This window comes from Carcharhinus amblyrhynchos, chromosome 14 (genome assembly GCF_965287045.1).
Source record: "Carcharhinus amblyrhynchos chromosome 14, sCarAmb.v2.hapA, whole genome shotgun sequence".
Taxonomy (NCBI): Eukaryota; Metazoa; Chordata; class Chondrichthyes; order Carcharhiniformes; family Carcharhinidae; genus Carcharhinus; species Carcharhinus amblyrhynchos.
This window is the reverse complement of record NC_137337.1, coordinates 38,799,437-38,852,444: the sequence shown is the minus strand read 5'-3', so window position 1 is coordinate 38,852,444 and position 53,008 is coordinate 38,799,437. Positions and strand designations below refer to the sequence as shown.

Genomic DNA, 53,008 nt, shown 5'->3' with positions numbered 1-53,008 from the left:
CAGACACAGGGAAAATGTGCAAACTCCACATAGACATTGACCTAATCTGGGAATGGAACCCGGGTTCTGGGAATGGAACCACTGTGTCACTGTTCTGCACCCAGGTAATTCAGAGAAGGTTCACTCGACTCTTTCCTGGGATGAGGGGTTTATCTTCTGGAGAAAGGTTGACAGGTTGAGCCTAGACCCATTGACGTCTGAGAGAATGAGAAATGATCTTATTGAAACATGTTGTTGTGTCCTCCGCACAGTCTGTTTTAACCCTTATACGATGGACAAAGAAATGCCAGTAGATGTCTTGTTAGTACAATATTTATTTTAAAACAAACAATCAACCCACCCAACCAACAATAAGTTATCTTACAGAAAATACTAAAGTTCAAGTCCAATACGAGACCTTGACTTAACTTTGCGTGACTGGCAAGTATCCAAGCAGATATTGGCCTTTATCTGTGTGCTGGTCTCTGTAGTCCTCTGCATAGTCTGATCCTTTGGTCTGGTCTGGCACTCTGGTTCTGGTCTTCCTTCCTTCTCAGCAATGGTGGTTCTCCTCATCGTGGTCATTGTTGGCGATGGTCACCGTTGTTGTAACTCATTTGTGGGGTCAGAGAGAGAGAGATTCTTGGTTGCACAACACCCTTTATACCCTGTTGGGTTTCACGCCCCTTTTGGCCATTGCCAATTAATCGATCAGGATTTGATCACTCTGATCGATAAAGTACAATCAGGTGCTGCCCCAACAATCTCTGGGCCTGTCCCCAACAGTCATGTCTGTAGGTGCTGGGGCACGTAGAACATATGTTTCCCTCCCAAATAAGGGGTTACGGTGCCCCTATGTCTGGTAAACAACCCAGTTTGACCAGGAAGACCCTTTTGTCCTGGAGATGAACTGTGTATTCAGTTGTCTCGGTTGCAGCCTGTTTATCTCTGTCTTTTAGGCTGCAGCCTGTCATTTGAGTTCTTGTCCAATTGTCCCAGCGTGCTTTACAAATCACCATTTTAGGTGGCCCGTTTGGCCACAGTTCCCCCTTTGATCCTGAATGTGAAGCATGATGAATCACAAACCCAGGACAGGTATCTGTCAAGAATTCCCCAGTCACTCAACAATTAAGCAAGGCTCAGTTATTGACATGCACAGTAATAAAACATCCCTATAACATATTGACATTCCAGAAGCTATATACTCTACAAGTACAAAAAACCACATATTCTAAACACCATTATTACGATAAGCTAATTATAAACCAACATTCAAACAAACATTATAATAAAGTATTTGCAGATCTGTGGCACATTTTGATAGTAGGATTTCCAATGGCTCATTAGTACAAATTGCAAAATGGCATGTTTCACGTAAACATTGCTCTACTGAATTAGAGGGAACCGTGGTTCAAGGGCAGACCCTACGTCCTACCTCTGGGTGATCCTCTTTTTCTATCGGCTGAATTGGACTGTGAGGATGATAAGATACACCAGGATGAACAAAATCAGTAATGCTGCCAAGTATGACATTATACGAACAAATGGATGGATTTGAATGTTTGAGCCCCAGTTCCGAAGGTTATCCCACCGAGAGGTGACTTTAATTTCTTTAATTCCCCTTTTCATCTCTTGGGGCTGCTGTATAACTTTGTTGGAGGTTCTGTGGGCTGTAGCCAATTTTACCTGAATCAGGTTCAACTCCTCCAGCAGGGGTTTTAGGCTTGTGTCATATTTCTCATGGTACTCCTCTAGAGACTGTCAGAGCTCGTCAGTGGCATTCAAATCTACCCTCTCTCTCTTTTGGATGTCTATTAGTTGAATGAGGCCCACCCTGGCTGGTATGTCTGGTTTGATACGGAATGTAGTGTTAGTAATTTTACAATGTGTTGCGACATACTGATATTGTTTCAGGGAGGTGGTGAGACAGTATCTCCCTGCTCCCTTATAAGCTACCTGAGTTATGTCTGGGTCCAGGCTCTGAGCTTCTACTGAGCAATTTAGGCTAGTGTTTGTTCTGAAGCCACACAGTGCATGCTCGTTTAAGTAAACTGGATGCCGGCATGCGATTATTTCATCAGTTTTCTGACATCTGTCCAGAGTAATACCTATGAGTCTCCCTTCTTTCTCCACTGCGTATGGTGAAGTGCCGTTATACCCTTTCCAGATATCCTCATGGTTAGTCCCTATATTTTCCACTTCAAAGACCCTCAGTCCGACCCAGTCGTCAGTGATTATGGGGAGCCCTAAGATCATTCCCAGGGCTTTTCCTGGAGTCCCTTTGCAGTCGTCACTGAACCAGAATTTGGTCAACAGTAGTATCTGGCAGTCAGATAACTCAGGGTGTCACTTACCCATAAATAGGTCTTCCATCTGTTCGACACAAATCCAAAATGGAACCTGTCCACCGTGTACCTGCTCTAGGTTTTCCCTTAGCTGTTCTATCATCCACTGTCTGTATGCACTACATAAAGTCCAGTTCTGTTGTCGGTCATCATCCTTTAAGTTTTCCCTGATAATTTGATTGATTGCCTTGGTGTGCCCTTCTAATACAGTACTGTGCAGCTGCTGGCTGTGTTCCCAGTCAGTTCCCTTTCAGCATCTTGTCAATTGTCCTCATTGATAGAACTTAGTGTCTGTTTGAACCTATTGGGTCAGGACCCTAAGTTTATTGACCAGGTCAGCTAAATCTAGGGCACTGATAATTGCTATTACTGTCCCATTTGCTGTCATTGACTAACTCCCTCTTGGATCTTTCCTGCCTTTCATCCATTCCTATCTTCCATCCTAATTGTCTGCGAGTTAAGTGGAGATATAGTCTCTTAAATTGGGGATAGCGCCACTCTGGCAGTTGGGTTCCAGGTATATCCACCACCACATGTACCAATTCGTGGTGGATGTGATCATACAGGGTTTTCCCGTGCGTTTTAGTATCAATCCATCTGTGGTCCGGGGGTGGCTTCAAGACAAATTGAGTGGGATGGTTTTGGGGATGGCTTTGGCCTAGTTTTTATTTCGTACAATGCAAAGTTCCCCTCTATGAATGTCCCGGGGCACTGCTGGCCGAGCTCTAATCCTTTTTCTGGGTTCTTGAACAGGCATCCAATTTCAGGGCACCCATTATTTGAAAATCCCCACCAATTCCCTGCTATGGTGACACTCAGATAACATTCAGTTGAACTGCCATTTGGTTTTTTGTGTATCAGCCGCTGGTTGTTACACCCAAACATTATACTCTTATTGGGGTGCACTCATAACACACCCCCCTCACATTCCCCCACGTCAGGTGGGGCAAACCATCAATAACCGGGATACCACAAGTTCATTTTGCTTGGAGTGTTCTGTGTGCTTATCCTGATGAGGAGTCTGATGAGGAAAATGAGGTTGCTTCTCTGTCGCATCTGTCGCTGTCTTGAGGAGATCAATGTAATTTCTGCTGCTATCGCATCTGGTATTTGATGTATATAAATATATTTAAACTGCCCTTATTCCCCCCCTTTTTTTGAACACCATTGACAGTAGTGTGGTCTGGAAGACCGGGTATATCAATTATCGCTTGCATGTCGTAGTGTTTTTAAATTCTAATTGTGGACCACTGCGGAGCAAGTTCTTGTTCAGATCGATAAATAGACGAATACGGGAAACCGTATTGTCTCTGTGGTTTTGGAATCAGCCCTTCAATTAACACCTCTCCAGGTAACTGTCCACAATCATGTTTATGCTGCACAAACACCCCATTGTTTCTTTGAAGCACCTCCCTGACGGCTGGATCACTACTAATCATTAAGGGATCAAACCAAAATTCCCCTATTGTGCTAACCCTATTAGCATATGTCCCGACTGGAATGATTGATGGTGCTCTGCTAATCATAGCCATCTGCCAAATGTATCGATTAGCTGGATCAAATGAAAGATTATATTTTTCATGTAATCGGACTCAAGGATGTGTTCAGCATTTGGGGGAAGGTCAACTAACACCACCGGTCCCACACCATGTTACTTAGGACCTGTACAGGGGCTGTAATGTGTCCCTCCTGCATGTGTCCTGTCAATCTACTGAGTGTAATTATGCCCGTGGTTGGGCAAGGGATGTCTGTTTTTAATTTTGATACATTCAGGGTAGTTTGGGAGCCTCTGGTATCCCAAAAGAATTCTATGAAAATGCCTCTTACCTTGCCGTTAACTAGCGGTCTCCCTACGCCATCCTACCTGGTGCTACAGATCCAGATTGGGGAGGCCGGGCACCGTCAATCTAGGGTTCCATAGGTGGGGACAATTGGATACAGTGGTGGGCTCATGCTTATGGCATGCATGGGGTGACCGAGACCTTCCATTGGTGGTAGGCAGTGTTCTCTCTTGTACCTAGGAACTGCCCTAACTAGTGGAGCTGGTGGTCCTGGTAGTCTCTGGGACCGTGTATAAGGTGGCAGGGGGTCCCTACAATCTCGGACGAAGTGTCCTGGCTGCCCGCAATTAAAACATATCCCTCTATCTCTCCCTGGGGCTGCTGTGTAAGGTGGAGCTGTACCTCTCTGATGTTGGTGATCCCCTCTATCCTTGTTTCTCCATACTGGACCCTGGCTAGTCCTCATCGGAAGCATTCTTGCCTCCCTTTCTGACCATGACGTTGGGGCTCCCTGACCGTTCAGTTCCCAGACTCGAGCTAAGGATGCGTTTAGAGTAGCTAAGAGTAGTGGGCGAGAAGAGGATTGGGAGAGGTTTAAATGTCAACAAAGAATGACAAGTTGATAAAGAAGGGTAGGATAAATTATGAAGCTGGGCTAGCGCTTAATATAAAAAAGGATAGCAAGAGTTTTTATAAATATATAAAAAGGAAGAGACTGGCTAGGGTGAACGTTGGACCCTTAGAGGATGAGAGGGGGGACTTAGTGGTAGGGGATGGGGAAATGGCTGAGGCCTTGAATAACTTTTTTGTTTCGGTCTTCAAGGGGGAGGACGTGAATAATTTGCCGGGTGTTAGCAATGGAAAGGTGGTGGGACTGGAGGGTCTGAATGACATTATTGTTACTAGAGAGGCGGTGCTCGACAGACTGGAGGGACTGATTGTGGACAAGTCCCCAGGACCGGATGGAATGCACCCAAGGGTTCTGAAAGAAATGGTGGAGGTGATAGCGGATGCCTTGGTGATTATTTTCCAAACGTCGCTGGATTCCGGGGAAGTGCCGGATGATTGGAAAACGGCTAATGTTACGCCGTTGTTTAAGAAGGGTGGCAGGCAAAAGGCAGGGAATTATAGGCCGGTTAGTTTAACGTCTGTTGTAGGTAAAATGTTAGAATCCGTCATCAAGGAGAAAATAGCGAGGCATCTTGAGGAGAATTGTTTGATAGAGCAGACGCAGCACGGTTTCGTTAAGGGGAAGTCGTGCCTGACGAATTTATTGGAGTTCTATGAGGATGTATCTAGGGCGGTGGATAGAGGAGAGCTGGTGGATGTGGGGTTTCTTGATTTTCAGAAGGCGTTTGACAAGGTGCCTCACAAGAGGTTATTACAGAAGGTCAAGGGGCATGGAGTTGGGGGTAGGGTGTTAGCGTGGATAGAGGATTGGCTGTCAAATAGGAGGCAGAGAGTGGGGGTCAACGGGTGCTATTCGGATTGGCGGTTGGTGACTAGTGGAGTGCCCCAGGGGTCGGTGCTGGGGCCTCAGCTTTTTACCATTTATATAGATGATCTGGAGGAGGGAACCGAGTGTATGGTGTCGAAATTTGCTGATGACACCAAGATTTATGGAACGGCAAATTGCGCGGAGGGTGTGGAGAGTCTGCAGAAGGATCTAGATAGGCTGGGCGAATGGGCCAGGAACTGGCAAATGGAATTCAATGTTGGCAAATGTGAGGTTGTCCACTTTGGTAAGAATAATGGTAGGAAGGACTATTACTTACATGGCGAAAAACTGCAGCAGGCGACGGTGCAGAGGGACCTCGGGGTCCTTGTGCATGAGTCGCAAAAACCCAGCTTGCAGGTGCAGCAGGTGGTCAGGAAGGCAAATGGGATGCTGGCCTTCATAGCGTGGGGGATTGAATATAAAAGTAGGGAGGTCTTGCTGCAGCTGTATAGGGCACTGGTGAGGCCGCAGCTGGAATACTGTGTGCAGTTTTGGTCGCTGTACTTACGCAAGGATATTTTGGCCTTGGAGGGAGTGCAGAGGAGGTTTACTAGGCTGATACCGGAATTGAGGGGGTTGAGCTATGAGGAGAGGCTGAATAAGCTAGGCTTGTACTTGTTAGAGTTTAGAAGAATGAGGGGAGATCTCATTGAGACGTATAAGATGATGAATGGGATGGATAGGATAGAGGTGGAAAGACTCTTCCCGCTCAGAAAGGACAGTAGGACTCGAGGGCACAGCCTCAAGATAAAGGGGAGGCGGTTTAGAACGGAGTTGAGGAGGAACTTCTTCACTCAAAGAGTGGTGAATCTCTGGAATTCTCTGCCCGTTGAGGTGGTGGAGGCTGCCTCACTAAATATTTTTAAGACGCGGGTTGATGGGTTTTTGATAGGCAAGGGGATTAAGGGTTATGGGGAGAGGGCGGGAATGTGGAACTGAGCCACGACAGATCAGCCATGATCTGCTACTCCTGCTCCTATTTCTTATGTTCTTATGTTCTAAGCGTCGGAGAACCATGCTTCATTGTGTGTGGTCTCTGCAGGGTCAAAATTAGTGCAGGCTTTCTTGCCATCCTCTGTGGTGTATGAGACTAATGTCCTGGCCCATTTGAGTGAATTAGTTTCATTTAATCTAGCCTGATCCAATTCCCCATATACTCCTATGAAATGGATCCAGAAACGACCCAGGATAGGCAGCCGAATGTTCCTCTTTCCTCTGTCTACATTTATTTAACCCATCTACAGGATCCTCTTTATTAAAGCCCACTGTGGTTCATATTGCTTCCTTAATTTCATTTAAGGTTCCTTCCCCGACATTCTGAGGGGCTGACAGGGCAGACTGTACAGACTTGCTTAAGCACATGACTATCTGCTTCACTTTGTCCCTTTCATCTAGCCCACACATTATCTTCTGCTGGCTAACATCCTCAAAGAAACTGTGTGGGTCAGCCAATGGCTCAAAGGTTGTGATTTCGCCCAATTGTGCCACCGTAAACGGGGTTGTATATGTAACAGCTGGGCCCTGAGACTCTCCTACCCGACTTTCAGTCGTCATTGGGTGCATTGGTACTGGAGGTGAATCTGGGGGTGCGGTGGGTATGACTTTCCCTCTTCAATCCTCGGTTTGTGTAACGTAAAGTCTAGCATTCTCCTTTAACTCTCCACAATCGCATTCTCTATCTCCACTTCCTCTACTGTCCCGAAGATACATATAAATCCGTTTTGAACCGATAATATGGATTCCAGCCGTGAAACTTCTCGCTGGCATTTGGAGTGGTCAGCAGTTGCCTGTCTCTGTTCTTTACTGACTTGATGTAGTGCTTCTATTGCCACCTGCAGATCAGCGCATTTAGTTTCCAATCGTGCTACTGCCCACTCGGCTTCACCTTTGGCCAAGACAGTCTTGGTAGGCTCTCTTAGACTGGGTTTGAAAATTGCCCAGATGTTGGTTCTCTTTAATTCATCTATCTCTCTGACCTTATTTGTTCTATCCTCTCCTGCTGTTGTTCCTTTAGTTTCTTAATCTCCTCCTCCTTTTCCTCCTGTGCTGGCTTCAATTCCTCCAGTTCCTTATGAACTGAGTTTAATTCCTTTTCTGTTCCTAGTGGTTGTCCTAAGCAGCTCACAATGGCAGTCACTTTCTTACACTTGCCTGCCCGTTTTCTCTGAACTTTCCTCAGATCATCCCAATACTTTTGCCCTATGGATCCCAGTCCCATTTCAGTATTAGTACAAGATTCTGCCCATAGGGGCCATCCTTTCTTCTTAATATATTCCCTGACTTTTGTTTCCCATGTGGCACCCTTCCATGTCTCTGTGCTGTTTCCAGCTATTCAATATTCAATGACAAGGGGTAGGAAATTGATCGGACTACGGGTACGGCTTTGGGCTACAGTCTGGTCCTAATCCCTCAGGATTCTAATGTAAACCTGCCGGGGTTTACCCTATCTTCCTCGTTAGTAACAATTTCCCGAAAGCAGTTATTTGTCCAATAAGGCATTTACACCTGTTGGCTCTGAGTTTTAAATAGTCATTCAATATTGATTTTGTGGGATTCGATATCAGAGCAACAAAGTTACTTCTTGTTGGTGTCCCGGCGGAGTCGCCAATTGTTGTGCCTGCCACACAGTCTGTTTTAACCCTTATACAATGGACAAAGAACTGTGAGTAGACTTCTTGTTAGTACAACCAATATTTATTTAAAACACGCAATCAATAATCACCCACCCAACCAACGATAAGTTATCTTACAGAAAATACTAAAGTTCAAGTCTAATACGAGACCTTGACTTAACTTTGCATGACTGGCAAGTACCCAAACAGATACTGGCCTTTATCTGTGCGCTGGTCTCTGTAGTTCTCTGTGTAGTCTGGTCCTTTGGTCTGGTGTGGCACCCTGGCTCTGGTCTTCTTTCCTTCTCACGTGGTGGCTCTCCGTGCTGGTTGTTGCTGCGATGGTCGCCATTGTTGTAGTTCGTTTGTGGGGTCAGAGAGAGAGAGAGAGATTCTTGGTTGCACAGCACCCTTTACACCCCGTTGGGTTTCACGCCCCCTTTGGCCATTGCCAATCAATCAATCAGGACTTGATCACCCTGATCGATAAAGTCCAATCAGGTGCCGCCACACCAGTCTCTGGGTGTGTCCCCAACAGCTATGTCTGTAGGTGCTGGGGGCACGTAGGGTTCATACCTCCCTCCCAAATAAGGGGTTACAGCGCCCCTATGTCTGGTAAACAACCCAGTTTGACCAGAAAGTCTCTTTTGTCCTGGAAATGACCCATATCCTATATATTCAGTCATCTGGGTTGCAGCCGTTTTATCTCTGTCTTTTAGATTGCAGCCTGCTGTTTTAGTTCTTGCCCAATTGTCCCAGAGTGCTTTACAAATGGCCATTTTAGGTGGCCCGTTTGGCACAATGTATGATCCTGAGGGGTCTTGATGGGGTGAATCCCATGAGTCTTTTCCAATTGTAGGATAGACTGGAACCAGGGGATACTGTTTAAGAATAAGAGCTCTACCAGTACATTAGAATGTAGGATTCTGTTCCATAGCAGGCGCTGTGATATCAAATGAGTGCATTGCTATAGAATCCCTACAGTGCTGAAGGAGGCCTTTCAGCCCATCAAGTCTGCATAAGAACATAAGAACATAAGAAATAGGAGCAGGAGTAGGCCATCCAGCCCTTCGAGCCTGCCCCGCCATTCAATAAGATCATGGCTGATCTGTCGCTGCTCAGTTCCACTTTCCCGCCCTCTCCCCATAACCCTTAATCCCCTCTCCTATCAAAAACCCATCAACCCGCGTCTTAAAAATATTGAGCGAGGCAGCCTCCACCACTTCAACGGGCAGAGAATTCCAGAGATTCACCACCCTTTGAGTGAAGAAGTTCCTCGTCAACTCCGTTCTAAACCGCCCCCCCTTTATCTTGAGGCTGTGCCCCCTAGTCCTACTGTCTTTTTTGAGCGGGAAGAGTCTTTCCACCTCTATCCTATCCATCCCATTCATCATCTTATACGTCTCAATGAGATCTCCCCTCATTCTTCTAAACTCTAACGAGTACAAGCCCAGTTTATTCAGCCTCTCCTCATAGCTCAAACCCCTCAACTCCAGTATCAGCCTAGTAAACCTCCTCTGCACTCCCTCCAAGGCCAAAATATCTTTGCGCAGGTGCGGCGCCCAAAACTGCACACAGTACTCCAGCTGCGGCCTCACCAATGCCCTATACAGCTGCAGCAAGACCTCCCTACTTTTATATTCAATCCCCCTCGCTATGAAGGCCAGCATCCCATTTGCCTTCCTGACCACCTGCTGCACCTGCAAGCTGGGTTTTTGCGACTCATGCACAAGGACCCCGAGGTCCCTCTGCACCGTCGCCTGCTGCAGTTTTTCGCCCCGTAAGTAATAGTCCTTCCTACCATTCTTCCTACCAAAGTGGACCACCTCACACTTGCCAACATTAAATTCCATTTGCCATTTCCTGGCCCATTCGCCCAGCCTATCTAGATCCTTCTGCAGACTCTCCACACCCTCCGCACAATTTGCCGTTCGCCCAATCTTGGTGTCATCAGCAAATTTCGACACTCTACACTCGGTTCCCTCCTCCAGATCATCTATATAAATGGTAAAAAGCTGAGGCCCCAGCACCGACCCCTGGGGCACTCCACTAGTCACCATCCGCCAATCCGAATAGCACCCGTTGACCCCCACTCTCTGCCTCCTATTTGACAACCAATCCTCTATCCACGCTAACACCCTACCCCCAACTCCATGTCCCTCGACCTTCTGCAATAACCTCTTGTGAGGCACTTTGTCAAACGCCTTCTGAAAATCTAGAAAGACCACATCCACCAGCTCTCCTCTATCCACCGCCCTAGACACATCCTCATAGAACTCCAGTAAATTTGTCAGACACGACTTCCCTTTAATGAAACCGTGCTGCGTCTGCTCTATCAAGCAATTCCCTTCAAGATGCCTCGCAATTTCCTCCTTAATGACAGATTCTAACATTTTACCTACCACAGATGTTAAACTAACCGGCCTATAATTCCCCGCCTTTTGCCTGGCACCCTTCTTAAACAACGGCGTAACATTAGCCGTTTTCCAATCATCCGGCACTTCCCCGGAATCCAGCGACGTTTGGAAAATAACCACCAAGGCATCCACTATCACCTCCGCCATTTCTTTCAGAACCCTCCGGGTTCCCCATCCGGTCCTGGGGACTTGTCCACAATCAGCCCCTCCAGTCTGTCGAGCACCGCCTCTCTAGTAACAGTAATGCCATTAAGACCCTCCAGTCCTACCACCTTTCCATCGCTGACACCCGGCAAATTATTCACGTCCTCCTCTGTAAAGACAGAAACAAAAAAGTTATTCAATACCTTAGCCATATCCCCATCCCCTACCACTAGGTCCCCTTTCTCATCCTCTAAAGGACCAACATTCACCCTAGCCAGCCTCTTCCTTTTTATATATTTATAAAAACTCTTGCTATCCTTTTTTATATTAAGCGCTAGCCCAGCTTCATAGTTTCTCCTACCCTTCTTTATCAACTTCTTTGTCAACCTTTGTTGATATTTAAACCTCTCCCAATCCTCTTCTCGTCCACTACTCTTAGCTACTCTAAATTCCTCCGCTTTTAGTTTAACACTTTCCTTCACCTCCTTCGTTATCCATGGCTTATTACCTCTCCTCCTACTATCCTTTTTGACCATCGGAATAAATTTCCGCTGAGCACCAAGAAAGATCTCCTTAAAGATCCTCCACTGCTCCTCAACAGACCCTCCCTCCAACGCGCTCCCCCAGTCCACATTCGCCAATTCTTCTCTCATCCTACCGTACTCCCCTCTATTCAAACAAAGGACGCGTGTCCGGGAACCCACTTTCTCCTCCTCCATCTGCACCAGAAACTCCACCATACAATGATCAATCTCCCCAAGAGGATCCTTCACCACAAGGTCCCTAATTCTACCCGCCTCATTACATAGCACCAGATCCAAGATAGCTCGCTCCCTCGTCGGCTCCAACACACACTGTTCGAGGAAACTATCCCAGCAGCATTCCAAGAACTCTTCCTCGAGCCCCCCGCGTCCAACATGGGTCGACCAATCAATATGCAGATTGAAATCCCCCATAACTACGGCTGTCCCATTCCTGCACGCCACACTTATTTGCGCGTTAACAGCCCGCCCCACCTCCAGATCATTATTCGGAGGCCTATAGACGACACCCACCAGCGTCTTCCTCCCTTTGCTGTTCCTAATCTCCACCCACAACTGCACCAACCATCCAAAAAAAATCTAACCTAGGCCCACCCCTCTGCCCTACTCCCAGCAAATGAGGAGGTTGCCAGAATAATGGATGAGATGAAACTAGATAACCAGGGTGTGTGGTGTTGGGGGGATGGGGGGGGGGGGGGGGGTTGCTGCAAAGAGAGAGATGATGCCGAAGCTTTTCATGTTTCATTCATCAGGATAAACACAAGAATGTCAAATTTCAAATGATCACAACAAACATTTAATTTATTATAATTAAAATAAAGAAGTAATTAAGTCTGGCAAGGAGGGAATTAAAGGCAGAATTGAGGTGATGTTAGATAGAATTTTTGAACTGTCGTGACATAGGGGTGGTGGTCCAAATGGATCATAAGATTGTGGCTGTTACAACCTTGTTCCAGATGGGGCAGGAATAAAGCTGACACTCACAGGCCAATCGATTTACCATTGGTTAGCAGAATCAGACAGATTGGAAATGTTAACCCTGTTTCTCTCTCTACAGATGCTGCCAGACTTGCTGAGTTCATCCAGCATTTTCTGTTTTTATTTCAGATTTCCAGCATCTGCAGTATTTTGCTTTTACTTTAACCTTGCTGCTTGGTAAGCTTTGAGAAACAATCATGGGTAAAAGGGGCAGTAGCAGCAAGGATACAAATTTGCTAAAGGGAAGTAAACTGTGAGTAGTGGTTATTTGGACTGTAGGGAGATATATAGTGGAATTCCCCATGGTGAGTACCAGGATCACTGCCTTGGCGTCTAGTAACCAGTGGATGCCACAGGCTTTGGCCTTCAGGTGTCAACTATCTACAATCTACATTAATGACTTGGATACAGGGATACGTAGCCAAGTTTGCAGACAACAGTAAAATAGGTGGGATAGTAAGTTACAATAATGAAATAAGAAATTTACAAATAGATGTGGATAGGTTAAGTGAATGGAGCAAAATCTGAGTTTGCTGTAAACAAATGTGAGGTTATCCCCTTTGGTTGGAAAAATGCAAAGGCAAATTATTATCTAAATGGAGAGAGACTTCAGGGTGCTTCGGTGCAGAGGGATCAGGGTGTCCTTGTGCATGAACCACAGCAAGTTGGTATGCAGATACAGCAGGTAATAAGGAAGGCAAATGGAATCTTAGCATTCATTGCTAAAGGAATAGAATATAAAATTAGTGAAGTGTTGCTGCTATTATACAAAGCATTAGTGAGACTGCACTTTGAATGTTGTGTACAGTTTTGGTCCCCTTGCTTGAGGAGGGATGTAGCTGCATTGGAGGCAGTTCAGAGGAGGTTCACTAGATTGATTCCAGAGATAAGGGCTTTGAGTTACAATTCGAGATTGGGCAGTTTAGGCCGATATTCCCAGGAGTTTAGAAGAATAAGAGATCTAATTGAGGTGTATAAGATAATCAGGGGGTTTGACAAAATAGACATGGAGAGGATGTTTCCTTTTGTACAGCAATCTAGAATAATAGTTTTAGGATAAGGGATAGCAGATTTAAAACAGGAATGAGGAGAAATTATTTCTCCTGAAGAGTTGTGAGTCTGTGGGATTTACTACCCCAGAGCATGGTGGATGCCAGGACTTTGAGTAAATTTAAGGAAGAGGTGAACAAATTTATGATTAGTAAGAGCTATGGTGAATGGGCAGGAAAGTGGAGTTGAGGCTGAGATGAGATCAGCCATGTTCATATTGAATGGCAGAGCAGGCTCAAGAGGCTATGTTGCCTACTCCTGCTCCCAGATCTTATGATTCTTTGTATTGATTGTCCAGTTAAGGGCCTCAACTGGAACCAGGGTGAGCAGGTGGGCCCACACTTTACCCACTCCACCATGCAATTGAAGTCAGGTCAGGGTGAGTGGATGGTGGGAAAGTCCATTGAGGAATTTTATGGCCCCTCCCCACCCCACCCCCTGCAAACCTGCTGGGTGTAAACTCCAGCTCCCCTACAAAAGCCTGGAAATGGTGATGAACCTGTAATTAAGAACATAAGAACATAAGAAATAGGAGCAGGAGTAGGCCATCCAGCCCTTCGAGCCTGCCCCGCCATTCAATAAGATCATGGCTGATCTGTCGTGGCTCAGTTCCACTTTCCCGCCCTCTCCCCATAACCCTTAATCCCCTCTCTTATCAAAAACCCATCAACCCGCGTCTTAAAAATATTTAGCGAGGCAGCCTCCACCACTTCAACGGGCAGAGAATTCCAGAGATTCACCACTCTTTGAGTGAAGAAGTTCCTCCTCAACTCCGTTCTAAACCACCCCCCTTTTATCTTGAGGCTGTGCCCCCTAGTCCTACTGTCTTTTTTGAGCGGGAAGAGTCTCTCCACCTCTATCCTATCCATCCCATTCATCATCTTATACGTCTCAATGAGATCTCCCCTCATTCTTCTAAACTCTAACGAGTACAAGCCCAGTTTATTCAGCCTCTCCTCATAGCTCAACCCCCTCAACTCCGGTATCAGCCTAGTAAACCTCCTCTGCACTCCCTCCAAGGCCAAAATATCTTTGCGCAGGTGCGGCGCCCAAAACTGCACACAGTACTCCAGCTGCGGCCTCACCAATGCCCTATACAGCTGCAGCAAGACCTCCCTACTTTTATATTCAATCCCCCTCGCTATGAAGGCCAGCATCCCATTCGCCTTCCTGACCACCTGCTGCACCTGCAAGCTGGGTTTTTGCGACTCATGCACAAGGACCCCGAGGTCCCTCTGCACCGTCGCCTGCTGCAGTTTTTCGCCCCGTAAGTAATAGTCCTTCCTACCATTCTTCCTACCAAAGTGGACCACCTCACACTTGCCAACATTAAATTCCATTTGCCATTTCCTGGCCCATTCGCCTAGCCTATCTAGATCCTTCTGTAGACTCTCCACACCCTCCGCACAATTTGCCGTTCCCCCAATCTTGGTGTCATCAGCAAATTTCGACACTCTACACTCGGTTCCCTCCTCCAGATCATCTATACAAATGGTAAAAAGCTGAGGCCCCAGCACCGACCCCTGGGGCACTCCACTAGTCACCATCCGCCAATCCGAATAGCACCCGTTGGCCCCCACTCTCTGCCTCCTATTTGACAACCAATCCTCTATCCACGCTAACACCCTACCCCCAACTCCATGTCCCTCGACCTTCTGCAATAACCTCTTGTGAGGCACTTTGTCAAACGCCTTCTGAAAATCTAGAAAGACCACATCCACCGGCTCTCCTCTATCCACCGCCCTAGACACATCCTCATAGAACTCCAGTAAATTTGTCAGACACGACTTCCCTTTAATGAAACCGTGCTGCGTCTGCAGATTCTAACATTTTACCTACCACAGACGTTAAACTAACCGGCCTATAATTCCCCGCCTTTTGCCTGGCACCCTTCTTAAACAACGGCGTAACATTAGCCGTTTTCCAATCATCCGGCACTTCCCCGGAATCCAGCGACGTCTGGAAAATAACTACCAAGGCATCCACTATCACCTCCGCCATTTCTTTCAGAACCCTCGGATGCATTCCATCCGGTCCTGGGGACTTGTCCACAATCAGCCCCTCCAGTCTGTTGAGCACCGCCTCTCTAGTAACAGTAATGTCATTAAGACCCTCCAGTCCTACCACCTTTCCATCTCTAACACCCGGCAAATTATTCACGTCCTCCTCTGTAAAGACAGAAACAAAAAAGTTATTCAATACCTTAGCCATATCCCCATCCCCTACCACTAGGTCCCCTTTCTCATCCTCTAAAGGACCAACATTCACCCTAGCCAGCCTCTTCCTTTTTATATATTTATAAAAACTCTTGCTATCCTTTTTTATATTAAGCGCTAGCCCAGCTTCATAGTTTCTCCTACCCTTCTTTATCAACTTCTTTGTCAATCTTTGTTGACATTTAAACCTCTCCCAATCCTCTTCTCACCCACTACTCTTAGCTACTCTAAATTCCTCCGCTTTTAGTTTAACACTTTCCTTCACCTCCTTCGTTATCCACGGCTTATTACCTCTCCTCCTACTATCCTTTTTGACCATTGGAATAAATTTCCGCTGAGCACCAAGAAAGATCTCCTTAAAGATCCTCCACTGCTCCTCAACAGACCCTCCCTCCAACGTGCTCCCCCAGTCCACATTCGCCTATTCTTCTCTCATCCTACCGTACTCCCCTCTATTCAAACAAAGGACGCGTGTCCGGGAACCCACTTTCTCCTCCTCCATCTGCACCAGAAACTCCACCATACAATGATCACTCTCCCCAAGAGGATCCTTCACCACAAGGTCCCTAATTCTACCCGCCTCATTACATAGCACCAGATCCAAGATAGCTCGCTCCCTCATCGGCTCCAACACACACTGTTCGAGGAAACTATCCCGGCAGCATTCCAAGAACTCTTCCTCGAGCCCCCCACGTCCAACATGGGTCGACCAATCAATATGCAGATTGAAATCCCCCATAACTACGGCCGTCCCATTCCTGCACGCCACACTTATTTGCGCGTTAACAGCCCGCCCCACCTCCAGATCATTATTCGGAGGCCTATAGACGACACCCACCAGCGTCTTCCTCCCTTTGCTGTTCCTAATCTCCACCCACAACGATTCCACCCTCTGCTCCTTGGCTCCAATATCATCCCTTGTTACCACCCTGATGCTATCCTTAATTAGCAGAGCTACGCCCCCCCCTTTCCCTCCTGCCTATCCTTCCTAAACACTTGATAGCCCTGTACATTCAGCTCCCAGTCCCTGTCACCCTGCAGCCACGTCTCTGTAATAGCCACCAGATCGTATCCATTTGTGTCGATCTGCGCCACCAGCTCATCCACTTTATTCCGAATGCTTCGTGCATTCAGATAAAGCGCTTTCATCCCAGCCTTCACCTGGACCCTATTTGCCGCAACGCCACCAACTATACTCACGCCTCCTACTCCCTCTATTATTGGGACATCCTCGGCCTCTTCCCTTACCTGTATCCTCTCCTTAACTTTAGACCTCGTACCATCACCTATCCTCGCACCCTCCCCCCCCTAATTAGTTTAAAGCCCTGTCTACAGTCCTCTTTACTCGATTCGCCAGCACTCTGGTCCTAGCACAGTTCAGACCAACCCCATCCCGCCCGAACAGGTCCCACCTACCCCAATACTGGTGCCAATGCCCCATAAATTCAAACCCATTCCTCCCACACCAATCCCTGAGCCACCCATTCACTTCCTTAATCCTGTCAACCCTACGCCCGTCTGCACTCGGTTCAGGCAGTAGCCCAGAGATAACCACCTTGTCGGTTCTACTTTTTAATTCCATTCCCAGCTTTTCATACTCCCTCCCCAGATCCTCAGTCCACACTTTGCCTACGTCGCCGGCACCCACATGTACTACAACGACCGGATTCTCACCCTCCCACTCCAGGTTCCTCTGCAGCCCAGCTGCGACATCCCGTACCCGAGCACCAGGCAGACAACACACCCTTCTGTGCACTTTGTCATTGTGACAAAGGACAGTGTCAATACCCTTCCCCCCACTATCCCCAATCACTACTACGTTCCTTTTCCCCTTCTCTTTGCCTATGTCCTGCTGCAGCACTGTACTGTGTGCAGTTTGCTCACCAACCTCATCTGCCTCGTTCTCGTCCAGCCTGGAAGCAAGAACCTCAAACCTGTTATGCAGATTAAGAGGCTGAGGCCTCCGCTCCTCACCCCCCTTCCTCCTCCCAGCAGCCCCCTCTTGTCCCTGACCCTTAGAGTTAGCCAGTCTAGGGGGGGTGGATGTCACTTGCACCCCATTGACAATGGCACCCTCTCTCCCCCTGATGAGCCTCAGTGTCTGTAGCTCAGAGGCCAGCTCATTTACCCTGAGCTGGAGCTCCTCCAGCAACCTGCACTTACTGCAGACATGGTCACTGGGAAGGACCCTGGGGTCCACCAGTTCCCACATCATACAGAAACCACACATCACATGCCCCTCCATTATTCACTGTAGTAGTTTTGAAAAAAATTTTTTTTGTTTTTTTTGTTTTTCAAACGAACTCACCTGGCCTTTTTTCTTTCAAGCCCTTTTTGATATTAAGCCCAAGTAGCTCACTCTGCTTCCCATTCACTCCGCTGCCCGCTCAGACGCTGCCCGCTGTCTACACCAGGCCTCCTTTTAAACATGGCGCTGATTTAAAGCTGTTGGCCCACAACTGCCTGCTAACCACTCCCTCAGAATTCTTAAAGCAGTAGATACAATAAATAAATGCTTTAAACAGTTCTACAAAGAACAAAGTGCTTTAAACTTATTTTAAACAGGTTTTTAACAGGTAAAATCTTAGCTCTCTCTCTGCTCCTTCACTCGTCTGCTCCAGCAAACAATGGAAGGCTGGAATATCATAGAAGGACCACTTAGATCCGAAACGTTAATTCCGTTTCTCTCCACAGGTATTGTCACAGCATTTCCTGCTCTTATTGCAGGTTCCTTTTCTTATTTCAGTTTTTATCTAAAGGCTTGTCTGGGTAGTTTCAAATTATGTGCTGACATCGCCACCTGGTGGTTATATTTGTATACTACTGGTTTGTCAACTAGTTCACACCATTTACATTTTGAAGGGAAATGTGAATACATTGAGTTCAAATGACTAAAACACATTACGCTAATATGATGGAATATGGTATAAAATGGTAGAAGGTTATTGACCAAAAAAATGAACAAAGTTTATCTCTGCACAGATTCTGCCAGACTTGCTGAGCATTTCCAACATTTTCTGTTTTTATTTCAGACTTCTGGTGTCCACAATATTGTTTCCATGTACTATATTTATTAATATAATTGACCTTTTCAACTTAAAGGGAGACATTTTCATTGTAGAAACAATAATCCTTTTATTTTAAACTATAAATGTTGAAAATTTGTAATATAAATAGAAAATATTGGACAAAACTCAACAAGCTGGACAATTTCTCTTTATTCGTGGGACAAGGGTGTTGTTCGCTGGCCAGTATATATTACCCATCTCTAGTTGCCCTTGGAGGGCAGTTGAGAATTAACCACATTGCTTTGGCTCAGGAATCACATGTAAGCCAGACCAGGTAAGAAATGGCAGATTTCCTTTCTTAAAGGACATTAGGGCAGCATGGTGGCACAGTGATGAGCACCGCTGACTCACAGCACCAGGGACCCAGGTTCAATGTCTGGCTCGGGTCACTGTCTGTTTGGAGTCTGCACCTTCTCCCCATGTCCATGTGGGTTTCTTCCAGTTGCTCCATTTCTCCCCAGTCCAAAGATGTGCAGGTTAGGTGGATTGGCCATGTGAAATTGACACTTAGTATCAGGGGGAGTAGCTAGGGTTATGGGGATAGGACCTGTGGTCATTGCAAACTGAATGGGCTGAATGCCTCCTTCTGCACTGTAGGGATTCTACAATTCTAGTGAATCAGATGGGTTTTTTTGACAATGGTTTCATGGCCGTCATTAGATTCTTAATTCCTGATGTTTTTTATTGAACTCAAATTTCACCATCTGCCATGGTGGGATTCAAACTCAGGTCCCCAGAACATTAGCTGAGTTTCTGGATTAACAGTCTAGTGATAATACCACTTGGCCATCACTTCTCCTTTGCAGTGACAAGTTCATAATTCGGGTGTAAAGCCTTCATTAGAATTCTGATGAAATACCTCGAATAATTTCATGTGTTTGGAGATGAATTTCCTATTTCTGTTGTAAGTGGTTAGCCAGGAAAACCTCTACAACTTAATTAGATATTTTATTTGGTTATGAGGAAAGATTGAGCAAATTGGGGCTGTTTTCCCTTGGAAGACAGCGACAGGGGGAATCTAATAGAGGTGTATAAGATTATGAAGGGTATAGATAAACAGAGGTAAGTTATTTCCTATGTTAGAGACACACAGTACGAAGGGCCATGGGCTTAAGGTGAGGGGGGAGAGGTATAACACGGATATTAGAGGGAGGTTTTTCACACAGAGGTTAGTGGGGATGTGGAATGCTCTACCAAGTAAGGTGGTGGGGGCAGGCACGCTGGAGTTGTTTAAGAGTAACTGAGACAGGCACATGAGTGGGTTGGAGATGGGAGGATATAGGAGATTGTTTTAAATAAGGTTCATTAGCATTGGGACGTCCCTGGTAATGAAAAAGGATGTGGTATGATAATAATGTTTTTCTCTTTTAATTCACAGGTTTTAAGTCGGTCCGCCTTGTTGTCCAACGAGGGGCATACATGTGATGGGTCGTACTTGGGCTGCTCTTGAATGTTCGAGAGTGGCCTAGTGCTTCACGTCATTAGGGTGTGCTTGAACTGGACCAGATGCTGGGCAACACGACAGCTCAGCGACTATCACTGTTTGCTGTGCAGACACATGAATTTGGGCCAGTGTCTGTGGGAGTTTGCGCATTCTCCCCATGCTTGCGTGGGTTTTCTCCGGGTGCTCTGGTTTCCTCTCACATCCCAAAGATGTGCTATTGGGCTGATTGGGAATAATAAATTGTCCCTAAATTAGTTTCCCTCAATGTGGATTGCCATAAAACAATAGATAAGGGTCATGGGTGGAGGGGGTAATGTTAAAATGGCGGCGTGGGCTCGTTGGGCCGAAGGGCCTGTTTTTGTTCTTTATATTAGAAAGGTGAAGTATCCTAACTTACTTATCCAACAGGCCAGAATGCCCTCGATGAAATGGAACAGCTTCAACAAAAACCAGATGAATGGACTACAAATAACAAGATGAGGACTAAGTGTTCAATTAGATCTAACAAGTTATCAATCTCCCATATTAGCAAGACTAAAAAGAATGGACACAACATGGTATGGCAAGACACAAAACAGTAAAAGAAACTTCACTGAAAATACAGTGAGCTCTGATATTAACTTACACACCTTGCAGTAGAACTGACTAACATTGGGCTGAATTTTATCTAATGGACCTGTTCTCATCCTGGTATTGGGGGAAGTCTCTGTTTGTTGACATCAGGTTTGGAACCTAAATGATAGTTTTATCATAGTTCTCTAAAAGGCAAGAAATTTGGGAGATAGACAGCCAAATATACAGGATGGGATATTAAAGCAGCTGCACAATGCAACAGCTGGTACTCTAAATGGGAAAGGAGACTAGTTTTCCATTCAACAGCCAGATGGGCCAAAAATCTTCAGAGAGGCCAGTTTCATTTATGATCAGAGCCACAGAGGCCTGTTGCATCTAGTATTAAGAGCCCTGGCAGGTTGCAGGGAAACGCCTGAACCAGCAAAGGCGTTTTCTCCAACTTTGGATATCTAAGCTGTATTTTGTATGTTTCAATTCGATCACCTCTCATTCTTCTAAACTCTAGGGAATACACACTCCGCCTATCTGACATCTCCTCATATCCATAATCGCCTCATCCCAGGAAGATCCCCAGATTAGATTCCTGTTCTGTGCTGACTGTAACCACGCAGTGGTGGAACTCAGAAACTGGCGTCAATCCACTAGGAAAAGGAAAATGTTAGAGAGAATTCCTGCTCCAGATCACTATTCAGTGGTTCTTGATGGCACGTTCATATGGCTAAGACCAGGCACAGATGTTACTTCTCATTGTTTAACAGCCTGCAAGTCTAATTTTCTTACTTCATATGCAGAAGGTCCATATGTGCTAGATACTGGGAGATTGTTGCAGCACATACATGCATAAACCATCCTTCACTCATCTCTCTAAAACCTGGTCACAATGATCACCTTACTCCTACTCATTTCCCTCTACAGAACCGTATGCAACCTTCCCCATCTTGCATCAATTACCTTCTCCTTTCAGAAACTATTCTGAAGGCTGCAACAGTACTGGTACTGTCACTGGACTAGTAATCCAGAGACCCAGAGTAATGCAGAAGTACACTGATATTCAAACCTCTTCCCCAATGAGGCGCCTGAGGAATACAAGTAGGTATCTTGAGCTCGTCACTCTCAGTTAAAGAATCCGCGTCAGGTCCAACATCAGGACCACCCCCTCAGGCACAACTGAACTTCTAGTCCCATGTGCTGCTTCAATAATGGCATTCTTAATATCCTGGATGACAAATAAATCCACTCTGCATAGGCACTATATTTTGGTCATTTTATTCATTATATCAGCAAATATTAAGTTTGGTCACAACGTGTATGATTGTCTCCTTGATTCAAGTCACCGTATTACCGTACCCAGGGTGCCATCATAACCAACATATTTGTGTTTTTCGCCATGATATCCTGACATTGATATCTTCCATACATTCAAACATCTTAAGAAAGGACGGTTGTATTGGAGAGAGCTGTGACTTTGATATTCTGATGAGTTCTGGTGAATGGGGTATACGTTTTATTCATTCATGGCATGTAGGCATCACTGTGTGGGGCATTTGTCCCTGAACTGAATGACTTGCAAGGCCATTTAAGAGTCAACTACATTGCTGTAGCTCTGGAGTCACACATAGGGCAGACCAGATAAGGAAAGCAGATTTCCTTCCCTAAAGGACACTAGTGAACTACATGGGCTTTTAATGAATTGTTTCACGGTCATCACTAGATGTTTAAATCTCCATAGAATCCATACAGTGCAAGAGGCCATCCAGCTCATCTAGTCTGCACTGACTGTCTGAAAGAGCACCTTAACCAGGCCTACCTCACTGTCCCCTTTACCACAGCCAATCCACCTAACCTGCGCACATTTGGATTTTTATTAAATTAAAATTTCAACACCTACCATAGTGACAAATTTCAAATAAAATTCAAATATCAAAGTCTACCCAAACATTACCCTTGGGTTTCTGGATTACTAGTCCAGTGACAATACCATTATGCCATTGCTATTGTTATTGAAGTTGCAGATGGTATATTAACAGTTGCAGATATGAAAATGATCAAAGCTTTGCAGTATAAATTAGGTACGATGGTGCTAGGTACAAGAACTTCCAATTATGAAGTGACTCAAAAATTTATTTTATTTTTCCTTCATGGCTGCCCTGATAAAAAATCTAAAAGATTTTAAGGGTGAGAATAAAGATAAATAATAACTGATTGCCAAAAACTACCAGAGGACACAGATTCTCACACAAGAAAAAGGGTAGTAGAAAGGTTTCTTTGTAGAAAGCTGTCAGAACGCGACCTTCTTAACCATGACTGAGTCCAGGAAGTATTTGAAAAGCAATTAGATTTTGCTTGAATGAGAGGTATCTTAAAATAGGTAAGGGAAACGAACAGGATAAGGGATTAGACAAGATATTTCATTGGAGAAAACACTGCCTAGGACATTTTATTTATCAACAGCACCAGTAGGCTTACATTAACACTGCAGTGAAGTTACTGTGAAAATCCCCTCGATGGCCTGAATAGCCCATTTTCCCACTCGGATTCAGTGGCAGTAATGTTGTAAAAGTACATGCAAACAACAAATGTTGTCAGCTTCATTTTATTGAGAACTCATCAGAATACTCAACTGTGTTGCAGCTCCTAATCAACCCAAAACAACCAGTAGTTTGGACATTAAAAAAAATGAATAGGAAAACGTGCCAATATATAATTATATATATTTATCTATAAAATCATTTTAGGCTGCTTATTGCATAAACATTGCGTGCAGAGTAATGTCACCATGGATTGAAACCTTGTTAATATCTTTCAAAGACTTGTAACGATGTCTGTATTCCAGCAAATGTTCATTATTGACAGCAATCTTGTATTGAGTTGGTTCAGCAAGTATGAGAATCTGGAGAAATTTTAAAAAATCATCTTTATTCATTTCAAACATTAACAGTGTTGATAATTCACAAGTTATTGAATTAAATTTTATTTATATTTGCTGTGTTAAAGAAGAACCAAACTTGCATTTAGATAGCACCTTTTACGTCCTCATACTGTTCCAAAAACACCAAGTCGCCTTGCAACATCAGGTTAAAGTCCAGTAGATTTATTTGGAATCGCAAGCTTTTGGAGTACTGCTCCTTCATCAGGTGACTCATCTGATGGAGGAGCAGTGCTCCAAAAGCTTGTGATTCCAAGTAAATCTGTTGGACTTTAACCTGATAAAAATAATAAACTGCATTTACGAAATAATGCCCAAACTACCACAAAGTACATTACTAAGAAATAGACAGATCACTGATCAAACTGATGAACATACCATTACCCGTACGAGTAAAGCCCAATTAGGCAAAGTAGAAGCTATTGGGAAATGGTCCAGACTCGAGACAAAAACAAGAATTTTTCTGGGTCTTGGTGGATATTATCAACGGTTTGTGCCAGAGTTTACCAGGGCAGCTCCTTTGACAGATTGAAACAAATCTGCGATGGCAAGTGTTTCCCATTGAAACTCTGTGATGCCTAGACCCAATAGTGATTGTTCAGGATTCTTCCCCAGAGTTCATCCTCCACGTGGAGGTGTTGCATCTTGGCCTGTGACCGCACTCTCCAAGGCCATCAGAGTTGCAAAATATTCTTCAAAGTACATTGGTCCCTTTCCTGAAATTCTAATTATTATATCTAATTTAACGTTATTTATCTGTACTAATTAGAAAAGAATCTAGATGACCTATTCTGCTTGGAGATTGGGGTTGAATGTCACCCACGTTAAAAGGATAAGCTACCAGGAGTGTTTCACTTACTTCAAATTGTTCTCCTTGTTTGAAGGGAAACCTTGGTGCTGCCCTTTCTTCTCCACCCCAAGAGTTGTTGATCAGGCTATTGCGAACAATGACACGGTGATGGCCACCCTCCTTAAAGCGGACGTTGAAATGAAACAAAATATCCTGGCCGCTGCGCACATTGATGGCAAAACTGTGGAAATAAAATTAGCCAAATTTTCTTTTATTGATTATGTAAAACTCAACAGCACAGAAACAGCTCCTTCAAGTATTCAGCCTCCCTACCAACCAGCCTCCTCCCACTGCTTTTTCATCCAGCCTGATCAGGATTACTATCGTTATTCTTCATTTAACAAACTGAGCAACTCAACTATCTCGGATTTGTGATTGAATGGAGTGTTGCAGTTCAGTTACACCCTTTCCCTGACACCGGGGGCAGAAACGCCACCACCCTTTCTTTTTAGGGTGGTTTTAGTTGCAGCACGTTCCAGGCATTAGGAATGTCACTAACTTGCAGAGGCCAAAAACAGATGGCGGGGCTTCTTCAGCCACACACACATCAAAATCAGAGAATCCCAGCTGAGGTCAACGCCCATCGCCGGACACACAGACACAGAGAGACACACACAGACACAGAGAGACACACACAGACACAGAGAATACCCATGATGAGCAGGATGGGAGAATTCCACCCCTCCCCCGCCTACAATTCCCCATGACGGGTGGGACGGGAGAATTCCAGCCCAAATGTAGCTGCAAGATTCACGAAGGAGGCTTTGTTACCAGTTTCTGAGCCCCCATTTATTTCAATAAATAAAAACTTGGTAAGTACAACACTTAGAAACACCATAAGCTACGAGGAGAACAGTGTAGAACTTCAGAGGGACATAGTGGCAGAGTGAGCAAATAAGATTCAATGTGGAGAAGTGCAAGGTGATGCATAGCGTGAGAATATAAGCTAGGGGATAAAGTGGGCAGGAGCATAGGGACATGGGTGTATATGTGCATAAGTCAAACATAGCAAGACAGGTGGAGAGCAGTTAATAAAGTATATAGCCTCTAGTACAAGAGCAAGGAGGTTATGCTGACCTTAAACATCTGTTCTGGGCACCACGCTATAGGAAGGACATGAATGCATTGGAGAGAGTGCAGAAGTGGTTTACAAGAATGGCTCAGGGATGAGAAACTTCAGTTACGAGGACAGATTGGAGTGTTTGGGACAGTTCTTCCTAAATGGGAGAAGGTTAAGAGGAGATTTGATAGAGATGTTCAAAATCATGAGGAAGCAGGACGGAGTAGATAGGAAGAAACTGTTCCTGCTTGTAAGAAAATCAAGAGTGGGAGGGCACAGATTTAAAGTGATTTGCAAAGAAAGCAAATGCGATGCAAGAAGACAGAAATGAATGGTTCCAGTCTGGAATGCACTGCCCAGAAGCGTGGTCAAGACAGGGTCAATCAGTGCATTTAAAGGGCATTAGATGGTTATACGAATAGGAAAAAAAAGTGTACAAGGTTCCAAGAAAAAAGACAGTGGATTGGGAAGAAGTTCTAATACTTGTTTGAAAAGCAGGTCAGAGATAATGAGCTGAAATGATGGGCTGAATGGCCTCCTTCTGCACTGTATCAATTTTGAGATTCTGTAAATATCCACAAGGTCTGCTGCAGGATGGTGCCCTGATCCCTGCTCATCAAACACTGCTTCAGAGTCTCAGAGGAAAGAAACCCTTTAAGAATGAAATAACATAAACCCCTTCCCCCATCCTCACTCAAATCCAATCCCAATTGAACCACTCAGGGGCCACGAAAAAAGATTGCCAACTTCAACCCCATATGCACTCAATATGGTGTAAAGATAATGACAAGAGTTATCAAAATTACTTATCACTTACACTGCAATTCTCTTGTTGAAATTAGTCCCAAACCTGGCAGCAGAAATTTGCCTGTTTTACTACCATCAGGATCAAAGCACTGATATCGTGATGATTGCTATTGTAAAATGCCATTTCTCAGACTCTGTGCAAAGCCAGCAACTGCTCAGGCAAGTACCATGAACATGAGTGGAAATACAAATCAACCAAGCTTGGAACAATTATACCAAATTCTTAAGTATGCCCTCTTGGCTGATATCAATTTTAGAGTATTACAGACAGGAATGAACTACCAATGTGTTAAACACTGTGAATTTTGCTGGTCAGAGCTTCTCTATTATGATTGCTACGTGCAAGCTACTGTGTAACGTTACACATGTACAATCATTATTGTGACTGCTCTGTCTTCACAAACCGTTTAGCAAGTCGATTGCGGGGGGGGTGAAATTTATACAGGATTTTATTTCTAGAATGTCTCAAAACACTTCACATACAACCTTGCATTTGCCCACTTAATGAATGAATGCATCATGCACTAATGAACAATAAACTGATTACTGATGACATTTCAGAGAAAGAAAATAATGCAATGAGCCCTTCTGCTGTATAATCACATTTGCTCACATTTCAACATTAAAAATAAAATTGTTAGCTAAAAGAGTGAAGCTGGACTGTCTTCATTTTCTTTCCCCCCGCCATTCATTCATGGGATATGGGCATCGCTGCTAAGGCCACCATTTATTCCCCATCCCTAATTCTGCCCTTGAAAGGAGTGGTTTGTTAGGTCATTTCAGAGGGCATTTTTGAGAGCCACATGTAGGCCAGGACTGAGCAGGTGAGGATGGCAAATTTCCTTCCCTAAAGGACATTCATGGTAGCATGAAACAAAAGGTAAAGTCAAAGATGCTTTAAAAATACACGGAGAACAAATGGACAACTAAGGAAAGAGTAAGAGCTATTGGAGACTAAGACAATAACCTGATGTGGAAGCAAAAGGCAAACCGTGAATATTTTGCATTGGTCATCACAAAGAGGAAAATGATGCAGTTAATGAGGGAAGGGTGGAAAATATTAGGCGGGATAAAGATAGTGAGTGAATTTATTTGAAAAGGTATTAATTATTCAGCTGCACCCAAGTGGATTTATTAAAGGAAAGTCATATCTATGAATGTGATTAAATGTAATGAGGAGGGTTAACGAGAATAGTGTGTTTATTATAATTTGCATGGAGTTTTGCAAGAATTTTGACAAGATCCCACATAGTAGACTGGCCAGAAAAAGCCTATAGGATCCAAGCAAATTGGATCCAAAACGGGCCTAGTGGCCTGTTTAGAACACAAAGGGCAACTGTCACAGGTGTTTTGCAACTGGGAGATTGCAGGATGCCACTGAAAACAGCGATCATTATTAGGTTCCTTGTTTTTCATGGTATATACTTACGATATAGACTTAATGATGCCCTCTAAATAGATGATACAAAATTGGCTGTGGATGAAGACTGCAGGAAGATGTCAATGGACTGGTCTGGTGGGCAGAAAAATGGCAAATGGAATTCAAGATGTGGGTATGCCGGCGTTGGACTGGCGTAAACACAGTAAAAAGTCTGACAACACCAGGTTGAGGTTGGACTAAAACCTGGTGTTGTCAAATGGAATTCAATCCAGAGAATCATGAGGTAATGCATCTGGGGAAAGAAACTGAAAAGAAGGGAATATGCGCTGTATGTAAGATATTGTAGAAGAATAGCAGGACCTGAGAGTGTATGATTCACAATGTTACCAGGGCTGGAGAATTTTGACCACGAGGAAAGATTGAATAGTTTAATCATAGCCTCTTTCTGCACTGCAGGGATTCTATCGGTCTATCAAGTCTGCACTGACTTTCCGACAGATCATTGTACCCTGGTCCTAGATTATAAATTAATCTGGATTGAGGTGGTAGGAAGGACCTACTTCCCTTTAGCAGAGACACCAATAACCAGGGGACAGATATAAAGCAACTGGATTGCACTGTAGATGAGGAACAATGTTTTTCTCATCCACAGGGTGATGATGGTCAGGAGCTCACTTCCTCTAGTGGGGCTAGAGTCAGAAACCCTCATTGCAAAGTACACGGATGTGTGTTTAATTGTGTAGCCAAAAGGGCGGTGAACCAAGAATGGAAAGGGTGCTTAGGATGGATAACTCCTTTTGAGCCAACACAGATCTAACGAATCGAATGGTCTCTTGTGTTAACAAACAAAGAACAGTACGGCACAGGAACAAACCCTTCAGTCTCCAAGCCTGCGCCAATCATGATGTCTACCTAAACTAAAACCGCATGCACTTAGAGTCCACATCCTTCTATTCATGTATTTGTCTAGTTGCCCCGTAAGTGCCACTATCGTACCTGCTCCTACCACATCCCTGGGTAGTGTGTTTCAGACATTCACCACCCTCTGAAAAAAAACTTGCTTTGCACATCTCCTCTAAACTTTTCCCCACGCCCTTAAACCTGTCCCCTAGTGCTTGACTTCTCTATCCTAGGAAACAGCATCTGACTATCTACTCTGTCCTTGCCACTCATAACGTAGTAAAATGTTTTGAGCTGAGTAGAAAATAATATTGGCTGCAGCCAAAAGATTAATCATTTTCTCTGCTGACTAATTTGTTGTGGAAGTAATTAAACGAAAGCACATGTCAACTAACAGGGGCCAATAATTTTGGATAATAAATCACGTAGTTTTAAAATTTTCTTTGTTTGAGGAATCTTCCAGATCCCTCCCAGAAACATATCACTCTTTGGTACAGGTGAGATGGTTTTCACTCAGTAGGCCGAGGCTGGAATAAAAAGATTGTTGGTGTCTCTCAACAAAGTTATGCAACAACGTTATGTTTCCTCTTTCTTACTAATGAGAGACAAAGGAAATGGGGGCATGGCCAGGTTTGAGCTCCGGTTTAACACCTCAAGATATAAGTGTGTCAACATGCATTGGCTCAGTATTGAAGAGTGAGCACTTGGCAATATCACTGGCACCCAAGAGAAGTTAACTCAGCAACAGTCAGTTCCTGAAGCACTGGGATGAAAACTAACCGAGAAAGAGATGAAGCATTCTGAGCCAAATGTTTACCACAGGTGGCATACTACCAACCAGACACTCAGACCCCAAGTTTCTCTGGATAAACAGTCGTATCCTCAGATGGTCATTGAGTCGTATAGAGAAGAGGCCCTTTCGGCCCATCTAGTCTGCACTGACAAAACTACATTAAATCTACACTAACCCCAGCAGTTGCCCCGTAGCCTTGAATGTTATGACATTTCAAATGCTTATCCATGTACTTTTCCCACTTCTACTACCCACCCAGGCAGTGCATTCCAGACTCCCAATACCCTTAAAGTTTTCCGCAAATTCCCTCAAAACCTCCTATCCTCACCTTAAAATTATGCCCTGGATAAAAGAAAATTACTGCAGATGCTGGAACCTGAAACCAAAAGAGAAAATGCTGGAAAATTGTCCCTAAATCAGTTTCCCCCAATCTGGATGGCCATAAAACATTAGACAAGGGTCGTGGGTGGAGAGGGGGACTGGTGGTGTGGAGATGGCGGTGCGGGCTCGTTGGGCCGAAGGGCCTGTTTCCCAGACTGTTTTTGTTCTTTGCTCTAAAATCTCAGGTCTGGCAGCATCCATAAGGAGAGGAAAGAGCTGACGTTTCGAGTCCAGATAGGGCGGACGCAACACGGTTTCATTAAAGGGAAGTCGTGTCTGACAAATTTACTGGAGTTCTATGAGGATGTGTCTAGGGCAGTGGATAGAGGAGAGCCGGTGGATGTGGTCTTTCTGGATTTTCAGAAGGCGTTTGACAAGGTACCTCACAAGAGGTTATTGCAGAAGGTCAGGGGACATGGAGTTGGGGGTAGGGTGTTAGTGTGGATAGAGGATTGGTTGTCAAATAGGAGGCAGAGAGTGGGGGTCAATGGGTGCTATTCGGATTGGCGGTTGGTGACTAGTGGGGTGCCCCAGGGGTCGGTGCTGGGGCCTCAGCTATTTACCATTTATATAGATGATCTGGAGGAGGGAACCGAGTGCAGGGTGTCGAAATTTGCTGATGACACCAAGATTGGGGGAAAGGCAAATTGTGCGGAGGGTGTGGAGAGTCTGCAGAAGGATCTAGATAGGCTGGGCAAATGGGCCAGGAAATGGCAAATGGAATTTAATGTTGGCAAGTGTGAGGTGGTCCACTTTGGTAGGAAGAATGGTAGGAAGGACTATTACTTACGTGGCGAAAAACTGCAGCAGGCGACGGTGCAGAGGGACCTCGGGGTCCTTGTGCATGAGTCGCAAAAACCCAGCTTGCAGGTGCAGCAGGTGGTCAGGAAGGCAAATGGGATGCTGGCCTTCATAGCGAGGGGGATTGAATATAAAAGTAGGGAGGTCTTGCTGCAGCTGTATAGGGCATTGGTGAGGCCGCAGCTGGAGTACTGTGTGCAGTTTTGGGCGCCGCACCTGCGCAAGGATATTTTGGCCCTGGAGGGAGTGCAGAGGAGGTTTACTAGGCTGATACCGGAGTTGAGGGGGTTGAGCTATGAGGAGAGGCTGAATAAACTAGGCTTGTACTCGTTAGAGTTTAGAAGAATGAGGGGAGATCTCATTGAGACGTATAAGATGATGAATGGGATGGATAGGATAGAGGTGGAGAGACTCTTCCCGCTCAAAAAAGACAGTAGGACTAGGGGGCACAGCCTCAAGATAAAGGGGAGGCGGTTTAGAACGGAGTTGAGGAGGAACTTCTTCACTCAAAGGGTGGTGAATCTCTGGAATTCTCTGCCCGTTGAAGTGGTGGAGGCTGCCTCGCTAAATATTTTTAAGAAGCGGGTTGATGGGTTCTTGATAAGAGAGGGGATTAAGGGTTATGGGGAGAGGGCGGGAAAGTGGAACTGAGCCACAACAGATCAGCCATGATCTTATTGAATGGCGGGGCAGGCTCGAAGGGCTAGATGGCCTACTCCTGCTCCTATTTCTTATGTTCTTATGTTCTTATGTAACCCTTTGACAAAGAGTCATCTGGACTCGAAACATCAGCTCTTTTCTCTCCTTATGATGTCGCCAGACCTGCTGAGATTTTCCAGCATTTTCTCTTTTGGTTTAAAATTATGTCCCCTCGTTATTGACCCTTCTAAGGGGAACAGCTGCTTCCTATTCACCCTATCCAAACCCCTCACAATCTTACACAACTCAATCATGTCCCCCCCTCGGTCTTTTCTGCTCTAAAGAAAATGACCCAGCTTATGCAGCCTCTCTTCATATCTCAAATGTTCCATCCCAGGCAACATCCTGGTGAATCTCTTCTGCACCCTCTCCCGTGCCATCACATTTCTTCCATAGTGAGATGACCAGAACAGCAGACAGTATTCCAGCTTCTATAGTCGTGTTTATTGACTATTTCCTCTGACTGTTCATCTGCATATCCACTGAAGCAGTGATTTTCACATTAAATGGGAGGAAACTACCTGGGTGTGTTAAAGCTACAGGATATATCCTTTTAAGACCAATTCTGACCATAAATTCCAGCAGCACGTGGGAGTTCATGGAGGTCATAGGAAGGAATGTTACTCTTGCTATCTGAGATGGTGACATTAGAGGAACATTGTTGATATCAAGATAATGATAGACCTACTCCACCATTACAGTGGCATTCCTGTGAAGAATCACACAAAAGCATCTCCCTTGAATAAGGTTGTTCAATTCACCTTGAATTCCAAGCAGACAATAATCACTTATCCTGGGCTTGCTGAAAATCCACCACAGACACAGGGGACAGGAGGGGAGCAGAAATTACTTCCTTGTTAACTATAATGATGGAGGGTAAATGGATGCAGGAGTTCCTGTAGCCCCATTCTGCCTTATTTGCCAAGCTCCTTAATGTCATCTTCTGTGTCGGCTGCTTTACTCTGTCCATGTGCTAGCTCAGACTTTTACCCAGCTGGGGATGGGCAGAGAGGAATGAAGTCAGATTAACATTACTGAGGATGTGGCACTAGCTGATTCACATCACAGGGGAGTTAGGAGTGGCCAACGGGCACAGCTGTGCCACCACCCCAGCACAGGACAAAAGTGCCCACATAGCTTTATTGTCTCTAAACTCAGGGATGCTTGGCTCATTGAAGGACATGCCGACTCAGAGGTCAGTCTCCAAGGATATGCAGCAGCTGTCACTCTTTTGTTTGTGGCGAATGTTTTTGGCAGCATGAGGTCTTCATTCGCAGATATTAATATCTGCTTCACTGGAACTACAGCAGACCCTAAATAAAAGGTGGTATGGGATCAGTCAGTGCCGCCACTCTGAAGTACAGACGGCAGCTTTGGCATCAACGGGGTGGAAGCACAGACAATATTACAACGGAGCAGGAGCATTGGGGGTGGGGTGGGGGGGGGGGCGACATGTACAAACTTTCAGATCTGTAGAGATGGATGAACTTGCAGAGGGAAAAAGATTGTAATCACTGAACTGAATCAGTGCAGGCCATTTAGCTCATTACCTCTACTAGCTCTCTGCAACAGTTACTCAGCTAGCCCTGCTTCCCTTGCTTTTCCCCTAGAGACCAACAAATTTTTTTTTGGATGATTGCCCAATTCCATTTCGAAAGCCACGATAGAATCTGCATTCTCAGGTACTGCGTTCCAGATCCACTTGCAAGGTAAAGCATATCTGAAGAGATTGGAGTAGAAACCAAACTGTTCCTGAAACAGGAATTTGCAAACTCGCTCTGTGACTCAATTAAAGGACATTAAAGAAATGAGAGACTCGGGGCTAAGGCAGGCAGCCAAGAACCCAGCAAAAATATGTAAACTGCTTTCCTTCATTCACCCTCCCACCCACCATTGCCCTCCAGTGGCTGATATGAAAGTAAACTCAAAGGAGGGCAGGGTCATCTGCTCCAACTGGACTCTGAACATGTTCAATACGTCAAACACGACCATCAAAGAAAAAGTGTACTCAGCCAGACACTTCTACAGCAGAAATATTTGACAAAACAACAAAAAGTATTTCCCACAAAATATCTTTCCCCTCTTTACACCAGATCTTTACTTTAAATTTCACTCTCGAAATAACCTATTGGACAAATATTAAAAAAAAACAACTTTAATGTTTTGCTGCTGTTAGTTACCGTTGTTCCAGCAGTAAATTTGTAATCTTGAAAGCCAGGCCCATATGGAGAGTTTCAAAAATAAAAATGAAGATTATAAAAAAAATGTTGGGAGATCATATGAATAAGCTCTATATGTGAAAGTGAGAATGATTTCTTGTTGCCCATACCCTCTCTCTCTCCCTGAGACACCATCTTTTCCTTCCTCTCTCTATCACATTCCCAATCTCCCTCAGATACTTGCTGGAGCCACATTACCAGCACTGGGTCACTGGCATCTTGGATCTCCCTCTCTCCAAATCCACCAATGGCAATCCTGAGATCCCAATTCTCTCATTGTGAAACAGGAAAAATTGTTGTAACTGGGAATGTGTTGGAGGTGGGAAGTGAAATGCTTATTTACAAATAATTCTAAAATAACTCATCTCAGTGCATCCTCCCTGGTGGCTGCCAAAACATCTCTTCCCCCACACCGTCAATAAAAAACACAACTCAAAGGATTTTAAAACATAACTAATTCCAAAGCGACGGAGAAAATAAAATTAACTATCCATTGACTCCCAAGTTCTGAGGTTCTTCTTTTGAGAATTCTTGTCACCTCTTTCCTGCAGAAAGGTTGTTTGTCTAGTTTGAATTCTCCCATCTCTCCCATGCTCACTGCTCGACAGGCTCCCACCCTCCAACCCCAGTCATCGATTCTGTCCCTGGAGAAGTGGCTCAAGCGTGGGAGGGAACCCATGATTGAAGGAGTCAGAGCAGTGGGCAGGGGCAAGATAAAATCTGTAACCGAGCTCCAACGTCTTGCACTAATGGAGCGGCACGATGACACGGAGGTTAGCACTGCTGCCTCACAACGCCAGGGGCCCAGCTTCAATTCCAGCCACGGGTCACTGTCTGTGTGGAGTTTGTATGTCTTCCCCATGCCCACGTGGGTTTCTACCTTAACCCTAGTGTTAGGGAGATTAGCAGGGTAAACATGTGGGGTTACAGGGATAGGGCCTGGGTGGTTGATGCAGACTCGATGGGCTGAATGGCCTCCTTTTACAGTGTAGGGATTCTATGATTCTATTAACTGGGGGAGCAGATCCTCCCAGATTCTGAATCTCTCACCTCACAACTCTGTATTATTGTTCTGCTCTCAATGAGAAACCTGCACTTGCATTGGCTCAAATCAGCTCCATCTGTGCTACACATAGAGCCAGAATGTAAGATCATATTACTTGAACTTTTTGCCCCGGCTTTGGTTTTTCATCAGCTACTTATGAGATTTTGAGGGTGAATTTGCCTGCACCACCCACTCCCCATGAATGTCCGACAATTGCCTAGGATACTTCATTTGAGACTGAACCTGTGTTTTATCAGAACTTCCGCATAACATCCTTTGTACTCTGTAGCCCTGTTAATAAACCCCAGGATCTAGTGTGCCTCACTAATGGTTTTTTCCCAACCAGCCCTGCCACTGTCAATAATTTCTGTACATGTACCTCTGGGTCTCTCTGAAACTACCTCATAATGTTGTCCACATCTTGTAAAATGCATGAGGTTATACACTTGCATTGATTTCAGCTTCTTATTCATTTTTGTCTAAGTTTAGCACTGAGTATAGAAGAAAATATTCAAAATGCAGAATACATGGAAGGTTGTAAAGGTAGCTGTAAAAAAAAATTAATATTTAACCCTAATCAACAAAAAAAATTGTTTCTCCAGTGCAGTAGCTTCCAAAAACTTCTATCCTCAATTCATGCTACGGTCTCTCATATGATCCATACTGATAGCCATCATTAGGTCAATCATTCTCCTGATCAGTGAGGACACTAATCTAGAGCTAAGAATTGCCATCCTTGCTTCCTGCTGAAGTGTGGCAGAGTAAAATTCCCCAATGCTTGTAATTGTAGACGTTTTTCCCCAATAAAATTGGGTTATTTTTATGATCAGATGCATCGCACCAGGAGGCACACTCCAAAGGGTGGCATGGTGGCAACAGTGGTTAGTACTGCTGCCTCACAGCATCAAGGACTCGGGTTCAATTCCAGCCTCGGGTCGCTGTCTGTGTGGAATTTGCATATTCTCCCTGTGCCTGTGTGGGTTTCCTTTAGGTGCTCTGATTTCCTCTCACAATCCATAGACGTGCAGGTTAGGTTGATTGGCCAAGTTAAGTTGACCCTAATGTCAAGGGATTAGCAGCGTAAATTTGTGGGGTTATGGGAATAGGACCTGGGTGGGATTGTGGTTGGTGCAGACTTGATGGGCCTAATGGCCTCCTTCTGCACTGTAGGGATTCTGTGATTCTACGCTTGATGAAGGCAATAGCCATCAGCCACAGATGGGAATATAGAAGATAGGAGCAGGAGAAGGCCATTTGGCCCTTGGAGTTTGCTCCGCCATTCATTACAACCATGGTTGATCGTCCAACTCAACTGCCTAATCCTGCTATAGAAACAAATATAGAAGACCCAGGTTGGATTGCAAGTCATTTTTCAAACTGTCATGCAGGAACCAACAAGGAATTTTGTTGCAATCAATTCTTCCTTGACGATCAAGGCTTTGTGGCCTTCCCTGGGCCTCAAACCAGCTTTTACAGATGCATTTAGGGCCCACCCCACTGGAAAACAGCAGGACAGAAAATGGGCAGAATGTGGGTTCCACACAATTTTCTGATTCCACAGTTAGTGATCCATCCCATTACTTCCCAAGTCCAACCAGAACTGGTGTTCAAACTTACATATGAAGAACATAGAACATAGAACACTACAGCACAAACAGGCCCTTCGGCCCACGAGTTGTGCCGATCACATCAACACCTACCAACCTACAGACCTATCTATAACCCTCAATCTCATTAAACCCCATATACTCATCCAGAAGTCTTTTAAAAGACCCCAGCGAGTTCGCCTCCACCACCACTGACGGCAGCCGAATGGACACAAAAGAAGAAACAGAAGACCACAAAGGTATCTTTATAGAAGATAAGAACCTTCAGGGGTGGGGGGGGAAATAAGACTGTTTAGTCTTCATATTCTATAATATTATGCGGTTAGTAAATAATTGACCAATATCCATGCATATGTTGGAAGTGTAAATGAATGGTGCAATATTAAATATTAACAAGATTTCATCCACGTCAAGATTTACCTGTCAACATTTGGTTTGACTGTTCCCATTATCCTGATCATTTTCTGTGGCTCCCAACCACCTGGCAGGGCAAGTTCATAAGGTAGTGGCTGTAAACATCAAATCAAAACAAGAGTTATGAATTGGCAATGTAAAGACGTGCCATCAGTTTTCCATTCACACTGCAGAACTTGCAGTTTCACAGGTATGCCAAATTCTGACTTGTATGCTAGCATGTATTCAGATACTTAACAACGAAAGCCAACACATGTTGGAGATTTTATTAGTTTGGCTTCTCAGATTCCTTCATGTTGAAGGGAGGTGCATGGACATTGGAATAGGTGTGCCATAATTAATTTTCTTGTATGTTCAGTGGATATACATCATGCACGTGCTGCAACTTCCTGTTGTTCCATGTCTTCAATGCCAAGTGTCTCAAAGAGATAGCAGGATACCTGGGACTCAGTCAGGGACACCAGCCATTTCTCTATATCAGAGCTAACTCATGGGTAATGGTCACAAGGGAGTGGCACTGTAGGATGATTGAAGCTATACACGAGGGATAAAGTTAGTTTATTACCAGGAAGGGAGGCAAGGAATTCTGCTGGTAACTGGCGTTCCATTTTATTCTGTGTAAATGAAACACTGGGACCAACTGTAATGTCCTGTGGGGCACTAAGTGGTGTCCCTCACTCTGAGTCAGTCAGAGGTATCCTGCTCTCTCTGAGGCACTTGGCATTGAATACGTGGAACAGCAGGAAGTTGTGGCCCATGCATGACATAAACATACAAGAAAATTAATTATGGCATGTCTATTCCAGTGTAGGTGAATGTGTAAGGCAATTATCACATCTTAATTACTGGCAAACAACCTCTTTACTACAATAGTGATGCCACTTCATTGGCTGTGAAGCACAGCACTTTGGGATATCCTGTGGCTTTGAAAGGTGATATAGAAATGAAAGAATTCTTTATCATACTGCAAATTAATTTTTACAAGTCTGCAGTATCATCCTTCCCTTACATCAAACTTCTTCTCTCAGAGCGTGGCAAGAATGTGGAACTCGCTGATGGTTGAAACACATCATATGGATACATATAAAAGGAAGCTCGACAAACATTTGAGGGAGAAGGGAACAGACAATTCCAGTAGTAAATTTAGATGAGGAAAGATGGGAGGAAGCACGAGCCGGCATGAACTGATTGGGCTCAATGGTCTGTTACTATGTTATATATACTCTATGTATTCCTTCAGATTTTAATGAATATTGGACGCAAAAAAAATCTAATTTTTATTTCTGTTTCTTCATCCAATCTTTCTTTATCTCTTTCATTTTCAATACCTGATTTGATATGGAATTCGATACTCTGACTATTCCTGGTCCAAGCACTTGGCTACTCATTTAACAATTCGTCAATCTGTGTGGTTAAGGAGATTTGTTGTTCTGATAGCTCCTGGGTTCCCTGGAGAGGATGCTGCACTGAATTGGTTCTTTAATTCCACTGAAAGCATGTGGGCAAGTACAAGGTGCCCATTCACCGCCTCAAAATGACTTATCACTTCTTAACCATACAACCAGTCCTTCCAAAACACTGTTCAAAATCCTCCAGTCCAGCTTCCATCATACAGCAGCCAGACTACCTGGCCAATGACCTGCATAGTAGCCTTGGATACTGATCATACAGCATGACTGTGTAGAAATCTCCCATCAGCATTTTACATAGCAACCACACCATCTTCCTGGATTACCACTGCTTTGCTGTCCAGTTCCATGGAATTGTTCCTGTTATGGTTTCAGCTATCCTACTTTATCTTCATACCTCCTTACTGTCACCTATAATTTCCCCCAGTGGCCTACCTTTGGTTATCCCCGCCTCTTCCACATGCTATCCTTCAGCAACGATAAGATTCCCTATCCATGCCACTGACACACAAATTTACCTGACCCCACAGCCATCTCTGCAGACCAATCAAAATTACAAAGTTTTTTGAGTCAACCCTGGCTACTTTGTCAACGATGCCTTTGTGTTTGATTTGCTTCATTTTAAGGTATTTCTGCCCATGCAACTACATTTAAACGCTGAGCTTAAAAAATTAACTAACTCAACTTTAACTTGACCACATTTTAAAACTCAGAAGGCATGCTGGGTTAGCTAGAAAATGACTGCATTTTTGAAAAGTACAATGCCAGCAAAAACAGGCTATTCATAAGCCAAACAAAGTTTTTCATAAACAATATCTGTGAGGCCGGATTGTTCAAGTTAGAGACAGCAAGCGCCAAACAATCTTGATAACAAATAACGAATCACATACATCGTAGTTTCAGCTCTTTGTTTTGGGGAATTCAGTTCAGTTCAGCTTCACAACACCAGGTTAAAGTCCAACAGGTTTATTTGATAGCACGAGCTTTCGGAGCACTGCTCCTTCATCAGGTGAGTCAAGGGGCAACGGTCCAAAAGCTTGTGCTACCAAATAAACCTGTTGAACTTTAACCTGGTCTTGAGAGACTACTTACTGTGCCTACCCCAGTCCAATGCCAGCAACTCCACATCAATTTAGCTTTGCTCTTGAGTTCTGTGTTCAAAATCAACACAGGGGGCTGGCGAAAAAAGCCAGTCTCTCTCTCTCTCTCTCCCTAGCTTTTCTTTTTGATTTTGTAATGATTTAATTTTAAGTTCTGTTCAGTAAAAGAAATTCATTTAAATGCCGAAACAGTGCCGTTTTCGCCTATTCAAAAGAATGAATGGATCCTAGACGCCACCATACCTTGTCACAGTATTTCACCCAGACTGTGCAACCCATGACATCGTACTCAATCCAAAACTGCACCTTATCTACACCAAGACTGTTTATTCTCACCTATGTGAGACACTGCTTACTTCTACCCTGATGCTAAAACTGTCACCCACACAACTATCACCTCTGGGAAAAACTCCTTCAATGTTGAATTTACTGGTCTTCCATCAACTCCTAACTTACATAAAATTTAGCCATCCTGTCTGAACACACAGCCTCATTTTCTTTGGCGATCTTAAGTCTCATCATTCCATTTTCTGGTCCACTCAATATTTTGCAACCTTCATTTGTCTTTTCTCTCCTTGTCTAGTCTGATCTTCGAACTCCGATTTTTTTATGAAGCCCAAGCTCCCTTCACCCCACCTCTGATAGCATAGCTCTAATCTGTAATTATCCTTTCTGTTTCTCTTCACGCTCTGTGCGGTAAGAAGGCCTTGTGACCACTGACCTCCAGTAGAAATCTGACCCATATAAAGGCATATGAATCTTGCTCTGGAGAAATGGATCATCTTTGTTGATGGGACACTCATCTACTTAGCAAGGCTCTTTAGAAAGATCATTCTTTGCCTACTGAGATCTCTTTAAGCATCAATCTTTCTTATAAGTGTCAGACTAAATCATAACCAGGATATTTTGGATGGTGGGATTTGCCATCCTGGCATACTCAGAGTTGGTGGGAAACACATCTTGCCAACACCATTGTCCAGTAACCACTTAAAAGCTGGAATAAGTATCAACCACTTGTGTAGATAAGGTGCAGTTTTGGATTGAGTACGATGTCATGGGTTGCACAGTCTGGGTGAAATACTGTGACAAGGTATGGTGGCGTCTAGGATCCATTCATTCTTTTGAATAAGCGAAAACGGCACTGTTTCGGCATTTAAATGAATTTCTTTTACTGAACAGAACTTAAAATTAAATCATGATCTTATTGAATGGTGGGGCAGGCTCGGGGGGCTGGATGGCCTACTCCTGCTCCTATTTCTTATGTTCTTATGTTCTGCCCCTCACTAGGGAGAATATTCCTTGCCTTAAAGAGCAGCCAGCCAATCAGATTGACTGACAGCTCTCTGGCCTCTATGGCGACAGATGCTGCAGTCCACAGATGTGGAACTTCATCAGGTCATCGGAGTCCAAATCCCAGGAATAGACAGAAAGTTTCATTTTCAGGGTCTTAGGGAGGGTAGGGAAAGCTCATTGCCTAAAAATACACCAGCAAGATGGCTTTTAATTCAGACTTATGATTTCTTACTAAGTACTTAAGAAGAGTGGCATGATTGCACAGTGGTTAGCACTGCTGCCTCACAGCGCAGGGACCCGGGTTCAATTCCCGGCTTGAGTCACTGTCTGTGTGGGGTGTGCACATTCTCTACGTGTCTGCGTGGGTTTCCTCCGATATTCTGAAAGATGTGCTGGTTAGGTGCATTGACCCGAATAGGCGCCGGAGCGTGGTGACTAGGGGAATTTCGCAGCAACTTCATTGCAATGTTAATGTAAGCCTTACTTGTGACTAAAACTTTACTTTTTAAATTCCCTCTTTTCCTGATCTTGGTCTGCAGAGCTCTTTTGGTCTCAGATTTTACTAGCATGTACTGTAACTTGTTTCAGATCATTAATTAACTCAGGAACCATAGCTCTTCAGCCTCAATTCTTGGACATTGCTGAAGTATGTCAAAATTGGAATGATGTAGCATTCCAGGATCCTCAGCATTGCTTTTGTGCTAATGTTGAGTTATCACAATCTTTTTCATTTTTCAAACTCCAATCCTTCATCTTATTTAATGGTTGCAACTTTCCATCCGAAGTTCACTTCCTAGATAACAAAATTTGTCTCCTTGTGTTACCTTTCCATTCTTCACTGTGATCCTGGATCCTGGTATGACTTTCATTTTGAATGCTACTGAACAATTCCATTTTCTTACAACTTATAGTCAGGACCATTCCTCTCACTTTCACTCACTACTTGATCCACAATCTTGCAGATTCTCAAATCACCAATAAGAACAATGGCTCTGGCATATCTTATATCATTGATGTTGTAACCTCCAACTAATAATCTAGGAAGGACTCCAATTTCGTAAGAATATTTCCATTATTCAAACTGAATAAATCAGAGGAGAGAACACCTCTGTCTGACCCAGTCACTGATATTCTTCTCAACTTCTTTGATTGCCCAATAAAGATTTCTTATCACTCCAAAAGCTTTGCTATCAAAGTCGAGGAACGCTGAAAGAGAATCATAGAATCCCTACAGTGCAGGAGGAGGCCATTTGGCACATCGAGTCTGCACTGACAACAATGCCACCCAGGCCCCATCCCTGTAACCCGATGTATTTACCCTGCTAATTGCTCTGACACCAAGGGGCAATTTATCATGGCCAATCAACCTAACCTACTCTTTCGGACTGTGGAAGGAAACCAGAGCACCTGGAGGAAATCCACGCAGACACATGGAGAACGTACAAACTCCACACAGACAATGACCCAAGCCAGGAATCCAACCTGGGTCCCTGGCACTGTGAAGCAGCATTGCTAACCACTGTGCCACCGTGCTCAACTGTTCTTCATGTTTCACTGCATTTCTCAAAATACATTTTCAACCCAGCTTTAGTTATTTTCCATAATCTTCTTCTCACATCCAAAACCCCCTTTATCTAATTAATTCCCTCTACCAACTGGGTGAGCTTTCCTGTGACGCTATGTTAAAGGCATTGCATAAATACAAGTTATTTTTATTGTCAGACCAAGAGAATGCAATAGAAATTTAACCCATGTAAAGACATAGTTACAAAACTGCCAAAGATTAAAACATTGGAGGTTTAACAATTCTCAAATGTAGCTCACATTAAAGGAAGTTCTACCACTTGAGGACTACATAACATGCATTGTTCATTTTCTTCAAAGAAAACCAATACCTACCAATGCAGCACCTCCTTGACCAGGGGCTCCGGGTGATCCAAAAGGAGCAGGCGCAAGTGGAGCACCTGGCTCTGGTTGTCCAGGCTGCCCAAGCCAAGGTCCAGCCTGTCCAGGCCAAGGGCCAGGTTGCCCAGGCCAAGAGCCAGGCTGCCCAGGCCAAGGTCCAGACTGCCCGGGCTGCCCAGACTGTCCAGGCCAAGGGCCAGGCTGCCCGGGCTGTCCAGGCCATTGTCCAGGCTGTCCAGGCCAAGAGCCAGGCTGCCCAGGCCAAGGGCTAGGCTGCCCAGGCCAAGGGCCAGGCTGCCCAGACTGTCCAGGCCAAGGTCCAGGTTGCCCAGGCTGCCCAGAGTGTCCAGGCCAAGGGCCAGGTTGCCCGGGCTGCCCAGAGTGTCCAGGCCAAGGGCCAGGCTGCCCGGGCTGTCCAGAGTGTCCAGGCTGTGGATTTTGACCATCCGCTCTCAATGTGTTAGCAGTTGAAGGATCAGAATCCAAAGCGTCTTCCAACTAAAAGATAAAATATATACATATATCACATGCATTTTTAAAATTAACTATTGGATAGAACAAGGTTAAAATCAAATATTTTAGTAGTGGGAGAGAAGATGAGAATAGACTTTTGTAGTTTTAATATTGGACTCACATCTGCCATCAAGTTATAATCCCATTGTTGGGGGTTTACTATAGGCCGCCCAACAGCCAGCGGGAGATAGAGGAACAGATACGTAGGCAGATTTTGGCATGGTGTAAAAGTAACAGGGTTATTGTGGGAGGAGATTTTAACTTCCCCTACACTGACTGGACTCACTTAGCGCTAGGAGAGTGGACAGGGCAGAGTTTGTAAGGAGCATTTAGGAGGACCCCGTGAAGCAGTATGTAGAGTGTCCAACTAGGAAAGGGGCTGTACTGGACCTGGTATTGGGAAATGAGCCTAGTCAGCAGGGGAGCAGTTTGGGAACAGTGAATACAACTCAGTAAGCTTTAAGGCACTGATGGATAAAGATAAGTGTAGTCCTCAAGTAAAGGTGCTAAATTGGAGGAAGGCTAATTACAACAATATTAGGCAGGAACTGAAGAATGTAGATTGGGGGCAGATGTTTGAGGGTAAATCCACATTTGGCATGTGGGAGGCTTTCAATTGCAAGTTGATAGGGATTCAGGACCAGCACATTGGATAAAGGATAAGTATGGCAAGTTTTGGGAACCTTGGATAACGAGAAAATCTGTGAGCCTAGTCTAAGAGAAAAAGGAAGAATTTGTCAAAGCTAGGAGGCAGGAACCACATGGAACAAGGAAAATAGAAAGAAACTTAAGCAAGGAATAAGGAGGGCTACAAAGGGTCATGAAAAGTCATTGGCCAGCAGGATTAAGGAAAATCCCAAGGCTTTTTATACATATATAAAGAGCAAGAGGCTGGCCAGGAAGAGGTTGGCCCATTAAAGGGCAGAGGAAGGAATCTACATGTGAAGCCAGAGGAAATGGGCGAGGTATTAAATGAGTACTTTGCGTCAGTATTCACCAAAGAGAAGGACTTGGTGGATGATGAGTTTGGGAAAGGATGTTTAGATAGTTTGAGTCATGTTGAGATCAAAAAGGAAGAGGATTTGAGGTTCTTTAGAAACATTAGGGTAGACAAGTCCCCATGGCCTGATGGAATATACCCCAAAATACTGAGAGCGGCAAGGGAGGAAATTACTGGGGCCTTGAGAGAAATCTCTGTATCCTCACTGGGGAGATCCCAGAGGATTGGAGAATAGCCAATGTTGTTGCTTTGTTTAAGGAGGGTAGCAAGAATAATCCAGGTAATTACAGGCCAGTGAGCCTGATGTCAGTGGTAGGGAAATTATCAAAGAGGATTCTTCGAGACAAGATTTACTCCCACTTGGAAATAACTGGATGTATTAGCGAGAGGCAACATGGTTTTATGAAGGGGAGGTCATGTCTCATTAACTTGATTGAGTTTTTCGAGGAAGTGGCGAAAATGATTGATGAGGGCAGGGCAGTGGATATTGTCTACATGGACTTCACTAAGGCCTTTTATAAGGTCCCTCATGGCAGACTGGTGCAGAAGGTGAAGTCACATGAGATAGAGGTGAGCTGGCAAGGTGGATCAGAATGGCTCAGTCATAGAACACAGTGAGAAATACCCCAGTCCAACGCCGGCACCTCCACATCAGTCATAGAAGACAGAGGGTAGCAGGGGAAGGGTGCATTTCTGAATGGAGGGCTGTGACAAGTGGCGCTCCTCAGGGATCAGTGCTGGGACCTTGGCTGTTAATGTCACTGGTTTGATGGAGTTTAATCTGGACAAATGAGAGGGAATGCATTTTGGAAGGTCTAATACAGAAAGATAATATACAGTAAATGGCAGAACCCTTAAGAGAATCGATAGGCAAATGGATCTGGGTGTACAGGTACACAGGTCACTGGAAGGGGCAATGCAGGTGGAAAAGGTAGTCAAGAAGGCATATGGCATGCTTACCTTCATCAGCTGGGGCACTGAATTTAAAAACTGGCAAGTCACGTTGTAGCTTTATAGAACCTTAGTTAGGCCACACTTGGAATATAATGTTCAATTCTGGTCGCCACACTATCAGAAGGATGTGGGGGCTTTGGAGAGGATACAGAAAAGATTTACCAGGATGTTGCCTGGTATGGAGGGCATTAGCTATGAGGAGAGGTTGGAGAAACTTGGTTTGTTCTCAGTGAAACGACAGAGCTTGAGGGGCAGCCTGATAGAAGTCTACAAGACTATGAGGGAATAGTTAGAAGCTTTTTCCCAGGGTGGAAGAGTCAATTACTAGGGGGCATAGCTTTAAGGTGCGAAGGACAAGGTTTAAAGGGGATGTACAAGACAAGTTTTTTTTTACAGAAAGGGTGGTGGGTGCCTGGAACTCACTGCACAGGGAGGTAGTGGAAGCAGATACGATAGTGACTTTTAAGGGGTGTCCTGACAAATACATGAATAGGATGGGAATAGAAGGATACAGTCCCTGGAAGGGTAGAGGTTTCAGTTCAGTTGGACAGCATGATCGGTGCAGGCTTGAAGGGCCAAAGGCCTGTTCCTGTGCTGTAAGTTTTCTTTGTTTTTTAAGTTAAAAAACTCACCCAACCCTATCGCTAGACTTTTATTTTTGGTGACTGTATAGCATGTGCCACAACTTTTATCCCTCAAATATTGGTCGTAGCTTAGGATACGACAATTCCCCCTCCATGATCTCAAAAGCTCCATTATATAGTTCCCAGTTAAAGAAATGCCCACCATCATAAAAAGGCTGTCAGCTGTCTGAGACCTCCATGAGCAAGAGCTCAATGGATTGTATTTACCAGCACCTTTTCCTACACCTACTCATCTCTCATCAAAACCCCGGCAGTGCCATCTTTTCAAACTGATGGAGACCCGAAGATTAGTGCATCCTTGAGAAAGTTTCCAATTTTTGGGAGGCTGGGATGACGAGTGACAATGGACTTCTCTCAGGCAAGTATGGGAAAGAAGACTTGTCATCAAGGATTGTATAACCAGACAACAGTGAAGCAACCCGAATGAGAAAAAGAGACAAGAAGTCATGTGTGCAGGTAAACAATGAATATTGTTTGTGCTAGAGATTAACAAACAGAGAGAGAAAGAAGGGAGAACTTGTGTGCCAGCAAAGATCAAAATCATATGCTGCAATATCGTGATTAAATGTAGGATTTAATTACAAATAAGGCGATTAGTATGCAATTATCACAGAGAAATGGACAGAATCCATAATGGGAACTGATAAATATGTTAAAGGCAAAATACCAGGACATGAAAGCAGAATTTGACAACAAAAGATTAAAACAGTCACAACAAACCATACAAGATGTCTCCATGACAGAGGGTTAAGCCACAGTCTACTTGCTAATATAACAGATCTGGTTTGCTATTCCTCTTGAGCTTACAACTGCCAGTACAGTGAGTGCTCCCAACCCCATTCCACATTCCCACTTATTCCAGAATGTGCAATGCTGCTTCATCCCCATTGGTTTCAATCTCCCACTATCATCTGGCACAACAATTTTTTTGTGTCTGATCTCCCATTTGATGAGCAAAAGGGCACCTTTCAGTGGATCACAAGTTTTTTAGTGCCAAGTGGTATTGGGGGTGGGGTAAGGCAAGAGGCAGAAAGAATCATGCAAAAGGTAGCCTGCCAATACTCACAGCTGGAATAACCATGATGGAGCACAGTAGCAGGGACAGAGAAAAGAGAGACAAAAATTAAAGGAAAAAAGATAGGATATATATTCAGATTGAATCACTGATGCACAACAAACATTCTATTTCAAGATTCATAAAATAAGAGCTTCCACAATATGGGAAATTCTAAGTCTGCATGAGTATCAAGTGTTAATACTTTGTGTTTTGAAGTTTTACTTGTTGGTTGACTTGGCAGGAATCTAGGCAAATATACTTACAGATAGTTCATCCTGGAAAAGAAAAAGAGAGAACATGTTAAAATGAATTTTTGCAACCTAGAAACAAATTCTAAATTTTGGAATTGAACTAAAGCACAAAAAGAAGGTTACAAGTGTATAAAAACGGAGCTAATGACAGGTAACGTTGAATAAAGTTACCAGGGCACAGTTTGTTTCAACTGCTTATTCGGAGGAAAAGGAAGATAAACTGTACTGGAATTTAACAATCATTTGTTACTTGCAGCGTTCCACTTTCTTGAAAGTATTTAAAAGGGAGAGAGAGAGAGAAAAAAGGGGCAGTACAGGGAAAGAGCGAGAGGAAAATAAACTATTAAGCCCTGAAGTAGATTATAGCACAGGTTACAACTCTTGCTAGTTTACTGCTGAATATGGAAAATACAAAGATGATGATTTGAGGATTTATTTAAAGTCAATCCTGTCTGGCTAACTTGATTTCTTTGACACAACAGAGGATGCAGTGCTGTTGATGTATATGTGGACTTCTTGGCAGATATTCCACTAAGTGCCACACAGGAGGCTTGTTAGGAAGATGAGAACCCAGAGAACTAAGGGGAAAATAATTGTATGAACACAAACAAAATTGGCTCAGTGACAGAAGGGAAGGATGATGGCAAGTAGATGTTTTTCACACTCAGGGTTGGCTTGCAGTGGAGTTTCCCAAGGATCAATTGGGTCCATTATTCTTTACACTTTCTGTAAATGAGGCTAGAGTCTGGGGTGGAAAACAACATTTCTAAAGTTTGTATGTATGAAGTTAAGTAGAAGATCATGTTTATGATAGCTATTAATTCCAGGGTGACAAGAAAGATAGTGAAAGGGACTGAAATCAAGCCTGAAGTGATGCACTTCAGGATGGCCAATTTGGATAGTTTCAAATAAAACGCACAATTTTCTAAATGCTGAATGATCCTAGAGATCTTGCTCACCATAGACATAGATCCATAAGGGTGGTAGGGCAAATTGATAAAATTTTTAAAAACATATAGTTTATATAGAAGAATATATAAGGGGTGGCATGGTGGCACAGTGTTTAGCACTGCTGCCTCACAGCACCAGGGAGCCAAGTTCAATTCTGGCCTCGGGTTACTCTCTGTGTGGAGTTTGCACATTCTCCCAGTGTTTGCTTGCGCTTCCTTCAGGTGCTCTGGTTTCCTCCCTCAGTCCAAAGATGTGCGGGTTAGGTCGATTGGTCATGCTAAATTGCTCCTTGGAGTCAGGGGATTAGCAGGATAAATGTGTGCAGTTATGGGAATAGACCTGGGTGGGATTGTGGACATTGTAGAATCAATGGGACAAATAGGCTCCTTCTACACTCTAGGGATTCTATGAATTGTATATAAAAGCAAAGGGATCAATCTACAACTTGACAAGAACATAACAAAAACATTAGAAGTGGGAGCAGCAGCAGACCATTAGGCCCCTAAAGCCTGTTCTGTAATTCAATACAATCACGTTGGTCTTCTGTCTCAACTCTATTTTTCCCCATATTCTTTGATTCACCCACAGACAAAACACTATTGATTTCAACCCTTAAATATTCTCTATAATGAAGCTTCCACACAAACCCTCTGGGCTAGAGAACTTCCAAAGATTCAAGTTCAGCAAAGAAATTTCTCCTTGACTCAGTCTTAAACGCCTTATTCTGAGATCGTGTCCCCATATTATAGGTTCCCCAATCTCAATGTCTACATTGCCAAGTCCCTTTGTTCCAAGAAATTTCTGGTTAAGTCCATGCTGCAAAATTGTGGACAACTTCAGGAAAGCTATCAGTTACAGAAAAGGTCTGCTGGGATAATATTGGGGATGCAAAGTTGGACAGCATGGTGGCACTGTGGTTAGCACTGCTGCCTCACAGCACTGGGACCCAGATTTGATTCTGGCCTTGGGTGACTGACATTCTCCCCAAATACACGCACCTTTCTTCCCACAGTCCAAAGATGAGTAAGTTAGGTATATTGGCCATGCTAAATTGCCCCTTAGTGTCCCACGGTTAGATGGCTTAGCAGGAAGGCGATAGTCTAGTAGTATTATCACTAGACTATTAATCCAGAAACTCAGCTAATATTCTGGGAACCAGGGTTTGAATCCTGTCACAGCAGATAGTGGAACTGAATTCAATTTTAAAAATCTGGAATTAAGAATCTATTGATCACCATGAAATCATTATCGATAGTCATAAAAACCCATCTGTTTGAATAATGTCCTTTAGGGAAAGGAATCTGCTGTCCTTACCTGATCTGGCCTACATCTCCCTCCAGGGCCACAGCAAAGTGGTTGACTCTGAACTGCCCTTGGGCAAGTAGGAATGGGCAATAATTGCTGGCCAGCCAGCAACATCCATGTCTCGCAATGAATAAAACAAAAATGGGTGTGTGTGTGTGTTACCGGAACAGAGGGTGGTCATGAGTAAGATGCTTTGTTGGAGGATTGGTGCATAGTTGATGGGCTGAACGGTCTCCTGTACTATAGGGAGTCTAGGATTTTATGCAAAGTTAGGACTGTTCTCATTGGAATGGAGGAAGTGCAGAGGTGACAATAATAGGGATTTCCAAGATAGAAAGATTTTGAAAATGTAGGTTTGGGGGCGGGGCGGGAAGGAATTGAATTTGGCTGGGAGGGGTGGATTGATAAATAGAGGCCATGGATTCAAAATAATTGGGAACAAAAAAAAATCTAGAGGGGAGAGAGGACCCCACTTAGTATTTTTGGAATCTGGAAGCTCCCCCTGAAAAAGGTGCTGGATGCTGAATTTTACGTGTGATTTTCAAGTCAAATATTTAAGGATGAAGAACTTGCACGAAGGCAGACAAAAAAGAGAGGGAAATGGGACTAAACAAAATTGCTCTTTCAAATGGCCAGTACAGACACAAAGGGCCAAACTGTTTTCTTCAGAGCTGTAAACCTATGATTTTATTACACATTTTGCTTTATGAAACAATTTTATGCTGTCAGCAGTGCAAGGTTGCTGCAAAAATAAATCTGAAATTGGATTTGATTTATTACTATCACATGTATTTAACTCAGCAACTGTCAGGAGTCAAACATTCTTGCAGAACTTGAAAGGCTGGATCTAACAAATATTATACAGCAGTATGTTTTGATATTGTTGGAATGAAGACTGGACTAGATAGCTAGAATGGGTGTGGAACAAACAGTACTGTAAATGCCAACCCGCACACATCTGTAAAACTACACTGCTCCAAGTGGGTTGTAGTTAACTTTCTCATAACCATAATTAGCAATGATGGAAACCACCAAATAACAAGAAAGTGGTTTCTATAGAATCATTAACTGCAGCTACCATCATCTACAAACAACGCCAAGTTTAATAGAGGCTCTCAGCACTCCTCCCTCCCTCCCCCCAATAAAAAGAAACACAATCAGGCCACACTACTGCATTTGGCTTTGCACTATGATCCGGTGAAGGGAATAGGGAGGTTGTTTCCACTGGCAGGTGAAACTAGAGCTAGGGGAAATGGCCTCAAAATAAGTGGGAGCAGATTTAGGACTGAGTTGAGGAGGAACTTCTTCACCCAAAGGGTTGTGAATCTGTGGAATTCCCTGCCCAGTGATGCAGTTGAGGCTACCTCATTGAATGTTTTTAAGGCAAGGATAGATAAATTTTTGAACAGTGAAAGAATCAAGGGTTACGGTAGGGTGGGGTGATAAGTAGAGCCGAGTCCACAACAAGATCAGACATGATCTTATTGAATGGTGGAGCTTGAGGGGCCAGTTGGCCTACTCCTGCTCCTAGTTCTCATGTTATGTTCAGCATGATACAAGGTAACTTCAGAATGACATTTTGCAGCGTTTGTTCAAGAACAAACTTGTGTGGGGTAATGATGCAGTTATTTTGTAATTCTTGTTGCTCTACTTGTACAGTTACTTGGATACAAAATAAAGCATGTGGCGAAAAAATGTTTTACTGTCAATGGGAAGTATTTTCAGTATATTAATATCCACCTGCATCTTTCTGAGTTTATATTTTTTAAAAAGTTACCTGAGAGAATAAATCCCTAACATAACTATGATGCCACCTAGTAGATGTAGTGCTTCAAATTAATGATTGAAAGAACAACCTTCAACTTCGAACCAGAACAATAGTAATTAAAAGTGAAAAAGAATGTACTAGAAACAACAGTTCCAGATTTGAAACATGAACCAACTGGTCTGCTCCCCCTACAGATGCTGCCTGATTGTAACACGCATTTGCCTATATATTTATTTTACATATCCACTAACTACAATATTTTGCATTTTGCAATCTTAATGGGAAATCTATACCCTCTCAACCTTCAGTCTAAAATCTGTCAATGTGAGACTTCCAACCTATTTCCTACATTTACAACACTGCTACAATAATTTAACTGGCAGTCGAGTCCTTTTGGGACATCGTGGGATTGAGAATGGCGTTAATAGAAATATACCTTATATATATATATGAGAGAATACACTTTATCCACCCACATAGAGGGACAGAGCCTGTGTACGGCGATAAGCCCGGGCACGGTGAGGTTATACCCAGTCAGACTCGGTTCTGCTGCTCTGTCGCTGGTGAAATGATTGAAAACACGAAGGGGATCAGTTCAATGTAACACAGCAGATAGTTTGTAATATTTCTTACCATGATTCTGCCGAAACTGACGCAGAAGAAACTGAAAGGAAAAGGGAAAAGTTTCCTAAATGGCGACAGAGGGAGGGACTGAGGGAGAGGGTTGAGGGAGTGAGTGAGGGACTGAGAGAGGAGTTGAGAGAGGGAGGGGCTGAGGGAGAGGATTGAGGGAGTGAGTGAGGGACTGAGAGAGGGAGGGGCTGAGGGAGAACCACCCCCGGAAAAGCAGCACAAACTGCACCGACAGGTTTCCCGGAGAGCTCTGTGGATAAAGCCCAGCCCTTCGCAGACTTTCCAACCGCAGACTGTCTCCGAGACATTCACAGGGTTTGTGGTGTTTGTACACCCGGCCTGCTTCCCAGCTCACCGCCAGCCCAGATCCCCACTTTAACCCCCATTTAACCTCCCTTATTCCCAATCCCACTCTCTAGCCCATTCCCCAAACCCCCACATCCCCTATTCCCAATCCCACCCTCTACCCATTCCCCAAATTCCCTACCCCCCTATTCCCAATCCCACCCTCTACCCATTCCCCAAACCCCCACATCCCCTATTCCCAATCCCACCCTCTACCCATTCCCCAAACCCCCACATCCCCTATTCCCAATCCCACCCTCTACCCATTCCCCAAATTCCCTACCCCCTTATTCCCAATCCCACCCCCTATCCCATCCCCCACATCCCTACTTCCTTATTCCCAATCCCACCCTCTACCCATTCCCCAAACCCCCACATCCCCTACCCCCTTATTCCCAATCCCACCCTCTACCCCATCTCCTACCCCCACATCCCCTACCCCCTTATTCCCAATCCCACTCTCTACCCCATTCCCCAAACCCCCACATCCCCTATTCCCAATCCCACCCTCTACCCATTCCCCAAACCCCCAAATTCCCTACCCCCTTATTCCCAATCCCACCCTCTACCCCATCCCCCACATCCCTACTTCCTTATTCCCAATCCCACCCTCTACCCTATCCCCCAAACCCCCACATCCCCTACTCCCTTATTCCCAATCCCACTCTCTACCCCATCCCCCAAACCCCCACATCCCCCTACTCCCTTATTCCCAATCCCACTCTCTACCCCATCCCCCAAACCCCCCACATCCCCTACCCCCATATTCCACCCTCTACCCCATTCCCCAAACACCCACATCCCCTATCCCCTTATTCCCAATCCCACCCTCTACCCCATCCCCTACCCCCTTACTCCCAATTCCATCCTCTACCCCATCCCCCAAACTCTCACATCCCCTACCCCCTTCTTCCCAATCCCACCCTCTACCCCATCCCCCACATCCCCTACCTCCTTATTCCCAATCCCACCCTCTACCCCATCCCCCACCCCCTTATTCCCAATCCCACCTTCTACCCCACCCCCTACCCCCTTATTCCCAATCCCACCCTCTACCCCATCCCCCAAACCCCCACATCCCTACTTCCTTATTCCCAATCCCACCCTCTACCCCATCCCCCAAACCCCCACATCCCCTACTCCCTTATTCCCAATCCCACTCTCTACCCCATCCCCCAAACCCCCCACATCCCCTACCCCCATATTCCACCCTCTACCCCATTCCCCAAACACCCACATCCCCTATCCCCTTATTCCCAATCCCACCCTCTACCCCATCCCCTACCCCCTTATTCCCAATTCTATCCTCTACCCCATCCCCCAAACTCTCACATCCCCTACCCCCTTCTT

The 53,008-nt window shown here is 44.5% G+C and overlaps 1 protein-coding gene across 1 annotated transcript; it reads right to left on the bottom strand.

Annotated features, from left to right (window-relative positions):
• Positions 1 to 23,224: 23,224 nt before the first annotated feature.
• lgals3b (lectin, galactoside binding soluble 3b) lies at positions 23,225 to 44,731 on the bottom strand. Its single transcript, XM_080202743.1, has 6 exons — positions 44,711 to 44,731; positions 42,566 to 42,735; positions 42,232 to 42,505; positions 36,537 to 36,625; positions 24,433 to 24,604; positions 23,225 to 23,537 (listed from the first exon to the last, which is right to left on the bottom strand). The coding sequence occupies exons 1-6, from the start codon at positions 44,714 to 44,716 to the stop codon at positions 23,388 to 23,390; spliced, it is 861 nt and encodes a 286-aa protein (XP_080058869.1). The 5' UTR covers positions 44,717 to 44,731; the 3' UTR covers positions 23,225 to 23,387.
• Between the last annotated feature and the right edge of the window lie 8,277 nt (positions 44,732 to 53,008).

Coding starts and splice junctions, on each gene's coding strand:
- lgals3b (XM_080202743.1), bottom strand. Junction 42,506..42,565: donor GGACACTCTGGGCAGCCTGG/GCAACCTGGACC, acceptor TGGGCAGCCTAG/CCCTTGGCCTGGGCAGCCTG. Junction 36,626..42,231: donor GTCAAGGAGGTGCTGCATTG/GTAGGTATTGGT, acceptor TGATGTTTACAG/CCACTACCTTATGAACTTGC.